Raw genomic sequence first — 72,089 nt, 5'->3', positions numbered from 1 at the left:
GTTGGGCACGCAGTTGCTCAGCCCCTTCTTAGCTGTGGGTTCGTCACTTCGACTCTCTGCGCCTCGCTTTCCTCCTGGGGATGATCATTGTTGCACATCTCATGGGACTGCCCTCAGGATCAAGTCCCCACGTAAGGGTTTCAGAGCAATGCTTGACCCAGAGCAGCTGCTGAGTATGGAAAATAGCTGTAAGACACTGGAGGTGATGATCCCCAGTTAGCCCCGCCCTTCTCTCTCTCTCTTTGGTACCACAGATTGAACCCAGGGGCACTTAACCACTGAGCCACACCTCCAGTCCCTTTTAATATCTTATTTAGAGACAGGGTCTCACTAAGTTGCTGAGGCTGGCTTTGAATTTGTAATCCTCCTGCCTCAGCCTCTCGAGTCACAGATTTAATTCTTTTAGTACTCTAATTTTCTACTCACTAGAAATGAGAGCAGCACCTCTCCCACAGATTGGCTGTGTTCTGACTGTCATTGTCATCCAGAGACCACTGCCTGAAAAATCTGGTTACCCGTGGCCTGAAAAGAGATTTTCCCATTGAGCGAGGAGCTCCCAGGATTGAGTGTCTGGAGTGTCTTTCTTTAGGACTAGAAGTTTTAGCAAGACGATTGGAAGTGACACCTGCTCCGTATCCATCTGGCACAGGCCTGTCACCCAGTGGGCCTTCACCAAATGTCCAGCGGGGAGTTGGAGTGGGGCTAGTCTGCACTTGGTGGGGTTTCTGGGTTGTTGGGGTCTTTCTTGGATAGAGAGCTCCTGCTGGTGTCTTCTTGAGGCCACACCTTCTGCATGCGGAGCTTCCTTACACTTTGTAGGAGACTAACATGAATGGGAAGAACCTGTAGTTTGATCAGTGCAGTGTGCCAATCAAGTTAGACTCAAAATGTAGCCTCCAGGGAAATGACCTTGCCTATAGTTTAGGACAAGAAGGGAGGAAGCCGGTCTAATGATAGCAGCAGAGGTGACAGACTGTAGTGTCAGGGCAGCGCGCCAGGCTCTGCACTCAATGGACCCTCCCCATGTCCATCCCTGGGTCCAGGCCCAGATACAGTTTCAGCCCAGTCAGCAGAGGCTTTCCTGTGTCCTCTCAGCTAATCCTAGTGCTGGGCACAAGGAGCCTGGAATGTCTTATGCAAGAGGAGGGTGCTGCAGGGCCCATGGCATGTTCTCTTACAGCCTAGGCCCCAGTTCCCCCAGATACCTTGAAAAGGTGCTGCTTCCCCAGGACTAGGAGCCACGGGGGCCTCCTCCTGGAAGGAAATGTTGGCCTGGATACAAAATTAAAAGCAGCTTATGTTCTGAAAATTGATGTCCAGAGTGAACGCATGTTATTGTGTACTTACAATGACGGACGTTAGTAGAGGCATACAAGAGTCAACCAGCCTCATTACTGATGTCACATGTCTCTAAGAATTCAGAGCTCTTCCAAATAGCTGCCCGCCCCCGCTTTTTTTTTTTTTTTTTTTTTTTTGCAGATGAGGAAACAGAGGATCTGAGGGTGTGAAGTGACTGGCCCAGATACTATGGTTTGGACCGTAAGTGTACTCCAAAGGCCCATATCCTAAAGGCTTGGTTGCCAGCCTGGGTACTACTGGGAGATGGTGGACCCTGTAGGAGGGAAGTTAGGTCATTGGGGATGTGCCCTGGAAGAGGATATTGGGAACCCAGCCCCTTCCTATCCCTTCTTAGCTTCCTGGCCACTCTGAAGTGAACATCTCCTTCTGTCACTGACTCCTGCCAAAGTAGCCATGGTGGCCAAGTGACTATGGACAGAAAGCTCTGCAACTGTGAGCCAAAAATGAGCCTTTCTTCCTTTTAAGTTGTTTATCTTAGGCATTTTGTCACAGAGACAGAAAGCTAACATGCCAGTGTCACATAGTTCCTAGCAAAATCTTGATTGCAGACTAGATGTTCTGATGTCAGTTCATTCTAGGACTAGAAGCTGAACTCTCTCTTTCTCTCTCTCTTTTTTTTTTGTTCCAAACATTATTAATGATAAAGCATTTATAAGATGTTTACTTAGATTTGTTATTTTGAAGTGAGAGTTGATAAAGAATTTTTTTATCCCAAAAGATTTTTTTCCAGTAAAACAACAACAAAAAAAACCCCAAACTATAAAGCATCACTACCATCCATCCAGTTGCTCAACCCACAAACTTCTGACTCATCTTTGATTCTTCCCCTTCTCCCTCCACCTTCACCTCCAAATCTAACCTGTTGGGAGGTCCTGTTTGTCCTCATTTAAAAATGCATTTTGAATTCCTCTCCCTTAGTATACCTACCTTTGTAGAACTTCAGTTCTGGGTCATCTGATGCCTCATTTGTTGCAAAAACCTCTTGTTTATTCTCCATACACGTTAATTTTGAAATCATCATGGATTAAAGAAAGTTACAAAAAAGGGGACATAGAGGGAAAAAAACTTACAGGGAGATCCCAGGTATTCTTTACCTAGTGTCCTGTTAATGTTGCACAACTATAGAACAATATAAAACCTAGGAGATTCATTTGGGTGCCATCCAGAGAGCTCATCAGATCTGTGTGTGTGGTTCCCCATTCCAATGTCCCCCAGAAATTCATGTCTGAGAAGCCTGATCCCCAATGTACTAACGTGGGAAGTGGTGGAAACTTGACAGGTGCAGCCTAGGAGCAGATCACTGGCAGCCTCATTCTCTGAAGGGATTAACAAGGCTTTGGGGGACCCTGGTTAGGATCTGCACTGCTCTACATGCAGGCACGTTGTCAGCTTTGTTCACAGTTATCTTTTCAGAACTGACTCCAGATTAGCACCCAATGACCCTGTATGATGAAAAAGGTCAAGGCTGTACCACTTCTGAATGCCGAGTCAGCAAAGGCAGCTTCAGGGCCAAATTCGCTTCATGGGAAAAGAACCACAGGGTGAGATACCTAGAGGGGAAATTCGTATTGTAAAATGAAGAGTTTCCTTCTGCTGAATTTGAGTAATACTTTAAGATGATGAAGCATAACCTTTGTAATTCATTTTACAAGTCCTTATCTGATAATTTGAGGTGCCAAAAGGAAAATTGTACTTGCTATTCTTTATCAAATTGCTTTTTTGGTAAATGTTTAGGATAATTCTGTTTCTTTTACTGTGTTCTATTTTGTATCCTTAAGAAGATTTCAAACGCATATCTTTATACATAAACATCCTAAATAATGCAATGTTGCATTGACAACAAAATTGTGTGCTTATACCACAGATCGTGTGGCCTTATTTGCCTGTTTCCTTGGTTACTTCTACGCAGGAGGACTTCATGACTAGTGACAACTTTTAGGTTAGTCCTGAATGCATGGCTGCAGAGTGCACGTTAGTTAAGCAAACACATTGAGGATTTTGTGCTGATGGTCCATTAGTAAGAGATAATTGCAGTCAGCATCTATCAGACCCTTGACAGACGTTTTCTTCTTCATCATGAGCCCTTGGGATGCATTCATACTAAAATATGAAGGATAATAAAACAATTTGCAACAATTTTCAGCTTTTCTCAGTTATTCTGTAAGATGTACTTGAGCAGTAAGTGTGCTTAGACGGGAGCAGTTAAAATTATCATAAATGCTGCTCTTATACCACATGAAACATTGCATATACTTAGAAAGAAAGGCTTTTTTTTTTGGTAAAAGTCAATGTAGGAACTCTGTCTACCATTAAAAGTGGCATTTTGTTAATTTTAGTTTTATTTAATAACCTAAGTTTAAGTTTGTTTTTTTAAGTTAATAAGGAAATTTTAAGATGAAGAGATTCTGATTTAAATATTTCATTGTATTGTGATTTCCTTTTATACATACTAGACTAAGTGAAATTTGCCAAATAAATCTGCTTGAAAATTGCAAAGAGAAAAAAACAAACAAACATGTAACCATCACAGAAACTCATTTTTTCTGTGAAGGCTGGATGAGGTCCTGGAGTTGGGTTCACCCCCCCACTGCAGTGGGACCTCTGCTGCTGGGAAGGCTTCAGCTTGCACTTGGACTGGGGGACTCAGCACCAGCTGGTCACCCCTCTGCAGCACCGAGCCCAGAACCTGGCACCTGCAATCTCTTCAGCTCTAGTGGTTATTAGTCAATTTACTGATCTCCAATGGGGACAGAAGGTCAAGTGGAGACAAAGAAATGCTAAGGTCACCTGGAATGCTTTCTAGGATCACCTCTGCACCTAAAGAGAGCAACCGTCACAGACAGCAACCCTCGCAGAGGTAGGGGGCGGGCGCCTCCCCCGATGCAGCTCTGCAGCTCCAGGACTCCTGCTCCTGCCGTGGTCTTGGCATCCTACCCTCTGGGCTGAAATTGCCATTTGAATCAGCCCCAAGCCTTGGCAGCTCCCTGAAGTCTCCTGACCAGGGAAGCTCACAGGTGGAGCCGTGCTGCAGGGTGGGACTGAGGAGGACCTGTCTCCTCAGTCTCCTGGCGCCCGGCGCCACTGTGGCCAAGTCTTCTCTGCAGCTGGGCCTTCAAGTGGGCCTTGTTTCATCCAGCCCTTGGAGAAACCTCCGAGTGTCCGTGCAGAACAAAGCTGCTCCTGTGTTGTCGCAGCACCTTGAGCCACATCCCTATACCATACGGATGAGAAAATGCAAGACAAAGGCCGCCAGAGAGGGGGAGCGATGAGCCCAGAGTGGTGGGGGGAGGGGGAGTGGCGCAGGGTGAAAGGGGAGTTTGGGAGGAAGGAGAGGCCGGCAGGCAGGCTAGGCCCCCAGGCCCCACGTCCAGCTGAAGGCACGGCTTCCTCTGGGCCTGGAGGCCTGTCTCCTGTGCTGGCCGACCTCAGCATCCTGTGATGACCCTTCCACTACTTTGTTCATCCTCTTTTCTCAGAGTTGCATGAAATGGAAACACCCTGCACGCTCAGCGTCCATTTTGGGAGTGTCCTTGTTGCTTAATTCTCTACACATTTACCAGCCGAAGGCCTCTTGGCTTTCCTCCCTGCTTGCTGCAGACTGAGGCATCTGCACCGCAGGCCCACGCTGCCTGCTCCGTGAGAGAGGTGGTGTCATTTTGTGGCCCTTCTGATCTCAAAAGTGTCTTCCCCTTGCCCCATCTGCACCCTCAGGATCCAGTGAGCCAGAAACTCTGCCAGGTGCACGATTAAAATAGAGCAGATCAAGTGGACAAATGTTCCCACTCGCATAGAGCTGCTGTCCTGGTGGGAGAGACTAACACTAAATACGCAGTGTCAGCTGGTAATGAGTGCTAAGCAGAATAAGAAAGTAGGGGAGAGGTAAAAAGTTTGGAAGGGTTTAGGGTTGCAGCTGTAAGGAGGGTGGTCAGGCAAGGCCTCACTGAGGGGGTGCCATTCAAGCAAGGGCTTGAATGAGGTGTGAGCCTCCAGATACCTGTGCTGCAGGAGAGGTGCACCTTTGGTGAGACGGACAGCAAGTGCAAAGGCTCTGAGGTAGAAGGGAGCCTAGCAATTCCAAGGAAAAAACCAAAGAGTCCCAAGTGGTTGGAGCAGGGTGAGTAAGAGCAGAAGAAAGAGAGGACAAGTTTTAGCCTATAGATGGGAATATACAGGGACTTGTAGGATTTGGGTTTTTCTTCTGGGTAAGATGGGAAGCCATCTGTGTTAGTTAGCTTCTCGTCACTGTGACAAGTACCCAACATAAACAACTTAAAGGAAGAAGGATTTATTTTGGCTCGTGGTTTCAGAAGAACCAGGCTATGGTCCAGTGACCCCATGGCTTGGGCCTGAGGTAGAGCAGAGCATAGGGTGGAAGGTCATGGTGGAGGAAGGCCGCTCAGCTCATACAACTAGGAAGCAGCAAGAAGAGAGAGTGAAAGGGGTTGGGGACAAGAAACGCCCTTCCAAGGGCACGTCCCCAGGGACCTACTTCCTCCCACCAAGTCCTACCACTTACATTTTCCACCGCCCAGGAGTCCACTCACCCAGCATGGAGCAACCCGAGGTCAGAGCCCTCCGGATCCAGGCACCTCCCAGAGCCCCACCTCGGAACACTGCTGCTTGGGGGACCACGCCTTCAACACGGGAGCCTCTGGGGGACATTCCGCATCCAAACCAAAACTCCACTCAAGAGTTTCGACAGAGTGTTGCGGTGACCGAAGTCTTGTTTAAAAGAATCCGGCCGCTGGCTGGTTCCCTTGAGAATAGTCTAGCACGGCCAGGACAAAGGAGAGAGGATCCGGAGGAGACCAGTGCCTGAGGATGATGGCCCAGACACGGGGTGGAAGGAGGTGGCAGGAGAGGGTTAGCAGATGCTGTTTCACATGTGCTGAGAGCGAGAGGGAGAGAGAGGATATTTTCTGGGATGGTGAAAACTAAAGCAAGAGCCGGTTTGGGGGAACCCAGGAGTTCAGGGTGGCCCTGTTTGAAGACACCCCTGGGGAGGTCCTGAAGGCCCCGCCTACACGAGTCACACTAAGAATGGCCAGGTGTGACAGCACTTGAAGCCATCGAGTACGGAGGCCCTGATCCAAATTTGAAATGCATTTGGAGGAGAACACTTTAAAATGTCAGAAATAAAGCCCTGGAGCGAAAATTCTCAGAGCCTGACGGCTGGGAGATGCTCTCGCTTGTTTTTCTCACCCCTTTTCCTTTTTTTCCATTTGTCTTACTTTTATTTTTTAAATGTATTTCTTACATACATGACAATAGTGGAATGCATTACATTCATAATTACCCATTCACAGCATGATTATTCAGATCTCTGCATATAAAATATGTTCACACCGAATTATGCCATTATACATGAACTCTCTCTTTTTTTTGAATTACAATTCTTAATACATCTTTATACCACAGTTTATCTTTTCTCTGTCGTATATAAGGTATGTTGACACCAAATTCACATCTTCTTACATGTATTTTGTATAATGATGACCATCACCTTCCTTCATCCATGCTATTCCCCTTCCCTCTCCCTTTCCCTCCCACCCCTATTCCCTATCTAGAGGTAATCTTCCTCCCATGCTCTCCCTCCCTACCCCACTTTGAGTCAGTCACCCCCCCCCACTTATATCAGAGGATTTGGGGGGAAAAGCACGCTCATACCTTGGTGGTGGGACTGCAAATTAGTGCAGCCAATTTGGAAAGCAGTATGGAGATTCCTTGGAAAGCTGGAAATGGAACCACCATTTGACCCAGCTATTCCTCTTCTCGGTCTATACCCAAAGGACCTAAAAACAGCATACTACACGGACACAGCCACATCAATGTTTATAGCAGCACAATTCACAATAGCTAAACTGTGAAGGCAACCTAGATGTCCTTCAGTGGATGAATGGATTAGAAAAATGTGGCATTTATACACAATGGAATTTTACTCAGCACTAAAAAAGAATAAAATCATGGCATTTTCAGGTAAATGGTTGGCATTAGAGAAGATTATGCTAAGTGAAGTTAGCCAATTCTAAAAAAAACAAACACCCTTTTTGCTTTTTAAAAAACCTTTACCCATCTTCTCTGCCTACTCTCTTTCCCTGCAGTGTTTGGAATTTTCTTCCTCTTATTCCACTAGGAGTAGGGGTGAAGAGGATTGGAAGACAGTCAGAAGGAACACGGTTCTGGATTCTGCTTTTCTTTGCACAGACTGAACACAGAAAATAACTCTGCTTTGAGGAATAAGAAATGGTTTAGACTGAGCCAAATGAGTGGCCATGGCCCAGGAACATAGATTCAAGTTACCTGCAAGGTCATGGTTCTTGGTGGAAGAAACTACCAAGTTTATAGTCACAAAAGAAAGAAGGCAGGTTCCTTAAGGAGGTGGGGCGAGGAGATCTCTACTGTCTGATTTAGATGTTGTCTTTGACAAGGTGGGACAATTCTTTTAAAGGATTCAGATGTTATCACAATCTTAGCTTCAGGGCCAGTGGAGGCCAGAGGCCCACCCAGCTTGGTATACATTGCAAGAGTTTTATCTAGTAGTCACAAGAATTCTAGGTCAGATACAGAAGTTGATAATAAATGGTTATTAAAAGGGGCTAAAATAATGGCCAAAGATAAGTGGGCTCTTGATCTTTAACATTTCATCTCTCCATAATCACACTGTGTTAGGCAGCCAAGATCCAGGGTCGCAGGCTCTCCACTACAGACATGGCTTTTGTGGAGAACTTCATTCTCAGACCATAGACACCTTCAGCCCATATTTTCCTGTGAAATTCCAACAGGAAACAGAAAAATGGCCTTGGATATTTTTTTACAGTATTTATCTAGCATCATAAATTTTGATTTTTCTTTCTCTTTTGGTGACTTCACTATTTAAAATGCCCCCCCTCCCAAATGCTGTCTGGTGTTACTCTACCTGGGAAAGCTGTGCTGTGCCTTATGAAGAATCGCAGGCTGCAGGTCAGCTTTGCCCATGTGTGTTATGGTGCAATCAGCCCTGAATTCAATGTCAGTTAATCAAAACTATACATTCAATAAGGAGCATTTAAGCAGAAACACATAAAACAAGGGTATGTATTGACTGGTCCACAAAATCCGTGTGGCTAGAGCCCCAAGAACCCAACCCTGTACTTCCCCTAGGGACAAGGACAGGGTATTTGTTAACTCAATGACTTTATAGATCATGACTACCATAAATAGTGAGAATTGGCTATCACTGTTCAACTCAACTCAAAAGGTTGTTGTAAAGGTCACATGGGATGGTGAGTGCAACCTTGCCTTCTGAACGAGAAGCACCAAGGAGACAGGAGCCGTACTTGTTGGGATGTCTGCGGCATACAGAGTGCTGTGACATTCATGGTCCCACGTGATGTCCATCACACCCTGTGATACAGGGTTGTTGTTGTGATTGTTGTCAATTTTCCAAATATTAAAAATAAAAGTCAGGAACCAGGAGAGGGGACGAAGGCAGCGGCATGATGGAGGTGCTGGTGTCTCAGATTTACTGTACACCTGGCGCTGGCCCTCGTCTTCCTGAGGCACCCACCTGCTGGGACAGGAGGATTGGCAATGGAAGGCAGGAAAGCAAAGAGGAAGCTTTTTGCTGTGTCTCTGGATTTCCTATTTTGGCTTTTGTCCATGAGGAAGCTGTCTGAGATGAGCTGAGGGTCTTACAGAAGTCAACAGATCCTGACCTCTGACTAATATGGGAACCCAGGAGAAGCAGACTTACACTAATGTGGAGGCAGACAGAGATCATTGGAGTCGGTGAATGAAGGCTCTCAGGAATGGTTTTGTTTTCAAATTCATTATTATTAGTACTAGTAGCAGCAGTAGTAGCAGTACTAGTAGTAGTAGTAGTAGTAGTAGTAGTAGTAGTAGTTATTCTGGCAATTGAACCCAGGGCCTTGTGCATGCCAGGCCAGCATTCTAACACTGAGCAGCTACATCCTCACCCAGTTTTAAAATTTCATTTTGAGGCAGGGTCTTGCAAAGTTGCCCAGGCTCAATCTTGTAATCCTTTTGCTTCAGCCTCCCAACATGCTGGGATGACAGGTGTGCGCTCCCATTCCCAGCTCAGGAATAGTTTCATCAGCACATGGAAGACTCATGTATTGAAGCCCCCAGTGAAGCTGTGCTCAGAGGTGGGGCTCTTAAGTGATTGGGTCTTGCGGGCACCTACCTCATCATTGGGTTAATCCACTGATGATTCAGAATTGAATGTACCATGGGGAGGTAGAAAATGTACAAGGTGGGCTGAATTGGTGTGAGGATGGCCTTAGGCCTGAGCCTAAGCATCTCCATTTTAAAAACTCCAGTTTGAAACCTGCAGTCTCACCAGGCACACCTAATGGAGCCCTCCAGTGTGGCCCTCAGACATCAACAAGTCGCTTCCCCCCACCCTGAGAAACTCGGAGTGAAGCCTCTGGTCGGCTGTCCTCGCCTAGTAAGAGGGAAAGGCGAAAAGATCAGGGTGGGGACCACCAGACCAGATGTTTAAACCCCAGGGTAAATGATGTCACTGAGAAATCCAGTAGTAGCTGATAAGGATTCAAAGGGTGTCAAAAGCCCCCAAATTTTGTATAAATCATAGAGCAAATGAACAGATATTCAGCCAGCTGACACTGATGCACACAGGCTGGAGAGCCTGATGAGGACCTGGACTGAGATCCCAGCTCTTCTCATCTTCCTGAACCTGTGCATCTTCCTCACCAATCTCAAACTCGACAGCCACATCTTGACCCTGGGGAGAGCTGCAGCTTCTCCCAGGATTGCCTCCTCAGCCAGCCGTCAGCTCCGCCCCAAGAGAAGCCTGCCTTGGTTCCGGGTCTGATCACCGTGGTCTGAGTGTGTGTCTGCTGGACTTAAAGCCTAAGGCTTGAGACTTTTTGATCTGACACTTGAACTTAGCATGCAGAGGGCATGTCTGTCACCAGCCTGTCGTGATTAGGTTGTTTGCAATGCTTAGAATTAATTAATCTAGAACTGTTTGCGGTGAATTGATTATGTCTATGGCAGTGCCTAGCATTAAGGATTGTCGTTTTCTTGATTAAGAACCTAGAGAGTGAAATCGTATTGAGTGATGTGAGTGAATAAAGCATGGAAAAGGGCAGAAGCGCGTGGACATTCTTTATTTCTACCCCTGGACTGCACAAGTCGCACCTTTTGCCCATCCCGACAATTGGAAGAAGGAGATCACCGGGGGAGTTCCCTGGAATGGCATATCTTGTCCCTGTCCCCTTCTTCTCTTTCTCTGCTTCCTCTCTCCACCACGTTCTCCTGCCTTGTTTTTGCCTTACCTCAGGCCAAAGCAATGGAGCCAGCGAACCACGGACTAAAAGATCTGAAACCACAAACCAAAATAAATCTTTCCTCTTTCCTCCTTTAAGTTGTTTTTCTCAGGTATTTTGTCACAGTGGTGAGAAGATGCCTAATCGACTCCCTGAGTTCCTAAAGTAGCTTTGGCAGGTTATGGGCCCTGCCAGAGGACGGCTCTATTTCTGGAGGTCACAAGGTATGTTATGGCTGCTTTGTGACCACAAACTAGGCCAACCCGTGCCAGGCCTCTGAGGGGCTTACCACAGTGAGTTGTGAGGTGAGGATGAAGAGGTCAGTGACAAACCTCAACCCTGAAGGGCCCAGGCCAAAGGGGCTGGAGTTGCCTAAGAAATTTTTATCAGAGAGACTGATCGCTGCCTCAAGGGCCAGTCCCAGTGCCTTTAAAATTTCATGGGCATGAAGGTCACCAGTGAGCTTACAAAGGAAGATTCTGTTTCAGAAGGTCAGGGTGGGTCTGAGACTGACCAGTTCCCTGCAAGGCCAGTGCCATGGGGCTTGGACCATTCTTTGAGTAGCAAAATTCTGTTACTAGAGCAGATCACACTGGCACTGGACTGGAATGGGGGTGGTTTACTTTTCTTTCTATTAAGTAGTGGGTGAAGACTCAAGAGAGAAAGAGAGTATTCTACTCAAAATAGAAAAAAAAAAGCATATATTTGCATTCATTGGGATTCTTCAGAAAAACAGAAGCCAGGGGATATATAGAGAGAGAAATATGAACTCAGTTTTACTATGGAAATTGGCTCAGTCAGGGAGGTCAGGGTACTCAGTTTGCAAGTTGCAGATCCAGGAAGGCAGGAGAAAACAGATGTCCCGGTTCAAACAGAGAGGAGAATTGGCCCTTCCTCTGCCTTTTGGTTCTAGTTGGGCCCTCCACAGATTGGATAATGGTGTGAATGGATCTTCTTTACTCAGTCTGCTAACTCAAATGTGAATCTATTCCAGGAATATACTCACAGACACCAAAAATAAAGCTTTGCAAGTTATACGGGTCTCTTTCAGCCCAATCCAATTAACACAAAAATTAATCATCCCAAGTCCACCTCTTATCAACTGGGCACCAATACACATCTCTTACGAACAAGACCACAATTCCTCCTCACACGATACAATAATACAGCCTTCAGAAGAAATACTTGCTCTAGTCCCTTCTCTGGAGAGGCGATAAAGTCTGTGAGTGAAGTCTCTCCTTCTGATATTCCATAACTTAAATGCGGTGATGTGAAAGTAACAGTACTGAAATTTTGATATAAGGTCATTTTATCCTATGTTGTATGATGAGGGAATAAGAAAGGAAGGAAAATACAGATGTCTGCTAAACACAAATACACATATAAATGGGTCATAACTGCACAAGTGCTTTGGTTCACTTGACCTGAAACCTTTCTGCTTGTAGAGATCAAGGAAGGATTTAGTAGCCTTCCAATCTACCTCGTCTCTGGCAGCACCACCACCATCTAGCTAGTGCCACTAGTATGGAGTGTGGGTGCATCAGACTCTCCAGAGTGCTGTCCATCGAGGTCCACCTCACTGTTGGCTACTGAGTGCTGTCCCTGCCACCGGGATCTATTGCATCCATTACATTTAGAACTGTCACTTGAGTGGTTGTGGTTCCCACTGGAAGGTCTGGTCTCCAGAAAAGAGTTATTACAGAGCTCTCCCAGCATGCCGGGGCTCCCTCACAACTTATTTCTCAAAGGTACATCTTCTGGACCCTCCCAGTGTGGGTGAGTAGGTCTCACATGACAAATCCACTCCCGCCCCGTGTTTCCTCAGCTCTCCCAGCTCAGTCACCACAGAAGACTTCTGTGACCCTGACTGGTGTGGCGCCTTCTCCCACCCGCCAGCCAGCAAGCCGTTCTGCAGCAGTGGACACCAGTTCTGACACCTTCTACCTGGTGATAGAATCAGATCCCACAGGCTGAGGGCTGTGTCCCCCCCACACCCACCCACAATACACACTTCATTTGCTGCTCCCAGGCTTCAGGTTGTTTTGATGTGTTTCTGACCCACAACTGTCAATCAAGTTCCTACAATCTCACCTCAATTTCAGTTAATTTGCCCGAATGACTCACAGAACTCAGCAAAGCACGTTTACCAGTTTATTATAAAGGATGTAGATGGACAGCTGCATAGGGCAAGGTGTGGAGAAGAGGACCAAGCTTCCACACCCACTCTGGCTCACCACTCTCCAGGGACTTCAGGTATCCAAAGCTCTCTGCGCGTCTATGGAGAATTCATTTCATATGCACGATTGATTAAATCCTTGGCCATTCATGATCCTGAAGTTGCCAAGGGACTTCCCGCCATTCATTGACTCATTAACTTGGAAAGAGTCTATCACTTTGGAGAGTCTAAGGATGTTCAGAGTTTCACACCAGGAAACAAGAGAAAGACTAAATATACATTTCGTGGTATCACACCTTCCCATCTTCCAAAGCATTGAAATCCCTTCATCTACAGGAAACCCAAGGAGATGACTGTTTTCAATTCACAGTGGGCCTTTTAGATTCGTGTTCCAGCCAACCAGCCAAGCACACCGTCAGCACTCTGCCCACTCTCTAAGCAGTGATGCTAAATCCAGAATCCCTTCTTGGGGGCCCATAGGAGTAAACTTGGCCAATCCAAGTTCATGTTCCTCCCCTAAGTATGCCCATTCTCACATACATTCCCTGGTTTCCATCTCTGTATGCTGGAAAAATGAAGTCATTCTTTTGCAGTATAGCACACCTCCTCATGGATCACGCTTGGTACCTCTCTCTGGGGACTTGAGGAACCAGAACTAGTTACAAGCCTAGAAGCCAAAAGAGGAGAATCCCTAGTGTCTTTCAGGTGGGCACCTGAAGAGGTCATTACCGTGCTCTCTCAGAAGAACTGGAAAGGCTGACCCACTTGGGGTAGGAAGGTCCTGTCCCAGGGCTTGGGGAAGCTGCTTCTGCTGGAAGTGGGGCAAATAATTCCACCAGCAAAGACTCACCAGAATTTAGGGGCTGGAGATCCCCAGCGTCATCAGGGTCTTCCCACACATTCCCATCCCAACTGGAAATGTCCCATTCTTTCTTAATCAAGGCCCTCGATGAAACTGTGGCCCCTTCACCCAGTTGGGAGTTCAACTTGCTTGTAATTCATCCAAATCCTCTAACATCAGTCAGTTGGGCCTGCTATTTATTATTGTTTTCTTTTCTTTTCCTTTCTTTTCTGTGCACTGGTTGGACAGGTGGGCTTCATGCTGAAAGCCAAAGGGGCACAGGCGTAACCTCTGTCTTTGACTAGTGCCCACGTGGCTAGCTCTAGGACCACAGAGCGGGACTTCTCCCTGCCAGCTCCACATTCTTTCCACTCCTCTGGGCTGGCAGGTTCTCAGAGCACAAGGCCTGGAGGCATGCCAGCTCCTGCCAGACCAGGAAGACACACCCCAAAGGGAAGGACCCAGGACCCTGTCTTCCAACCAAATAGCTGCATCCAATTCAGTCAGGGAGGGTGTCATCAAGTCAGGATCTGATTGCCGAAAGATGGTTATTCTTGGTTTCAAAAATATCAATCCAACAAGTACTTGTTGAGCTCCTTTCAGGGTGAGCACGCTCCTAAGTGCCACCAATCCATTCAGAACACAAGGATGAGAGGAGATGGTCCTGCCCCAGGGGTGTCCTTCTTGATGGGGAAGATAGGTGCACAAATAATCACACTTCCAAGTTCACGTTTATTTTCCCTTATTCAAAGCTTTGGTAAATGAGGTTATTTAGAGAGCCTGTAATAAGACCATTTAGGGTCAATTGTCTAACAGGGAATCCTACAGTGGAAAAATAAAATGTACATTTCAGGGTTGCAAGGAAACTTTGTTACAGCCTGATTTGGTCCTGATGGTACCACTTGCCCCACCTGGTGGCCATTTGTTTGAACTGCAGAATCAGTTCTCCAGCAGAGGCCCTAGTAAAAGAGTCTGCAAATCTTAATGTATTTTGATAGGTTAGCAAATGCCCTAGAGGGCTATCTACTCACTGTTGAATGGGACATCTTCCTCACTTTGGAACACAGTCAACCTATCCCTGGCATTCTGCCGATCTTGGTTGAAATTGTGAAAATGAATACATTTGGGCTGAGATTTCAGTGAACTGATGTCTTAAAGAGGAGCAGTGTTTCCTTCATGTTTTCCAACCATGTTTTGGTGGACCAAACTAATCAGAGAGGGTCGAGGAGGAAAGGGGAGAGATGTGAGGAATTAAACAAAACAAAACACAAGCAGTGAACAACAACAAAAAAAACTCAGAAATATTTCTGAAAGTGCTAAATCTGAAACAGCACAAAAAGTAAAATATATCATCCCAATATTAGGGAAGGAATGTATATAGAGATCCCACTTTTTAACTACTTTAGATCACTATATATTCACCTGATAAAAAATAAATTTATTAAGTACTTTATTTAAAATAAAGTGAGGGGCTGGGGATGTGGCTCAAGCGGTAGCGCTTTCGCCTGGCATGCGTGTGGCCCGGGTTCGATCCTCAGCACCACATACCAACAAAGATGTTGTGTCCGCCGAGAACTAAAAAATAAATATTAAAAATTCTCTCTCTCTCTCTCTCTCTCTCTCTCTCTCTCTCTCTCTCTCTCTCTCAAAAAAAATAAAAAATAAAAAAATAAAAAAAAAATAAAATAAAGTGAATTATGAAGATTGTGTTGATTCTGAAAGCTTAAAATAACAATGTCATCATTAAAAATTATCACTATTCCAGATGGGGGTGAAACCGAAAAACTCAGTGGTTTGTTTGAGGTGGTTACGTGGAGGCGTCAGCAGTGGAGGCCAGGAGCTGGGGCACGGGGAGACCTCGCTTCCCCTGCAGAGTGCTCATAAGCCTGTCTCCATTCTAGGATGTCGACATTTGATATTTTCTCCCCAAATTCAGCCTCAGGTCCTGTCTTCCAACCAAATAGCTGCATCCAATTCTCTTCAATAGAAATTCTGAGCCTACGGACATTTAGGCTTGGCCTAACACCTCTTCCAGAAGCTAGCCCAAGGTCTCCCCAGTGCTAGCTCTGTGATGTGAGCTTGGTCCCTGAAGAAGGCTGATGGTATCTAGTAGGAGGACTGAAGAACTCTCTGGCAGGTGGTGGCCACTTTGACAAGGTGCTCATCAACTGGGTGAGTAAGCTGGTTAATTACACTAGTGGGCCTCACAGACCTGCCAGTCACTAAACAAAGCAGCCCATTCATGGAGTCGAGTCATGTGGTCTGCAAGACTCCACACTAAGGTCGGTTTCCTTCAGCTGGAAATTCCATGCAGTTCAGATTTCCAATTCCCATGACCCTAAGACTTCAGCCCAAAGTGAGGTCAAAAAGCAGCCAAGATTCTAGGTGGGAATGCATAATTCATACGTAAAACAAAGCCTTAGTAGAAAGAAGGGAAGGAAATCATCTGAAAAGGGTGAGTTGACTGTAGCACCCACCAACGAATTGATGGTCTATCAAAATGTAGCAAAGAGCCCCGGAGTGCAGCCACCTACAAGAAGCTAAGATGGGAAACTTAAAGATGGGTAAAGGAGAAGGTTATTTTATTATGCAGCAGGAAATGTTATCTCATTGATAGATGACAGATGTGAAAGCTAAATCAGATGGGCTCACAGACAGAGCAGAGCAGAGAACTGAGGAGAAAAGAGAGAGCGTAGCACATTCATCCGTTCATTCATTCTGTTCAGCATTTATGTGAATGCCAAGTCCTCTGCAAGGCAAGAGTGATGTCCAAGCCAGACAGTCTCTGTGTTTGTGGACTCTTGGCCCAGGCCCAGGGGAGACAGGGTGTGTATGCATGAAATCTCCAGACTAACTGGAATTTGTTCCTACAAATGCTACCAAAATAATATGGAGGAAAGGAGGTGGAAGGGCAGCTTCCTCCTCTGTGCTATTCGAGCATAGACCATGGAGTAGCTCCAGAGGGTGGGCAGGAGGTTGGCTATTCTTGCCTTTGGGGCGGGGACACGTGACAAGGGAAATAAATTACTTGGCTCTTGGTCCTTTGAATTTTATGTCACATGTATCTCTTACTTGTTTTCAAAAGTGTGCTAAATGTAAAAAAAGCCTAGCACTAGTAGAGATGGATTCATACACTTTGGGTGAGGTATTTTGTTTGTTTTGGCAGAAAATAACTTAGAACCTTGGTGTTTTCACCAAGGGCCACCAAGCTGCCTTATTTGGGGGACCACAGGGCATATTACTTTAGGTAAAATCCTCAACCTCCTGTGTTTAAGACTTTACTATTTCTTTGTACCTACATTGTTGGTAAGCTATTTTAAATTCCTTTGTAGAGATGGGCAAAAAACCTAAATAAATAAGAATCTTATTTAAACTTTCTAAAACATTCCCTATCATCACCAGGAATATAAATGTATTCTCATCCAAATCAAAGTCTGCTCCATATCTTTCTAAAGAAGTAGGGGATTCTTGCTCTTTCTCATTTCTCAGTTCTACTGTAACGATGGTATATGGTATATGTTTTATTTTTGATACTTATTTAATTATACAATATTCAAATTCTCCAGTTAAAATAGAATACTGACAGGCCCCTTGGTGATGGAAAATGCTGAGAAACATTCATGGTATCAGGAACAGAGTTTTGCTCCACTGCCATTTAAAGAGGCATGGAACCTTGGAACAACGTTCTGGGAGGAACATGTCGCTTGCTCTGGGGGTAGTAGCAGTGAGGTTTCAGTGGCTCATTTACTAACTGATGGATGATGTCTTATAAAGAGATGGTTGGACTGACTCCCCTTGGGTGGGATTCTAAATGATTTAAAATATATGAATCTTCATCTCAGATATAACCTCCAGAGATTTAAGTTATTTGCAAGTGACATCAAAAATTAGGCTACAGATCAACATGTAGACTGGGCTGTGGCCACACTGAGTCTGCTTTGACACTAGTGTACAGGAGCAACTGGACTTCACTATCCCGACTGAGCTATATCCCCAGCCCAGCTCTCCTCCATTGTCTCACTTGAAAGAACCATTCATAACGATCCAACAGGATCAATTTTTTATTAAACTTACCATACTAGGGCTGGGGGTACAGCTCAGAGGTAGACAACTTGCCTCCCATGCATGGGGCCCTGGGTTTGATCCCCAGCACTGCAAAATAAATAAACAAATAAAATAAAAATTTACCACATTTTACGAAGGAAATCATAGTCTGTAAACTGAATTTGTTACTTAGAAATACATAAACATCAGGGATCTCCTGTTGTGCCATCGAATGAGACACAGTTGAGAGTCTCTAAGTTCCCTTCTCTTAGTACTAAGTATGTTTATTTTCTGAATTGTGTCCCTCCAAATTCATATAGTCAAGCTCTAACCCTCAGCACTCCAAAATGTGACTATTTAGAGATAGGGCCTTTAAAGATGTCACTAAGTTGAAGCAGGGCCATTAGAGTGACCAATACACCCCCTGTCCTTGTAGGAAGGGGAATTTTGGGCAGACATGTGCATACCCAGAGGGAGGACCCTCTGAGGAGATGATGAGAAGATGACCTTCTAAGAGCCAAGGAGAGAAACCTCAGAACAAACCCTGCGGGCACCTCAATCTTGGATTTCTAGCTTCTGGGACTGTGAAATAAATTTCTGCAACATCCAGGCAGTGATATTTTGTTATAGCAGCTCTGGTGGACTAATACACCTTCCAACACTAAGATTCATTGGTTGTAGAAACCCCTTCCCTAATGCAGTAAGTAGCACAAGAATATATTTTTACCTTCCTACTCAGACACACAAAAATACATAATTATTTTTATCCAACTAAGAAACTACTTGAGAGTCCTGGCTGCACCTGGAATCTATGGGATCCATAAGGTTGTTCCCGGTTTAGATCGATACAGTATTATACCATCTTGGTACAATCAGGCACATTATAGGATCCTTTTGCCTTCAGGCTTGTTTTTGCAACTACTTCCACTAACAAGCAAGTAGGTGGAATAGCTTCAAGGAATGATAAAATATACAAATGTGTGTGATTGCATGGTAATTTCTGGAAATGACATTCCAATTTGATGTAAATGTATGAGGTATAAACAAGATAATATTCTTTGAGCAAACTCAATTGACCTTTTCTCCCTGCCTAAAAAAATAGATGTTTTCATATAGAGTAGAAGGCAAAATATAAGAATAAAAATACTGCCAGTACAATGGCACATTCCTGTACTCACAGCACTCTGGAGGCTGAGGCAGGAGGATTGCAAGATGGAGGTCATTTTTGGCAATTTGGTGAGACCCTGTCTCAAAAAAAAAAAAAAAAAAAAAAAAAAGAAAGAAAGAAAGAAAGAAAGAAAAAGAAAATGATTGGGGATGTAACTCAGCGTAAAGTGCCCCTGGATTTAATTCATACTTCTATATAGTTCTATATCTGTGATTTTTTCTATCTGTTCTTAGGCTCCAAAGAGGGACCTCAAGAGTCTCTAGTAAAATGAGAGATACCAGGTTGACTATGTAATTCATTTGGGCTTCAAGTAAGATTTTTTAAAATAAATGGTTACATTGCTAAATAATTTTAATCATGAGTGCTCCCTATTCATTCATTTATCCTGTCGATAACACTTGCTGATGCCTATGGTGGCAGGCACTAGCCAGAGGACTCCCAGCTCCTCTGTTTAAGGGGAATTCACTCTCAGTCTGGCTTTGGGATAAAAGATGACCCAGCAATAATGCTTCTTTATTGTTAAGTGTTTTAAATGGAAGCTACTCTTGGGATTATTTTACAGAGGGAAACGAACTGGAGGAGGATGGTGAGCATCTTCCAGAAACTCTCCTTGCTCCTACATTTTAGGTTAAGGTGCAAGTCTGGCTAGAAGGATGAGCAATGGGAACAGTGGTGTGGGGTGGCCTTGTGTCGGCCATGCTTTCTCTTTTGCCTTTAGGCAGGTGCTAGTGGAGGGTGGAGGCTTCCTGGAGGTGGGGAAAGGGAAGTGGTGCCAAGTGTCTTCTCAGGAAGTTTGATAGCAAAACTGATGGAATCAATTCTGATGTATCTGCTGCCCAGCAGCCTGACATTCCTAACCATGTCACACTCGGCAAAAAAAAAAAAAAAGTTTGTGTATTTTGGCTACTGTCTTTCTGTCAGGAACTCAGGAATGCTGGGGCCTACGTCATGTCATTTATTCTCTGCAGAGGGGAGCCCTGTGCAACCACTCTGTGAGGTAGGAAGAAAGAAAAGCTTCTATCCTCATCTTTATTTTATGAATAAGTAAACAAAGATTGGAGAGGTTTCCATGATTTGCCCAAGGTCATGCAGCCTGAAGGTGGCTGAGAGAAATTTAGTTGAAGAACACTGACTTGGGGTCCAGAGACATGGTCAGTGTCTTAGATCTGCCTGGGCAGCTTGTGGAGTCCACTTGTCAACTGGAAGTAGGAAGTTGGCTTCCCTGAGAGGTCCCTGAAGTTCTGTGCTGCTCTCTGCTGGTGGGATGTGTGTCTGTCCATCACCACCTCCCAATGTCTCAAGGTATGGAAGTTAGGACTACAGGTTAGTAATTTCCAGTGAGCATTCATTTCTTTCCTGGAACTACAGACGTAAGTACAATATTAGGGAATTATCAAAGTCCCTCAGTATTCCCAAACCTCCTTAAGTAATTTGTGCTGTTTAAATCCAAAATTAAGCTCTGGCTTTGTTCTGGGCTGTTGGCAAGGTTCCTAATTACAAGACGATGGGGATCTCCTTATGTGTTACGGAACTACTAGCTTTACCTGCGATTCATTTCAGAGTGTGGGCAAAGAGCTGGTGTTCCAAAGGCTGAACGCTGGGTGTTGTAGATACTTTGGACTTCACGTCACCACCTGAAGCCACCTCCACATTTCTTTTGGTAACCTTCCTGGCAAAATTTCTGACCCTACAAATGGACCTGTTCCCCATCAGTAATGAAATTCAGCTTCCTGAATTCCTGAATTTTTATGGTAACCCATCCACCAAGAAGGGACAAAGAAAGAAAGAAATACACCCTCAGCATCTAAGCTGTTTATCCAACCTGTGTGAAGAAATGGATTTGTTTGGATGAGGCAGCCACCATCCTCAACTCCCTGGAGTCCCTGAGCGCCACCTGTCCTCAGCAACACCCTCCTCTTCTCCTGGGACTACCATGCTTTTAGCATCCTGCTGTTCTTCCTAGTTTCACTGGTGGCAATTGGTGTTAATGCCCTATTCAGCCGACAGAAGGATGAGCCAGAGGCATTTTAGTTGAAAGACAGTTCAGTTCTGTCAGGTGTGTTGGAACACGCTGCTGCCCTCCCACTTAATTTCATTCTGCTGGAATCCAAGGGATGACAGCTCTGGATTCTCTGCTGCCATTCACAAGGGCACACTTTCCAGAAAAGAGAGAAGACTGCCCTCGGGCCCTTTGTTCCACGCAGATTAAGTGGTGAGGTGAGGGTCTTAGGAGTGCTCTGTTGCCAGACAAATGGGTGGTCAGCCTCATGGGCAGGTGACAAGAGAGAGAGGAAGAAGTCATCACTGACAACTAAACCTTAAATGGTACCCAGCCAGAATCAAAGGTTCCACTGCTCACCCTCCAACCAACACTCAGGAGAGGGAAGATGGTGGAAGAAAACAGGTGTGTTCAAAGCCAGCCTGAGGAAGACTGGAGACTTTATGCCCCAAATCTCTACTTTATGGGCTCTTTGGGGTGTGAACAACTTTTGTGAGAGGAAAGAGGGCACAGAGGGACAAAAGGCAGGAAACAATGCCTATGGAGATCCAGCCAGGCTGTGATGGGGAATTAGGCACGAATTCTGGTTTCCTATCCTGGCTGGTGCCTGCCTATGCCGTTTCTTAGTTTCTATTCTCAGCAGGAGGAAATTGGGATCTAGAAAAACAGGCAATTAGGAAAAGAGAAGCAAACAAACAAACAAACAAACAATTTGGGAATTTTAATTTCGTCTGAGCCCTACAGAGGTTTTTCTCTAAAATATGATCTGAGTGTTCAACTTCTTTCTTTCTGCAGGGACACCCGAATGTAGACTGCAATAAGTAGACACAAAAGAATAGGTAGAAAAGGGACCAGCACATACTTTTGTTAGGATCTCTTCTTCTAAGTAATATTCTAGGCCAGTGTGTCTCCGACCATTGATTTCTTAGGCCTTTGGGACACTTTAGGGAAATTGTTATTCTTTTGTTTTTTTTTCTTTTAGCCTTTGAAATCTTAATTTTAGCCTTAAAAAACAGTTGTATTAATTTTGAGATAATTATAGATTCATATACAGTTATTTGAAATAATAGAGCAAAATCACATCTACCCTTTACCCATTTCCCACAATTGATGATGTTTTATAAACAGGATATTAATTTTTTATGGTATAATTTTTAATTGGTGTATTATATTTATACATAAAAGTGGAATTCCTTGTGATATGTGCAGACATGCACATGCTACAGCTTGGTGAATCTTACTCTGCTCCTCTTCCCCTTTGTCATCTCTCTCCCTCCCCCACCTGCTTCTTCCTCTACTCCATTGATCTCCCTTCTGTGGTCATGAGATTCCTCCAGGCCCTTTTTTTTCCTTTTCTTTTTTTTTTAGTTTTAATTGTTATATATGACAACAGAATGCACTACAATTCATATTACACATATCTTTTTTTAAAAAAAATCCTCATTTTTCTCTAGCTTCTGCATATAAGAGAAAACATTTGTCCCTGACCTTTGACTTTCAGACTGACTCTTGAGATGGATATTTATTTCTTGGGGCTACTGATAGACCCAACCTGATCTTTTATTAAAATTGGGAGCCATCTTGCCACAAAGCCATGAAAAACTAATTTCGGCTTTACTATAAATTACTGCAAATTCTGAACCTGCTTGGAATGCCTGCCCGTGCCTTGAACTCACCCAGGCCTGGCTCTCTGACCAGATTTAGCAGCCCTCTCTGAAACTTTAGTGACACCTCATAAATATTGGCCTTCCCTGGCCAGACAACGACCCTCTCTGAGGCTCTAATGGTCCTCATAAATTCTGATGTTGGGGCCAGCAAAAGAAAAAAAATAATGTAAACTACCATTAGTGTGATGCTTGTCAGAGTTCTGTTATCTGTAACCCCCCTTTTGTGTAACTTTCTGGGCTATAAAGCTGGGTTATAGGAAAGGTGAGGTTGCTATTTTGTTCCGGCCGTTTTTTGGGAGGGAAAGGCAGCCCGGCCGGTCGAAATAATAAGCTTGCTTTAATTTGATTTTAATTGGAGTCAGTGGTCTTTTCTTGCGTCCTGGTCTAACACTACTATAACAAAGTGCCACAAGTTGGGTGACTTAAAATGAAAAAAATTATTGTCTCACATTTCTGGAAGCTGGGAATCTAAAATCAAGACTGACAAGGCCATGTTCCCTCTGAAACTTGTAAAGGAGAACCTTACCTTGTCCAGTTTGGGTGACAACTGGCAATCCTTGGGTCCTTGGCTTGTATCTGTACCACTGTAATCTCTGCCTCTGCCCTCACATGACCCTATGACAGAGAACTAGAAACTGCTTTTGCTAAGGCGCTGACTCATCATTGAGGCATGCACATGCCCGGTGGGTAACTGAAAGCAGGCTAGAGCTTGGCATCTCTGTCTTCATTTTGGATTTCAGGATCAGCAGAGCCCAGCAGACAGATTACTCCATGATGAGCTCACTCCACTAAAGGGAAGCACTGACCCCATGGCAGGAACTGAGGCTGCCCCCCTAAGCAGGAGCAGTGGTCTCCTGGGAACCAGATTGTCCCTCACATGACAAGGACTTCTCCAGAGCCACCTGAGATAACAATGACTTGTTCTTCCAACCATGCAAATCCCCAGGTACGCAAGCCCCCAAGTCTTGTCCAGGCACGTCCCTCTTTTTATAAAACTTCAAAGTTTCTCTCAGTCCCTTGCAGGCAGGTCACTGGACCTATTTGTCCATGTTTCCAACATGGCCATGCTGACTAAATCTCCTCTCCTGCACTTTCCCACGGCTCCTCACTTTGATTGGTTTATTGGGACGGGTGGGAGAACCTGATGGGTTGGAACCACCACTGCTGTTTAAGATTACAGCGTAATCTTAATCTAATTACATCTTCAATGGCCCTATTTCAACATAAAGTCACATTCTGAGGTATTAGGGGCTAGGACTTCAGCATACCCTTTTAAGGAATAGAGTTTAAATCACAATAAAAGAGACCACAGAATCCAAAGTTTCCCGGACTTATATGTCCAGTATGTCCACAGAATGAACTTTCTTTCTTTCTTTCTTTCTTTCTTTCTTTCTTTCTTTCTTTCTTTCTTTCTTTCTTTCTTTCTTTCTTTCTTTCTCTTTCTTTCTTTCTTTCTTTCTCTTTCTTTCTTTCTTTCTCTTTCTTTCTTTCTTTCTTTCTTTCTCTTTCTTTCTTTCTTTTTCTTTCTTTCTTTCTTTCTTTCTTTCTTTCTTTCTTTCTTTCTTTCTTTCTTTCTTTCTTTCTTTCTTTCTAATTCAGGGGTGCTCAACCACTGAGCCACATCCCCAGCCCTTTTTTATATTTTATTTGGAGACAGGGTCTCACTGAGTTGCTTAGAACTTTGCTAAGCTGCTGAGTCTGGCTTTGAATTTGTAATCCCTGTGCCTCAGCCTCCCAATTTGGGATAACAGGCCTGTGCCACCCCACCCGGTGTCCAGAGAACTTTCTGATCAAAGACAATGCAGGGCTCAGGGTTGTGGCTCAGTGGCAGAGGGCTTGCCTAGCATGCATGAGGCACTGAGTTCCATCCCCAGCATCACATTTAAAAAAATAAACAAACAAACAAATAAAATGAAGGTGTTGTGTCCATGTACAACTAAGAAAAGATTTTTTAAAAGAATGCGGCGGCACTCCTGCCCTGTGGACTGCAGGCTCAGATTTCCTCGGAATGTTAGCACCAAGGCTGCCTCCAGGTCTCCGAGGCTCTGACACTATCATGGTCCATTTCAACTTCCTGGAGAACCAAGCATGGAAATGCTCCTGCTGAGCTTGCCAACTCCTGGGATCCTCTCTAGATGTGAGTCTGCCATCTTGTGGTGGGGTCTGGATTTTTCTTTTTGTTTGTTGTTTTAAAGCAAAACAGAGCATGTTACCTCTGCTGAGGTTGATGCTGCATCGAAGCCCAAACTATCTGAGGTAGCTCTTGCCTCCAGCTGCTCTCTGTCCTTCGGAGCATGCTCCAACCTCCATGCTGGTCTCTCAAAGTCTAGCCTGCTCTGTCCCTGCAACTAGGGGTGTCTCTGACCCACTGAACACTCTGGGACATGACGCTCCCTCTGTTCTGTGCTGCTCTTAGCTCCTTCTTGAGACATCTTTTTCTGGTCCTGGACACCTAACCAATCACCACAAGGCCAGTGGCTTTCAAACTTTTGTGAGAAAAACTTATAGGAAGAAGTCTGCTTTTAATCTGGAATTTATACAAAAATAATTGAAGCTACATTAAGTGGCACGAAACAGTATTTATTCTTACAGACTGCCAGGTACACAATTTTGTTTTCTATTTTATTCTATTCTCATCTGGCTATTTCACTTACAAACTATAAAAAAATAAAATTTGATTTACTGCCTATAAGAGGCTGCAGCTGACACTCAGAGAAGCAGGGATGGGGATTAAGGCAGAGATCTTACATCTCCTCTTAACTTCTCTCCAGACACTTTCCGCCCAATGGCAAGGGCGATCTTCACAACCTAAATTAGATCAGGTCTCTCAGCACTTAAAGCCTTCCAGCCCACTTAGAGTAAAGCTCAGACTCTTGACCATGGCCTGCAAGCTCATTCATGGGAAGATACTGAGTTAGTCAGCTTTCAGTTCCTGTGACCAAAATATCTGAAAATAATAATGTAGAGGAGAAGTTCATTTTGGCTCACAGTGTCTGAGGTCTCAGTTCATGGTTGGCCAACTTCACTCTGGGGCATGAGAGAAGGGTGTATCTGCTCAGCTCATAGAAGGGGAGAGAGAGAGAGAGAGAGAGAGAGAGAGAGAGAGAGAGAGAGAGAGAGAATTAATCCACTGATTAAGTTACAGCTCTCAAAATCTAATCATTTCACCCTCTGAACATTCCTGCACTGCCTAACATGAGCTTTTGGGGGACACCTCATATCCAAACCCTAACAGGCCCCCGTCTAACTTCACCTTATGCCACACTCAACTTGGCTTTCTCTCCTGCAGTGGGCAGCCTCCTGTCACTCAGTGATGAGTTCCAAGGTCTTCTCAGAAGGCCTTCCTGACCACTTGATCCAGTTCTTGTTAGAGCTCAACAATTTACCTTAGTTTATGTTCTTCCTGGTATAAGTTGTCCCTCAGCATCCCTGAAGGATTGGTTCCAGGATCCCCCTCCCAGATACTTGAATTTGAGGGCCCTCAAGCCCCCCGTGTAGAATGGTGTGGAATTTACACAGAGCCTGGGCGCATCCTCCCATATACTTCGATCCTCTCTAGATTATTTACAATACCTAATACAATACGAAGGCTACCTAAATAGTTGTTCTGCTATATTGTTTAGTGGATAATGAAAATAATAAGGTCTGTACTAATTCAGTATGGGCAGGTTTTATTCCCTGAATGTTTTCATCCATTGTTGGCTGGCCCCAGGGATGTGGAACCCATGGGAATAGAGGGATGACCATGCTGACTACCGTGTTTCCCTCTGGTTCTTCACTAGGGTGTCAGCTCTACGGGAGGAGGACTGTCCTAGGGCACAGACCTTGACCAGGTTGAGCTGTTGGGGTCACAAGTGAAGGGAAGGGAAAGCAGAACCGGGCAGGGGATGCTCCTGCCCCCTTACAGGGAGATCTGAAGTTGGGTGACCCTGCGGAGCTGTCCAGATCTGGGCTCAAGGTCTGGGCCCTTTCATCTCTTTGGTGATCTATAGCTGGCTTCAGGCTGCCCCAGGAAGGGGACATGATGTGGACAAACCCCCCAGGTCTTCAGTTAGGCAAGACCCAGTTGGGGTGGCAGCTGGGCTGAGTGGCAGTAGCACTTCCAGTATCTGGAGGGGGAACATGTTACACCATGACCTGGGTCACTTTCCCTCCTCCACTTCAGTTCCCTACTCCCCATTACCAGCCTCAATATGCCCTTGCTCTCTCCAAGATACCAGCATCTTCGCTTGAAGGTGACCCTTCTCCCCTTCTAGGCACTAGCTCTTAAGGTCAGGAACAGAGACTTCCAACACCTTCTTCAGGCCTGTGCTAGGATTCCTGGGCCTGCACCTAAGGGTGAACTGTCCTCTCCATTCCAACAACCCTGTAGCTCTTGGCTACGTAGTTCCCTTATGTTTCCAGAAGGTGTCGCTGTTGCTTCAAGGGCAAAAGAACAGCGCTTCAATTAAGAGCTGAGTGGCTTTATTGGGGATTCATTAACATTTTATTGTTCGTGATATTTAATAATCGTACTACTTTTTAATAATAATGCCATCATGATAATGTTGATGCTACCAATGCACATATTCTTACAGACTGTCTATGCTGGGCAAGTCACTTCTGACACCGGAATGCTGTAAAAGAAGTAAGATGCCACTCACTAGTCTCTTGCTTTACAAGCAAGTAGCATCTCTCTCAAGTATGGTGAAGCCGGGGTCTTTGTGGGGTGCAGGGGTCAGTGGGGTGGAGGTAGTAAAAGTAAAAGAATGAAGAGTAACGGGCCTTGATTTTGAGGAGTGTGAAATCTAACTAGGGAGAACTTTATCTTTCTGTCCTGTAGAACAAGAACTATAATTTTCAGAGGATGTGCTCTGCATACTTTCTGTACATCAACCCAGTTACTCTTTGCAATAAGCCTATGGGCTGGGTATCACTATTACCCTATTTTACAGAGAAGGAAACTGAGGCATGGAGAGGTCAACTCTCTCAAGGTCATATCCCTGCTAAGTGATAAATACAGGACAAAACCTAGGCAGTGTGTGCCCCTAGTGTGTGTTACATGATACTGTCTCTCTTCATCAGTTCTAGACCCTACCACATTACTGAAGGAATTTTTAATGGAAATTCAATTTTGGGGCTGGGGATGTGGCTCAGTGGTAGAGTGCTTGCTTCACATGCACAAAGCCCTGGGTTCAATCCCTAGCTCCTAGCTCCCTAGCACCAAAAAGGAAAAAGAAAGAATCATACATTTTAGCCTTTAAATTTTATAGAAATATTATATATTGATTGCTGAAAATATGAAAGATATTAAAACATAAATAGAGACATTAAACATCAAGTACTACCTGGAGCTCACCATTATTAACACTCTCACACATGTCCTAGGTTTTTTCTATGCGTGTTTCTAATGCTTCCATATAGTTTGCTCTAAATTTTGGTACTGTGCCAGAGGTTGAAAGTCAAATGTTTCAATGTGAGTTTTTGCACCTGATATTTTCAATGGAATGCTTATTTATGTAATTTTCCATTCTTTTTACATATGATTAAATATTCCTCAGAACAATTTTAATTTGCCTTTTAGTAGTCCATTACAACTTATTCAATCAATTTTCTATCATTGTTGATTTCAATTTTCTGCTATCATAAGTAGGGCTGAAATGAACACTTGTGCACATATGCACAAAAACAAAAAAACAAAAAGAAAAAAACACCACTTCTTTTGTATTTCAGATTCTTTCTGTAAGGTTTATTCCTAAGAGAGAAAATTTGGTTCAAATTTACTCTTCAAAAATGCTTATGAATATTGGAAATGTTCTTTTCATGAAAGCCCTATCAGTTTACATGCCTCCTTTGTGTATAAAAAGAGAAAGGTCATTTTGCTCTTGCCAAACTTGAGTCTTACAATTTTAATATGATTCACTCTCAGGGAGGGGATCTGGCTGGGATATTAAATATGGCATTCTGTGTTAATTTACATTTCTTTACTCTCTATGGAGATTACACATTTTATGTTTATAGACTAATATTTTATGGACTAATATTTTATAGACTAATTTTATGTTTATAGATTAATATTTTGTATCACCATTCTTTTATCTGTTTGGCTATTGGATCTTGATGGTTTTCTTAGATTAATTTAGATAAACTTTTAATACATAAAAATAAAATATATTTTCTCTGTCGTATTTACTATAACTGTGCTCTAATTTGTCTCCAGATTCCATTTATACTATTTTTGATATGTACATGTGGAATTTCTATTCAACCCCTTCTCATTCCAGTACTCCTGTGTAAAAAGTGTGTCTTGCCAGGTGCTCTGGTGTGCTGTGTGCCTCAGAGTGCCTGTGAGGAAGTAGCCTGCCTCCCAGCCTCCCCCAGCTTCTTCACATCCTGCTCTCAAGGACACTCTTGAGGGCCCTTATGGCAGGGGTGGTGCCTTTGGGGCAGGATGTTGGCAAGATGGTTCCTGCTCAGCCACTATTTGCGTGTCCCCTGGGAGCACAGCGTCACAAGCTGACGAAGAGGGGCATCCATTAACAGAAACTCCTATTGAGAAAAGCTCCTCAACCAAATTTAAGTCATTGCCTCCTTGACTTAGGTCTCCTGGACTGAAGGTCTGTATTTTGGACTGCCCTTTGGCCAGTTCAGTCCTGTTTTAGCAGGAATCCTGCTGAGTCAGTTCAGTGAAAATTCCCACCCTCAAAACCTGATTAAATTCCTTTACCTCACTCTTGCTTTGTTACCACCCTGGCCCACCTGCTGCATGAATCTCCATTAGGAAGGTCAAGCAAGAATCCCCCCACTCCCACCCCCACCATCCCCATTTCCATCCACTCACCCCCATTTCCTCTTTGGCTATTAATCTCCACTTGTCTTTTTAAGTTGAGGCCAATCTCTCTCCTCTCTATCAAAACCCCCATTGGAGTAGTGCTTTGAATTCAGTCTTCCTTGCCATCTTTAACAAGTATCAGAACAATTCTTTTTTCTTTAACATGTCATCAACTAACAGAATTGCAGAGGGATCTACACTTTGGAATCCTGTTTGGCATTATTTTATAAAGCTGAGCATCTGTTTACCTGTAGCCCAGCAACTCCCCTTCACTCTCCCCACGGTTACTGGGCCATGACTTTCACACTGTGGGACAGGAAGTTGAACACTGTGAACTGGGCAAGGTGTCTGTTCATATCACAGGTATCGGGTGTGAGCTCAGTGGCCTGACATGGAGACGTACCCACGGATGTGCATGTATGCTGCTTATCTCTTGAAACTCAATTTCTTTTATAAATAAGTATTACAAGTGTATCCATTATGAGGCTTGCATATGACTATTAACCACATCTCTCTGTTCCTCCAAGTTCAGACATAGACCCAGGAGTTAGACAGGTCAAACCAAAATATTGGTTTTATTACTGGTGAAGCTCAGCTGGAGAATGGGGTTGAATTAAATTCCTACTTATTCTTCCTCCAACAATAAAATCCTATTCCACCCTCTTCCGTTACCACCCAGCCCCAGCACCAGTTCTGCTCCAGTCTGCTTATCACCCGGAGGATCAAACCATGGGCAATGAACATGGGAGAAAACAGAGGTTCCAGAAGCTTGTGAGCCACAGGAGCAAAAAGGAGGGCTCCTTTGCTAGTCAGTGAGGAAGGGGAGGCCTGGGCAACAAAGGGAAGTGCCCTCCTTCTCATGTGCGAAAGCACTAGGAGGAGGGAAAAGCTTTCTGACACCCAACTTGCAGACTTGAAGTGAGGATTAAATGCTATGCAGAGAAGACCACAGTGCCTGGCGCAGGGGAAGGGCTCAGGGGAGCATCAGCTACCATTTTGTAACTATTGTTGCAGCTGGCTAAGCAAAGCCAGCCACTGTCCTCTTTAGCCAACTTTGCAAATCTCTGTTCTCTGAGATGATTTAACACTCAGACACACCTATCTGATTTTCCATATTTCTTAGAGTACATTTCATTTTGGACCCATGTTTGGAATTTTTACAGTAGTTAGCATTATTTAACTAGTAGGATCTTAAAATGTATTGAATAATTAGAAATGTCCAACTTTTGGACTTCGGGCCTTCATAGAGCCCAAGGATACAGCTAGACGTTGAAAGTGGGGAGGGGCTTTCCTCTTTCAATAACTGTATGAAGCTATCTCACAGTCCCAGCAGAACAGGCTGGTCACTGATGGTGCTTCACCCTCAACAGAGAACAGAAGGCAGACAAGTTGGTTGAATGAATACCTTCATTGAGAGAGAAATGAATGAAATTTCTCCTGCTCCCCCTACTTTAAAATCAGTAAAAACCTGGAAACTATATGATTGGATTAATATTTCAACATAACATATCCTCAGCAAAAAAGGGGTTGAAGTGTTTTACCTCTATCTTACCAGGTGTTATGCATTGAATTGTGTTCCTGAAGAGATGTGTTCAAGTCCTAACCCCATGTACCAATTAGAGAAACTTTTTTTTAAGAAATAGGTCTTAGCAGATACAATCAAGTTAAAAAGACAAGGTCATTAGGGTGGGGCCCTGATTCAATATGATTGGTGACCTTATTGTGGGATTCTCACACAGAGAGACAGGGCACTGAGCATTCAACAGGAAGCACGTTTATCAGTGCCAGTGCTAGCCCAGCAGATTTGTATCCAAAGGCTGAGAACTGAATGCAGGCAGTGTTGCCTTATATACCTTTGTTAGTTTCCTTTTCTTACTTGCCACCCCTTTGTCTCCCTGGTAAGGTAATACACATTCTGATTTAGCTTTCTATTTCTAGAGTAGCAACAATGTTAAAACTGAGTGGTGGAAGGTTCACATTGATACTGATGGCACTATGTTATCTTTCCTTTGTTCTGAGAAAGTCCCTACCACATCCTTACAAGAAGAGCCACAGAGGGACGATGATGTGAGACACACAGGGAGAACACCATGTGACAACAGAGGTAGAGACTATGGCGATACCTCCAGAGGTCAAGGAATGGCAAGGATTGCCAGCAAACACCAGGGGCTAAGAGAAAGGCAGCGAAGGGATTTTCCCTTCGAGCCTTAGAAGGACCTTGATTGTGAACTTCTGGCCTCCAGAATTGAGAGAATAGATATCTATTGTTTTAAGCCATCCAGATTGTGATATTTTACTACAGCAATCCTAGGAAATGAATACAGCAGGCATCTACTTAGATGCCAAGGCGCCAATGCTTTTATAAAGAGCATCTTGTTTCTTTAAAAATATGCCTCATAGGCCAATATCACCCTGATTCTAAAACCAGACAAAGACATCAAAGAAAGAAAACTTCAGACTAATATCTCTGATGAATGTAGATCCAAAAATTCTCAGTAAAATTCTGGCAAACTGAATATAAAAACATATCAAAAAGATAGTGCACCTTGATCAAGTGGGATTCATCTCAGAAATGCAAGGTTGGTTTAACATATGGTAATCAATAAATGTAATTCATCACGTTAATAGACTTAAGATAAGAATCACATGATTATCTCAATAGATGCAGAAAAAGCATTTAACAAAATACAGCACCCCTTCAGGTTCAAAACACTAGAAAAACTAGTGGGTAACAGGAAGATATCTCAAAATTATAAAACCTATCTATGTTAAGCCCCAGGCCAACAACATTCTAAATGGAGAAAAATTGAAAGCATTCCTTCTAAAACTGGAACAATACAGGGATGCCCTTTTTCACCACTTCTATTTAACATAGTTCTTGAAACACTAGCCAGAACAATTAGACATATGAAAGAAATTAAAGGGATATGGATAAGAAAAGAAGAACTCAAATTAGCACTATTGGCTGACTTTATGATTCTATACCTAGAAGACCCAAAAGTTCCACCAGAAAACTTCTAGAACTAATAAATGAATTCAGTAAAGTATAAGGATATAAAATCAACACCCATAAATCAAAGACATTTCTGTATATCAGTGACAAATCCTCTGAAAGAGAAATTAGGAAAATTACCCCATTTACAATAGCATGAAAGAAATAAAATACTTGGGAATCAATTTAATGAAAGAATGCTAAAGAAAAAAATTAAAGAAGACCTTAGAAGATGGAAAGATCTCCCTTGTTATTGGATAGGCAGAATTAATATTATCAAAATGACCAATACTACCCAAAGCACTATACAGGTTTAATGCAATTCCAATCAAAATCCCAATGACTTTCCTTATAGAAATAGAAAAAGCAGTCATGAAATTCATCTGGAAAAATAAGAGACCCACAATAGCTAAAGTAATCCTTAGCAAGAAGAGTGAAGCAGGAGGCATCAGTATACCAGACCTTAAACTATACTACAGAGCAAAGTAACAAAAATGGTATTCTATTGGCACCAAAATAGACTTGTAGACTAATGGTACAGAATGGAAGACCCAGAGACAAACCCACATAAATACAGTTATCTCATATTAGACAAAGACACAATATATATATATATATATATATATATATATATATATATATATATATTGAAGAAAAAATAGCCTTGTCAACAAATGGTGCTGGAAAAACTGGAAATCCATTTGCAACAAAATTAAATTAAGCCCCTATCTCTCACCATGCACAAAACTCAACTTAAAGTGGATCAAGGACCTAGGAATTAAATCAGAGACTCTAAGCCTAATAGAAAAAAAAAGTAGGCCCCAATCTCCATCATGTGGGATTAGTCCCCAACTTCCTCAATAAGACTCCTATAGCACAAGAATTAAAATCAAGAATCAATAAATGGAATGGATTCAAACTAAAAAACTTCTCAGCAAAAGAAATAATCTGTGAGGCAAATAGAGAACCTACATTTTGGGAGCAAATTTTTACCCCTCACACATCAGATAGAGCACCAATCTCTAGGGTATATAAAGAATTAAAAAATCTTAACACCAAAAAAAAAAAAAAAAACAAATAACCCAGTCAATAAATGGGCCAAGGAACTCAACAGACACTTCTAAGAAACTAATATACAATCAATTAACAAATATATGAAAAAAATGTTCAACGTCTCTAGCAATTAGAGAAATGGAAATCAAAGATTTCATCTCACTCCAATCAGAATGGCAGTTACTAAGAATACAAACAGCAATAAGTGTTGACAAGGGCGAAGGGAAAAAAGGCACACTTATACATTGCTGATGGGACTACAAATTGGTGCAGTCAATATGGAAAGCAGTATGGAGAATCCTTGGAAAACTTGGAATGGAACCACCATGTGGTCCAACTATCCCACTCCTCAGTTATACCCAAAGGATTTAAAAACAGAATACTACAGGGTCACAGCCACATCAATATTTATAGCAGCACAATTCACAAAGTTAAATTGTGGAACCAACCCAGATGCCCTTCAGTAGATGAATGGATAAAGAAACTGTGGTATACATACACCATGGAACATTATTCAGCATTAAAAGAGAATAAGATCATGGCATTGGCAGGTAAATGGATGGAGTTGGAGAATAAATATAATGCTAAGTAAGCCAATCCCCCTCCGCAAAAAAAAAAAAAAAAATGCTGAATGCTTTCTCTGATATAAGGATGCTGATTCCTAATGGGGATAGGGAGGGAGCATGGGAGGAATACATGAACTCTAGATAGGAGAAAGGGAAGGGAGTGGGCAAAGGGTGTAAAAAAGATGGTGGAATGAAATGGACATCGTTACCCTAAGTACATGTGTGACGACACAATGATGTGATTCTACTGTGTCCATCCAGAGACAAGAAAAATTGTGCTCTATAAGTGTAATATGAATTGGGTTGCATTCTGCTGTCATATATAACAAATCAGAATGAATAAAAAAATTTTAAATCTTCATAATTTATTATTAAAGGAGAAATGATATTGAGAGATAATCGCCAGTTCTGACAGTAATTAGTATTTTTTATTTGCAAAGAAGCAATAATAAATCTCTAAAGAGAGCAAATACAGTATTGATTAATGTTAAATATTATTGCTTTGGGCCTGGGAATATAGCTCAGTTGGTAAAGTGTTTGCCTTGCATTCACAACGCCCTAGGTTCAGTTCCCAGCATCCCCCACCCAAAGAAAAGGAAATATTATTACTTTGGAAGATGCCATTTTTTCTATTTTGGAAAATGTGTGACTGATACCACCAGAATTTCTGTCCTCCAGTCTACAATGCATGTCAATTCATTTGTAGCTGAGCTCTTCCATAAAAAGGGCGTTGATTTCAAAAGATAATAAAATAAAAGTTTGGAGAATCATCATCATTTTCCCTGTGGCCCACAGCCCATGCATGGAGCAGCACTGTTTGGATACTGCTTGGGTGGGAAATAATTCGGGAAATCCTCCAATCTCAGATTTAATGTTTCCTTAGGAGCAGAGACAGTCTTGCTTGATGAATCGCGCTCTTGCACAATCCTCAACTTTCTCAGCCCCACATGTTCTGCCAAGGTTTTTCATGAGAGCTCTTTAGTGGAGAGCCTGCCCCTTGCAGAAGCCATAAATGACTCCACTTAAAGGTTCACTGACTTATGTAATACAGCAAGCCTGTGAAATCCCAAACCCTTTCCCCAGGGATAGAAAGGAGTGAGACCAAGTACATATTGGAATATGTGGTTTGCTTGGAGAAGGAGGGATATAGCTATGTCTGGACACAATCACTTCCACTGCTACCAAAGTATATGCAAACAATCCGTCTACCCTCTGCACAACTTTCTTCCCAAGAAGACCCCTGTTAGCTCTCACCTGCACTGCTGCAAGCATTCTTGGACCCCTTTCCTAATCACAAGCTTGTTGTCCCCCAAATTTATGAGTCAATAGTAATTATATTAAAATTAATCTTAATAATAATTTTTAAAATATCATTGCCATTCTTAAAAGTTTCAATTTATATTTACTGGGAGCTTATTATCTATAAAATACTTTGTATAATTGAGACATCACTTACGAAAATGTTTCAATATGCACTTGGTATTTGGAATACTTTATTCCTCTGGATAGGGCAGGGGCTTAGATTTGGAAAATCAAAATTTGGGGTAAAGTAGGGGATGTGAGGAAAGAGTCTTTCCTCTAGCCTGGTGGTTCTCCAGCTTTAACTGGCACTAAAATCACCTGGAAGACCCTTGGAGCAGACTGCTGATCACTGGCCCCCGGGATGTCTGACTCTATGGGGGGAGGGGACTTCAGAATTGGTTTATTTAGCAAGCTGAGGACAATGCTGACGGCACTGTCCAGGACCACACTTTGAGTCCCCTCTTCTCTAAGCGTTGGTGTGTATCACTTCATTTCCCCTTCTCTTCAGGACAGTGGAGTTTCCTCTAAAGTGCTTCATCCTGTGGACTCAATAGGATAATGCAGAGAAAAGCGAGCCCAGTGCAGGCACACAGTGACTCGTGACAAGTGTTAGCATCATGCAGCAGGCCAGGCAGTCAGGCAGATAGATAATAAATACCCTTTGGTGGGATTGATGTTTTGGTTGTGTGTATGTGTTGGTTGTGTACAGGTGAAGCTGATGAGATTTAGAAACACTTGAGAATTCCTTGTGTTTTTCCAACTTCACACCTGAACCACGGTAAAATCCTGGGGTGAAACACAGGCCTATTTTGCATCTTCCACTTGAACACTTGACAGCATTTAGCACTTGATAGAAATGCATGATAACAGCTTGCTCCTGTGAACCTTAGAGCTGCATTCGCTCACTCAGGGCCCCATTGTCTATCCTAGAAAGTCCTCTATCAAATTTGTTTTACTTCTCCTGCAAACATACATTTGGGATGTTGGGAAGCAGGAAGGAAACAATCACAGAGATCATTAGATTTAACATCAGCACTGAAAGTTAAAAATTATGTATGTGTGTTTGGAGAAATGTGTCTTTTGGGACAGTGCAGTTTGCAATGTGGTCTGCAGGCTGATGGCTGGTCCCCTAATGATTAAAATGGACAGTAAGTCTCAAGTGAGTAATGACAACTAACCATAACACCGGGTGTCCAATGTCTCATGCCATCTTCCCTTCCTCAGTGCTCCTTCCCTTTCCCAGGAAAACGAGCTGGGAAAACAAATAGCCCGATGCTTTAGAACTACCCAGGATACAGGCACGTTGAGCCTTCCAAATTAGCAATATGGCATCTTTCAACCCCAGGTCAAAAGCTGTTTCTCAAGTCAGCTGGTCTGCCATGTGCGGATGTAGGGAGAAGGCTGTCACTGATAAGCCAGGAGAACTGAATTGCTGACACCTTGATTTTAGATTTCCTAACCTCCAGAAAATGTAAGAAGCACATTTAAGGCACCCAGTCTATGGTATTTTTATTATAGCAGTCCCAATTAAGATTTTGCTGAAACAAAACACACACACACACACACACACACACACACACACACACACACCTACTTAAAGTTATTATGTAATAAACCATTCAAATTTTTTGTGTTGATTTTTCCAAATCAAAGTTTTTATTTTTTTCTTTTTATTTATTTTTTCAGTTGTAGTTGGACACAATACCTTTATTTTATCTATTTTTATGTGGTGCTAGGGATAGAACCCAGCACCTTGCACATGCTAGGCAAGCACTCTGCTGCTGAGCCACAATCCCAGTCCCCCAAATCAAAGTTTTTCTATAATGCAAAAATGATACTTTCTTCTTCTTGACTCCATATGTTGGCATGAGCGTCATTTAACGAGTCACCTCAGGTCAGTGCCTTGACTATGCCCTTAAAATGCAGAGATTAGGCTTCTTCTTTTTTTTTTTTTTCCTTTTCTTTCTTTCTTTCTTTTTTTAAACTAGGCTTCTTTACTGGAAATTTTCTTTCTGCAGTTCTGAATATTCACCTGGAAATGTACTCTTTTAAAAACAAGTTTGCTAGGAGTTTCCTAGCTTTGGGCAAACTAAGGACGCTCCTGGAGAAAACTTACACAGCAGAAAGATTAAATGTCTTTACCACCACTGGCCAGATCTAGAGCAATTACTGTGTTTACGCAGTTCCTGTAAATTATGTCTAAGAATATATTGATTATTAAAAAGTGAATGTGCTGGTGTAGGACCAAACCCAGACCCACCCCACATGTGTGACTGATCTTTGCTCTTTTGCAAAGTCCTGTAGAGTTTGAGAGTTCTGCACTTTGTTCCTTCCCCCAGCTCCTCCCTCTCCTTCCCCCCACTCCCAGCATTCCCCACCTCTGCTCCTGGCTGTTTAAGTACCTCTGTGGGACCTGCGCTCACCCTCAGGCTCCGGCTACCAAACATGCTTTCTCTAACTGCAGTCTTGGTGGCGGTTGTCTGCATTTTGATTGTGTGGATCTTTAAACCTGCTGACAGAAGCCTCCAGAAGAAGGAGAGGGAGCCTGAAGCCCGGCCCTGGGTGGATGAAGACTTAAAAGACAGCACTGATCTCCACCAGGTGCAAGAAGGTAAAGACGGCAGCAGCCTCTGGCTTAGCCTTTGTGCACATGGTCAGCTTTGTGAGAGTTGGTGGCAGGGCTTATGGCCAGGAAGATGTGAAAGCCAGATTCTCCACTGACCTCTAACGTGCAAACAAATCCGCATGTCACAGAGACAAGCCATCTCTCAGGCAATCAGCTTGTCACCTGCGGCGACCCACCTTCTTCATTCCTACTCAGTCAAAAGCTTCTGAGGGTTGGAAGTTTTCCCTGGACTTGATCCTGTTCTGGCTGTCACAGTCTTTCTGAAGGTTCTCATCACAGTTTGGCTCTGAGCATGGGGTTTTGATCAAAACTTTAAAATTGATAAAGTGGCATCTCTCTGGGATTTCTATTTTTTTTTTTTTTTATTGTGCCAGACCCTGTGGGTTAGAGTCAAGAGTAACCTCTGAGGGTCAAATTTAGGAAACAAGGTGATTCAAACTGGGTGGAAGTGTTATAAGGTGTTTAAGGCAGGCTTGGGGCATGATGGGAGACTGGGACAGAATAAAGCTGGCTTGGAGGATGATCAGCAAGGGGAGCGGGTGTATCAGGGAGGAGCAGCCAAGGGTACCTGAGCCCAGAAACAAAAGGCTCTGGGCAGATTCCTAGCAGCTGGGAGGGCCTGCTGACCAGGGGAGCGGCAGATCATGGCTGGCCCTAGAAAGAGAGACAATGACGGAGGCAGGCAAGAGAGATGGCAGGAGTCCCCGGTGATATTTTAGAGCTGCTTTGTCTGAGCTGGGTGCATAGGATGGATTCCATCAGGAAGAGGCTGTGTGATTCTGGGTGAGACTCCCACCTCCAAACAGAGGCTGCCTGGAAATGGAAATGGAATTGTGAGTGTGTGTGTGTGTGTGTGTGTGTGTGTGTGTGTTGAGTAGTAGGGTGTCCTGCTGGCCCTCAATGCTGGGAGCCAGTAGCAATGCTGAACATGCCACCCAGGAGCCAAGCCCAGATACCTCTTAGGGAGACCCCGCCTCTTATGCTCATATGTTGAAGGACACCCCACCCAGAACACCAACTGCACAGGTCCTCTACCTACAATGGCATTACATCCTGATTAATTCATGGTAAGTTGAAAATATCATAAGTGCAAAATGCATTTAATAACCTAAAACACCAAAAATCTTAGGTTAACCAGCCTACCTTAAACATGCCCAGAACACTTTCTTCAGCCTTTCATGGTGCAAATCATCTAACACAGAGCCCATTTTATATTAAATGTTGAAGATCTCATGAAGTGTATAAAATACTGTACTGAAAGTGAGAAATAATGTACATGCTTTTGCATCATCATGAAGTAAAAACGTTGTTAAGTTGAAACATCGTAAGTTGATCCCCATTGGTGTCCAGGTGGGGAGCGCTTCCCATAGGAGACATCTGTTCTGAAGCTGTGGAATGATTTTATCTTGGCAAGGAGGGGTTGGGTGGTGGTGGTGGGGGAAACACAAGGAGAGGTAAGTGGAAGTGAAGTTAAAGGAAGAACAACAGGCTTTGGTAATAAACTGGGATATTGGGAGAAGATGGAGATGATGATTTGGAGGCTGGAAGAGTCAGAATGATACAATCATAAAGGAGCAAGGGGAAGGGGATCCAGTTTAGAGAGAAAGACAGTGACTTTCATTAGGGCGTGTTCTTCTGAGCTCATAGTGACCTCAGGTGAGGGATCCCTGTAGCAGACCTTCACGGGAGAGGCGCCAGCAGTGGGTGGAATTTGGAATTTGCAGAACTAATGAACTCATGAAATGAGCACATTGAGAGAGAAGGCTGGGGACAGAACCTTCAGATAAGAGGGATATGGTGGGAAAATGTTCTATGGAAAAGAAGATGAGTAGGCAACATGGCTCCAGGACAAGCCTCTTGAAGCATTTTCTGTAGCCTGTCAGTGACGTACTTAGTAAGTAATCTTCATGACAGCACAATGAGGTAGGCATTACTATTATCCCCCTATTACAGGAAAGGAAACTAATGCTCAGATAGATAAGCCACCTTCCCAAGACGGTGGTAGAGGCAGGATCCAGGCAGTCAGGCTCCGGGATCCAGGCATCCAAGTGTTTGCTGAGCAGCCTCTCCCATGGAATTATCTAGAACATAGGAGGCAGCAGGTGGCCAGTAGAGTTAAAATTCTCTGAGAGATCAGAGGTGGTAAGCATGGAGGGAAGGCCACTGGATTTGAAGGATGGAGGGTGGACCAGGGATCGGTGAGGCTGGGAAGGAATACTGCCTGGGGTTGGGCCTGAAGGTGGGAGATACAGCAAAGATGTATGGCCTTCCTCTGGTTTTCACCTAGTGCTCATTTTTGCAAAATCCTCTGCCTCTCCATTCTCCATTCCCTTCCATCCCTATCCTTCTCCTATCTTTTTACAGAATGGAGATAGCAGTCTTAGTGCTAACAGTCTTCTGATAGAGAGGATAACAGTCTTATCATCAGTTAGTGCACATCTGGCCTGAATGTAGCATTCACAAATCTCTTGGTGAAATGTTTGCTGTTTACCTGTAGAAGGTCACGTGGGTGACCAGTGAGAATGAGCATTTAAACCTAGGCTCTCTGCCACCCAAGTTCCTGCTCTTAGCCACAGGATGAGTGACATGGTCTAACACCAGGTTGAGAAGGCATTGGGCAGGGGGAGAGTTGGTAAGGAAAAATGATTCCATTACTGAAGAAATGATGAGATTGACTATGGACAGCAAATGCAAACCAAAGCACTCCTGTTCCTTAGAGACCAGGAATCAGCTCGTGAAAGGGATATGGAGAGGACAGAAGGAGAGTCTGGTGTGGCCAAGCTGATAAGCTATATCTCCATTGGTGACAGGTCAAGTGTGGTTCCTATTGAGACGATCAGTTCCCTGTTTGTCTGGAGCAGAGGTCTAAGAAGGAGAAGTTGCTGTTGTTTATGCCCAAGAGAAAACCTCAGATCATCCCTGTAAAATTAACTGAAAATCTAACACACAAATTCTCTAGTTAGGCCCAGATTCATGGAAGTTCATAAAAATGAATAAAAGAAGAAAGATATAGGAAACATACCTCATCAAGACACATTCATTTTAATGTCACGGGGGATGTTTTTGCACTGAGCTTCACAGGCCATCCAAAAGCTTTGATTCTAATTAAAATTCACTGTCCCAAATTGTCCAATTTGTTAAGAAAGGCCTGTGTTGAAATTTTTACCTACTGTTGGTAACACCTGAGAATCTAAATGTCTGTACCAACTGGGAAAGTGACATATTGTAATGATCACAGCTAGCCATCACAACTGGTTTCAAACCTGCTCAAAGGATTATCAACAACCAACTTCAGTAACAGTGTAACAAGCTAACCAATGTCAGCCTCTCACGGCTGAATGTCAGCCAACCAGGGGTGGATTCAGGTTCCCACACCTGTAAAGGCCTCAGACACTGTGTCTACAGAGAATGTCAGTCACTTACACCCTCGAGAGCCCTCCAAACCCTGAACACTATGCTTCCACACCAAATAGTTAGCTAGAGCTAGCCTTTGGGGGCTAGCATGAGATAGTTGTTGAACATTCAGTATTCTGGGCTAATGGTTAAATCATCAGTAGCTTGAAGTCAGGCTGTGGTTTACATCACGGATTTTGGCATGGGCTATGAATCTTTCTTTTCCACCCTAAGAGCTGACTTACCAGCACACCACTGCCAAAAATTCCATACAAGGTGAGGTTCCACTCTGCTCAGAGATGAGCTTGACCAGCATAGATCATGAAACAATGCACACAGCTTTGTCTTTGGTCACTTCAACCTTTGACTTACCCCTCCCCCTTCCATAGTTTTGAATGGCTGATGTAAAAGGTTGGTGGACCAAGACTCCTGAAAGTCCCTAAGGTTTTAGGATAAAGGACAGGTGAATATAGATGACATTTCTCTAATGAAAGGGAAAAGACTTGGATGAAGACACTGTCCTTGAGATCCTGTGGGGGGCCCTGTTAGCAGAGAGTTAAGATCCGCACAGGACCCTGGGGCACCACAAAGAGAGGATGGTCTCAGAAACAAGTTCTGCCAGCTTCGTTTCCTTGCTTGGAGGGAAGATGAATATCTTTTCTCTACTCCTCCTTGGCTGAGGCCCTTCTAACAGAGGACAGATGAACAACAGAAATGCACGTGTGCTTCATTATAGGAGTTTTACATGGCAGGAGAGCTTTCATAAGACGAAGACACTAAGAAATGGTTACACTAGTGGGGTTTGGCTTGTGTTTTTCAGTGCTAGGAATTGAACCCAGGGCCCACTACATGCTAGAAAAGTGCTCTACCACTGAGCCACATCCCCAGAACCTAAACTTGTAGATTTTTCTGCTAGGTTTGATGAAGATTGAACAGGAATGGGGACACAGGATAGCACAATGGGGTTGTGTCTAATGGTAACAAACAGGGAACAGGGAGGCCTGTCTGCTGAGATCCTTCTCTGAGACCCCTCCTCTATAGAGATCAGGATGGTTTTTCCCCTAAAGGGAGAGCAGTCCTCCCATGAGGGTCTAATGATCTGCTTCAGGAAAGAGTCAAAAAATCTTTCTCAGGTTTTATGATCTGTTTCAGGGAAGAAGGACAGGAGGAGGTTCAAGAGCTCTTCCTATCCCTGCCAAGGTGACATGTTTTGGGGTAGAGTGTCCTGAACCCCACCAGCTTCTGGATAGCAAGACTCTATCAGAGGTCTGTCATCTGGGTACCCCAGGCTCCCCAGTTCCACCCACCTCCTTGCTGCTGGTGAAATAATCAGTCAATACTGCAGCTCCGCGGCCAGGTGACCAAGAGGCTGAGTTGGCAGCTGAGCCATGCTGGGCAGCTTGGAAAAAGGCATTCTCCTGGTAGGTGCTGAGCCCTGAGGTGTCTCCCCTACCAACACCTTGGGCATCTGTCTGTGGTGACAGGAGCTGCTTCATCCCTCCCTCAGTATCAAGGCTCCTCCACATGTGACACACGTTGTCCTTGCTTTCATTATTAGAAAATAGTTCGCTCCTTTGCAAAGATTTTGAAGCAGAACTGCAAAAACCAAAGCAATTTATTTAGAGGTGCAGCCAGAAAAGTACCTCCCTGTGAACGAGGATAGAAGTGACCTAGACTTTCTTGGCTGGCTGAAACTAATTAGGGAGCAGTTTAGGGGTTCCTTGGTATAAAGCAATGATGCAGGTGAGTTGCTACTGGCATCAGCAACCAACCCCAGGTGTGGCCGCAAAGGACTCCCACTGAAAAGCAGACTGTTTGTCTTGGAGCAGGAGGGCCTTGGAGGTGAATGAGTGGCCTGTGGCTCTGATGGCTCTAGGGCAGAGGCAAGAAAACAGGAGTTTAAGAGGTGGTTTCCTTTTCCCTTCAAGGCCACATTCCTAGGGGTAGTCAGGGGCTCAAGGGTGGAGAGGTGGTGCCTTTCTTCTTTGCTCTCTGCCCTACAGTTCCTCTAGTTTCTCCAGTGCTGTGTCTCTGGGGAGCTCCCTGGGCTCCAGGCTGGCCTCCATGTCAGTGGCTCTCTTGGCTGCTCCATTGTCCAGGCAGGATAGAGAACTTCTGCCCTGTGAGAGGCTGTAGAAGGGCAGCCCACCATGTGGGGTTCTTGGGACTGGCACAGGACATTCCTGCCTGGAGGTGATAGGCCCATTTGTTTGCCCTGGTGAGAGACATCAGCTGGCACTAAGAAGGCTCAGGCAACCACAACCACCCACTCCATTGGACCAGATCAGGAGAGCCTACTTGAACTTTAAAAGCCCCAGAAACTGCCAAGTCATGTAAACAGGCTGCCTGTAGCTTAGGCAAATACTGAATGCATCTTAAGAGTTGGTAACTTACCATTCAGACACTCAGGGAGCACCTGATGCATTTGCTCCTGTACCAAAGACTAGCTGCAAAGGTCGTCAGAATTAATTGCACATGGTGGAGCAAGTCTTGATCACATCTGTGATAAAGTTCAGGGTTGTCATGAAATTGATGTTATCTGCTTGTAGTTCAGAACAGATTGCTAGAAAGCTGATAGGTATTCATTATTACTCTCCCATCACAACTACTTTCTTTTAACTAAGTGGGTACAGTCTGGCCCCAAGCCACTCCTGCTAATGTAAAAAGAAAATTCCTCACTGAAGCCAGGAGCACTGTGGTACCCACAGCTAACACTGTAGTCAGGGATTCCCAGTCTCTGGAAAAGGCAGCGTGAGAGCAAGAGAAGGCTAATCCCTGCTGAATTCCACCTGGAGAATGGCTGGGTCCCTCTGGGCCAGGCCTTGGATTCTCTGGCTCTCTTCCCTGTGTTCTTGTGATATAGGACGGAAAAGACTGGATACCCAAGGAATTTTCAGGAAGCATGTTTATTGGCTGTAGGGTCTAGAAGGGTGATTGCCTAAAATTTCTCTGGACCTCAAACCTGGAAATTCTTTGAACTTTATACCCAGCAGGAGGAGGGGTTGGAAGGTTTACATGACAAGTGCTTTTTGTCCCATGTTTTTTAGATTAGTCAGCGGTTTTACAAGTTTTATCATAAAAGCAAAAGTAACATCATCAAGTCTGTGGGCAAACTTAGCTTTTGCAAAATTGAGCAATTTTTTTTTATTTTTATGTTTTTATTGTTGGTAGTTCAAAACATTACACAGTTCTTAATATATCATATTTCACAGTTTGATTCAAGTGGGTTATGAACTCCCATTTTTACCCTGTATACAGATTGCTGTATCACATCAGTTACACTTCCATTGATTTACATATTGCCATTCTAGTGTCTGATGTATTCAGCTGTCTATCCTATTCTCTACCATCCCCCCTCCCCTCCCCTCCCCTCCCCTCCCCTCTTCTCTCTCTACCCCCTCTACTGTAAATCATTTCTTCCACTTGTATTATTCTTTTCTTACCCCTCCCTTCCTCTTATATGTAATTTTGTATAACCCTGAGGATCAACTTCCATTTTCATGCAATTTCCCTTCTTTCTCCCTTTCCCTCGCACCTCTCATCCCTGTTTAATGTTAATCTTCTTCTCTAGCTCTTCGTCCCTACCCTGTCCTTAGTTATTCCCCTTATATCAATGAAGTCATTTGGCATTTGTTTTTTAGGGACTGGCTAGCTTCACTTAGCATAATCTGCTCCAGTGCCATCCATTTCCCTCCAAATTCTATGATTTTGTCATTTCTTAATGCAGAGTAATACTCCATTGTGTATAAATGCCACATTTTTTTATCCATTCATCTATTGAAGGGCATCTAGGCTGGTTCCACAATCTTGCTATCGTGAATTGTGCTGCTATGAACATCGATGTAGCAGTGTCCTTGTAACATGCTCTTATTAGGTCTTTAGGGAATAGACCGAGAAGGGGAATAGCTGGGTCAAATGGTGGTTCCATTCCCAACTTTCCAAGAAATCTCCATACTGCTTTCCAAATTGGCTGCACCAATTTGCAGTCCCACCAACAATGTGCAAGTGTACCCTTTTCCCCGCATCCTCGCCAGCACTTGTTGTTATTGGACTTCATACTGCCTGCCAATCTTACTGGAGTGAGATGGTATCTTAGGGTGGTTTTGATTTGCATTTCTCTGACTGCTAGCGATGGTGAGCATTTTTTCATGTACTTATTGATTGATTGTATGTCCTCCTCTGAGAAGTGTCTGTTCAGGTCCTTGGCCCATTTGTTGATTGGATTATTTGTTATCTTATTGTCTAATTTTTTGAGTTCTTTGTATACCCTGGATATTAGGGCTCTATCTGAAGTGTGAGGAGTAAAGATTTGTTCCCAGGATGTAGGCTCCCTGTTTACCTCTCTTATTGTTTCTTTTGCTGAGAAAAAACTTTTTAGTTTGAGTAAGTCCCATTTGTTGATTCTAGTTGTTAACTCTTGTGCTATGGGTGTCCTATTGAGGAATTTGGAGCCCGACCCCACAGTATGTAGATCATACCCTACTTTTTCTTCTATCAGATGCCGCGTCTCTGATTTAATATCAAGCTCCTTGATCCATTTTGAGTTAACTTTTGTGCATGGTGAGAGAAAGGGGTTCAATTTCATTTTGTTGCATATGGATTTCCAGTTTTCCCAGCACCATTTGTTGAAGATGTTATCTTTCCTCCATTGCATGCTTTTAGCCCCTTTATCAAATATAAGATAGTTGTAATTTTGTGGATTGGTTTCTGTGTCCTCTATTCTGTACCATTGGTCCACCCGCCTGTTTTGGTACCAGTACCATGCTGTTTTTGTTACTATTGCTCTATAGTATAGTTTGTAGTCTGGTATCGCTATCCCACCAGATTCACACTTCCTGCTTAGCATTGTTTTTGCTATTCTGGGTCTTTTATTTTTCCATATGAATTTCATGATTGTTTTATCTATTTCTACAAGAAATGCTGTTGGGATTTTGATTGGCATTGCATTGAACTTATAGAGAACTTTTGGTAATATCGCCATTTTGATGATGTTAGTTCTGCCTATCCATGAACAGGGTATATTTTTCCATCTTCTAAGGTCTTCTTCTATATCTCTCTTTAGGGTTCTGTAGTTTTCATTGAATAAGTCTTTCACCTCTTTTGTTAGGTTGATTCCCAAGTATTTTATTTTTTTTGAGGATATTGTGAATGGAGTGGTTGTCCTCATTTCCATTTCAGAGGATTTGTCGCTAATATACAGGAATGCCTTTGATTTATGCGTATTGATTTTATATCCTGCCACTTTGCTGAATTCATTTATTAGCTCTAATAGCTTCTTTGTAGATGCTTTTGGTTCTGCTAGGTATAGAATCATGTCATCTGCAAATAGTGATAATTTAAGTTCTTCTTTTCCTATTTTTATGCCTTTAATTTCTTTCGTCTGTCTAATTGCTCTGGCCAGTGTTTCAAGAACAATGTTGAACAGAAGTGGTGAGAGAGGGCATCCCTGTCTTGTTCCAGATTTTAGAGGGAATGCCTTCAATTTTTCTCCATTCAGAATGATGCTAGCCTGAGGCTTAGCATAGATTGCTTTTACAATGTTGAGGTATGCTCCTGTTATCCCTAGTTTTTCGAGAGTTTTGAACATAAAGGGATGCTGTACTTTGTAGAATGCTTTTTCCGCATCTATCGAGATGATCATATGGTTCTTATTTTTAAGTCTATTGATGTGGTGAATAACATTTATTGATTTCCGTATATTGAACCAGCCTTGCATACCAGGGATGAATCCTACTTGATCATGGTGCACAATTTTTTTGATATGTTTTTGTATCCGATTCACCAGAATTTTATTGAGGATTTTTGCATCTAGGTTCATTAGAGATATTGGTCTGTAATTTTCTTTCTTTGAAGTGTCTTTGTCTGGTTTCGGAATCAGGGTGATGTTGGCCTCGTAGAATGAATTTGGAAGTTCTCCCTCTTTTTCTATTTCCTGAAATAGCTTGGAAAGTATTGGTATTAGTTCCTCTTTAAAGGTTTTGTAAAACTCTGCTGTATACCCATCCGGTCCTGGGCTTTTCTTAGATGGTAATCTTTTGATGGTTTCTTCTATTTCCTCAATTGATATTGGTCTATTTAGGTTGTCTATATCCTCCTGACTCAATCTGGGCAGATTATATGACTTAAAAAATTTATCGATGCCTTCACTATCTTCTATTTTATTGGAGTATAAGGCTTCAAAATAATTTCTGATTATCTTCTGTATTTCTGAAGTGTCTGTTGTGATATTGCCTCTTTCATCCCATATGCTAGTAATTTGAGTTCTCTCTCTTCTTCTCTTCGTTAGCATCGCTAGGGGTCTGTCGATTTTATTTATTTTTTCAAAGAACCAACTTTTAGTTTTGTCAATTTTTTCAATTGTTTCTTTTGTTTTGATTTCATTAATTTCAGCTCTGATTTTAATTATTTCTTGCCTTCTACTTCTTTTGCTGTTGTTTTGCTCTTCTTTTTCTATGATTTTGAGATGAAGTATGAGATCATTTATTTGTTGGTTTTTCCTTTTTTTAAGGAATGAACTCCAAGCAATGAATTTTCCTCTTAGAACTGCTTTCAATGTGTCCCATAGATTCCGATATGTTGTGTCTGTGTTTTCATTTAACTCTAAGAATTTTTTAATTTCCTCCTTAATGTCTTCTAAAACCCATTGATCATTCAGTAACCTATTGTTCATTCTCCAAGTGATGCATGATTTTTCCTTCCTTCTTTTATTGTTGATTTTCAGTTTCATTCCATTATGATCAGATAAGATGCATGGTATTATCTCTACTCCTTTATATTGTCTAAGAGTTTCCCTGTGACATAATATATGGTCTATTTTTGAGAAGGATCCATGTGCTGCTGAGAAAAAAGTGTAACTGCTTGATGTTGGGTGGTATATTCTATATATGTCAATTAAGTCTAGGTTGTTAATTGTGTTATTGAGTTCTATAGTTTCCTTATTCAACTTTTGTTTGGAAGATCTGTCCAGTGGTGAGAGAGGTGTGTTGAAGTCTCCCATGATTATTGTATGGTGGTCTATTAGACTCTTGAACTTGAGAAGAGTTTGCTTGATGAACATAGCAGCACCGTTGTTTGGGGCATATATATTTATGATTGTTATGTCTTGTTGGTGTATGGTTCCCTTGAGCAGTATGTAGTGTCCCTCTTTATCCCTTTTGATTAACTTTGGCTTGAAATCTATTTTATTTGATATGAGTATGGACACTCCTGCTTGTTTCCGAAGTCCATATGAGTGATATGATTTTTCCCAACCTTTCACCTTCAGTCTATGTATATCTTTTCCTATCAAATGTGTCTCCTGTAGGCAGCATATTGTTGGGTCTTGTTTTGTGATCCATTCAACTAGCCTGTGTCTCTTAATTGGTGAGTTTAAGCCATTAACATTTAGGGTTATTATTGAGATATGGTTTGTTCTTCCAGCCATATTTGTTTATTAATGTTACTAAACCTGATTTGTTTTCCTCTTTGATTATTTTTCCCCCTTTACTGTCCTACCTCCCACTGTTGGTTTTCATTGTTATTTTCCATTTCCTCTTCCTGTAATGTTTTGCCAAGGATTTTTTGAAGAGATGGTTTTCTAGCTGCAAATTCTTTTAACTTTTGTTTATCGTGGAAGGTTTTAATTTCATCTTCCATCCTGAAGCTTAGTTTCGCTGGATACACGATTCTTGGTTGGAACCCATTTTCTTTCAGTGTTGAAATATGTTATTCCAGGATCTTCTAGCTTTCAGAGTCTGTGTTGAAAGATCTGCTGTTATCCTGATTGGTTTACCCCTAAATGTAATCTGCTTCCTTTCTCTTGTAGCTTTTAAAATTCTCTCCTTATTCTGTAGTTGGGCATCTTCATTATAATGTGTCTAGGTGTGGATCTCTTATGGTTTTGCACGTTTGGCATCCTGTAGGCTTCTAGGATTTGGGAATCTGTCTCATTCTTCAAGTCTGGGAAGTTTTCTCATATTATTTCATTGAATAGATTGTTTATTCCTTTGGTTTGGAGCTCTGTGCCTTCCTGTATCCCAATGACCCTTAAGTTTGGTCTTTTAATATTATCCCATAATTCTTGGATGTTCTGCTCATGGTTTCTTAGCAGTCTTGCTGAGCTGTCTATGTTCTTTTCAAGTTGAAATACTTTGTCTTCATTGTCTGATGTTCTATCTTCTAAGTGATCTACTCTGCTGGTAGTATTCTCAATTGAGTTTTTAAGTTGGTTTATTGCTTCCTGCATTTCTAGGATTTCTATTTGTTTGTTTTTTATTACCCTAACTCCCTGTGAAATTGATCTTTTACTTCCTGGATTTGTTTATGTAGTTCCTTGTCAAAGTGATCTTTCATTGTCTGATTTTGCTGTCTCATGTCTTCTTTGAGACTCCAGATCAACTGAAGCATGTATATCCTGAATTCTTTGTCTGACATTCCATCTGTTGCAGCTATTACCTCTTCTAGAGTTGAGTTGACCTGCATTGCTTGTGGTCCTTTCTTTCCTTGTCTTTTCATACTGCTCGCGTTACTTTCTGCTTGGTGAAACTGTTGTGTTTTTGAAATTTTCCCTCTATTTATTTATATTGCTCTTGTATAGTTGAAAAAACTCCGTTGCAGGGCAGGTAGTGGCTGTGATCCTCCTCCAGTTGGGGTGACCTGTCTACCAAGCTGGCAGGCCGCTAGGTCTGCTCTGCCAGTCGGTCGCAGGTCCGCCTACCATGCAGGCACGTGGGGCAGCTCTGTCTCTCCGCAGGTTGCTGGGCCTGACCTGCCGGTGGGTCACAGGTCCACCTACCTTGCATGCACTGGGGGAGGGGGTGAGCCTGCCCCTCAGCAGGCCGCTGGACCTATTCTGCTGGTGGGTCGCAGGTCCGCCTACCCTGCAGGCGCGTGACCTGCCGGTGGGTCGCATGTCCACCTACCTCGCAGGCACGGAGGGAGGGGGCGGCTCCACCCCTCAGCAGGCTGCTGAGCCTGATGTGCCGGTGGTCAGAGTTCCGCCTAACTTGCAGGCACGGAGGGAGGGGGCGGCTCCACCCCTCAGCAGGCCGCTGGGCCTGATGTACCGGTGGTCAGATTTCTGCCTATCTTGCAGGCACGGAGGGAGGGGGCGGCTCCACCCCTCAGCAGGCAGCTGGTCCTGATGTGCCCGTGGTCAGAGTTCCACCTACCTTGCAGGCACGGGGGAGGGGGCGGGCCTGCCCCTCAGCAGGCCGCTGGGGCTGATGTGCCGGTGGTCAGAGTTCCACCTACCTTGCAGGCACGGAGGGAGGGGGCGGCTCCACCCCTCAGCAGGCCGCTGGGCCTGATCTGCCGGTGGTCAGAGTTCCACCTACCTTGCAGGCACCGGGGGAGGGGGCCAAAATTGAGCAATTTTGTCCTCACAAAAAATAGAAAGTCGCCAATTTACTTGTGGAAATCTCCCTTTCCCATCCACTCACAGAGGGTCAGCATGTGGGCAAGTCCCTCACCCTTCCACAGGTCTCTTTAGTCACTATTGTGAAAAAATGTCATATTTGATTATAAAAGATATGTTTCTTTTTTATACTGTCTAGAATTTACTGAAACTTGTAAATCTATAGATGTGGTCTATTTTACGAGTTGTGGGGAAATCATAGACACTAATCTTTCAAATATTGCCTCTGCCATAGTCTCTTTTATCTTCTTTTGTGACTATGAAAAATGTGTATTAGTTACCCTCATTCTGCTCTATTTCTATTGAGTTCTTCCATGTTTACCATCTTGGTCTCTACTTGCCCCATTCTAGATATTTTCTTATCTATGTCCCCATTCATTACTTCTTCCTTAGGTAGCTTAACCTAGTAGTAGATCTATCCATTAAGTTCTTCATTCTATTATTTTTTTCTGATCTAGAGGTTATATTCTTTCATATTTTCTCTGTTACCTTTTTGAGATTTGTATGTTTGGTTGTTGTTCCCTCTAAACATACTAACCCTTAGTTGTTTTATCCTCTGAACCTACTGATTCCAATATTTGGAGTCTTTAGGCGTCTTACTTTATTTTTAAAATTGATTCTTCTGTTTCTTGCTCAAGATGTTTTGGTTCTTTATGTGCCTGATTTGGTGGATTGCTAGTAATTATACAGGAAATATTTATACATTGCTTTTGCTTCTGCTAGGTAATTGGTATACTGTCATCCAGGATCACCTTATTCTAAATTCATGTGTGAGGGAGGACCCTTCAAAGTGATATAAGCCCCTGAGGGCTGATTTTTAAAAATAACTCTCACCTTCCTGTAGTCTTGGTGTCCCAGCATTTAAAGTCCCCACTGTATACAGGCCTGGAATTTGATTTTGGTTGCCCTCAATCTCTGAAAAATGTAAAAATGGAAATTCTAGTGTGTAGTGATAGCAAATGCAACTGGGGAAGCACAGTTTTTGTGCTTATGACTGTAGGCTTGAATTTTTCCTTTGGTTTTGGCCTGGGGATTTCTTACTATGTCGTCAACCTGGTGATATTAAAAGGTCTTTTAAAAACACCTGATTCAGTGATCTAAGCATTTTCCAGTGGATGGAAAATTATTTCAAATTATCTCAAATTTCAAATTTGAAATCCTTATATTTTGTGTGGGTAAAAAATTTCTTTTTCTTGATTTTCAATAAGTCTAGAGTTGGAAGAATAGTCAAGATCGGTCATCAGGGTTTTGTAGAGATATCTCTCTCTCTCTCTCTCTCTCTCTCTCTCTCTCTTCTTATTCTTCTTCTTCCTTCCTTTCTTTTCTCTTTCCCCTCCTTCTCCTTGATATTCTTGTGCTTACATAACTTTGTAAACATTTTTGAGAACTATATCTCCTTCCTCCTGTGGACCAAGAGAGACCATTAAATTTGCTACTCTTGTTGTTCTTACTTGCAGATGTAGATGAATGGCCGGAATCAGAGGAAGATGTTGAACACATCCCATTCTCCCATACCCGGTATCCTGAGAAGGAAATGGCTAAGAGGTCGCAGGAATTTTATGAGCTTCTCAATAAGAGACGGTCGGTCAGGTTCATAAGTAATGAGCAAGTCCCAATGGAAGTCATTAATAATGTCATCAAAGCAGCAGGTTTGTAATTAATTGCAAGCTGGATCCTCAACAACCTCAGCTCTGTACTGGTGTGACAACAGTGGAATAGTGAATTAAGGCTAGGGTGATATATTTATAAAATCTATAATCTATAAAATCTGTATGTGCAATATTCTAATGAACTAGTATGTACAGTAGTCTAACAAGCTAGCAAAAGTTACCCATGTGAATTTACACAGTAAACCAAAGCAAGAAAACCTTATTTCCAAAGTAAATTAATATCATCACAAAGGGGAAAAATGAAAGCTATAGAAAAAAGGGGAGAAGTTATAAGAGAAAATCTACTATCTGAGTTTCTCCTGTTATCCTATCTAAATTGCATTTAGGTTCATTTTAGAAATTATTGCATGCCCATTTTGAACCCATTGTCCCTCTTACAAGGAAGCAAGAATAAAACACTTCATTTCAGTTAAGGATACAAGTGCACTAGACTTTTGAGTCCTTTACTGGCAGCAGTTACTAAATTTCCTTTTTATCTATATATCTGTATGTATAGGTGACATATATGATGTTAAGATAAATTAGCATAATTGAAAATAGAGAAAATTAATTAATTACTATGTTTGGAGATACAAATATTCAGTGAATGAATAAAATGACCACAAAGTTAACTGGGATTACTCGGCAGAAATGCAGCCTTCCTCTTCAGTTTTTGACGTTTATTTCACAACCAGTCATGACTTCCAGCGTTGGGAGTGGTGTGTGGCAACCAAGAATCCCAGAAAGAGTCCACAGGCCCCACTCCCTCCAGAGGCAGAGCTTATTCCATTAGATTACTCACTGCTTCTGGAAAAGTCCCCCTGTGGGTCACTGTGGTCTACCCCTGAGAACATCTCTAGAAATGATGGGACACCCATTAGAGGCTGAGCCTCAGTCCCTCCCTGGAACCTCAAAGGAAACTCAAGCCCCTTGGACAAAGGTGGGGCTCCATGAAGTTTCATCCGGGAACACCAGAACTGATCCACATGCAGCTGAGGGTTCCTGAAACCCACAAGAGCAGAAAGACACGCTGTGGTGCATAGTGAGCACACAGGGCCAGGAGTTCCCTGAGATCACAAACCTTATGGGGCCACCCTCAGAGCTTTGTTAGAGGCAGTGGTCTTTTAAGGGGTGTCTTGAAAACCACTTTATCATTGCCATTTTGCCATTTCCAACCACCTTGCTGACTTTTCAAGAATGATGTTCTGGAGAATTTGGCTGTCAGAGCTTCCCTCCGGGCTCCTTAGTGGTCATGGTGCCGTCACTGAGGGCTATTTTCTCCCAGGTGATCAGAGCAGAAGGATAAGTCCCCCGGTTCCAGGGCTCCTGGCCTGGATCTCAGCAGGTGAGTCATGAGACACCTAAAGTAAAGCAGAGCAAAATGGAGTGGGCAGCGGCAGGCACCGTGTTCCCCAGACTGCCTGCCTTCATCTTGAGCAATGGCGACTAAGTATGCTTCTTCTTCTTCATGGACAGTCGTGTGCTTTCCTGCAGTCTTGGTTTCTGATGTGAATTCATCCTGTGATAGGAACAGCCCCCAGCGGGGCCCACACAGAACCCTGGACCTTTGTGGTGGTGAAGGACCCAGACACGAAGCATAAGATCCGGGAGATCATCGAAAAGGAAGAGGAAATAAACTACATGAAGAGGATGGGACAACGATGGGTCACGGACTTGAAGAAACTGAGGTACAAAGTTGGTGCCATTAGGGATGTTTGGTTTGACTTCTTAAAATGAAACAATTGCTGCATTTTCATGGTTTTGTAAGGTTTTTTAAACTATTGTATTTTGGATTAGCATGCATTGATTTTACGTATTAATGTGATGTTTCGACACATTATTACATATATAACAATATAACACAAACTGAGCAAATCCTGCCCTGGTTTGGTTTTTAGTATTAAAAAGTTCAATTCTGCCTCTGGAAGGAATTATGAAAATTAATTCAGGCCTTGTTCCCATAGAGCCTCTGACTTACATCATTGCTTCTGAAAAAAAATGTTGAGGAATTATTTCACTTTTTCATTTCTCTGGAACATAAGATTATGAAACACTTTTCAAGATCTTAAATGAAGTAAATTGCATTTCACTAAAAAGATCAAGTCTTCCACATGATTTTATAAAGCAAGATTTAGTTGAGGACAAATTAATACAAGTATAAGATCTGTCAGGTGATATGAGCCTAAGAAAGAATTGTGAGATCCCAGCCTTGGGGCACAGTGGGACTTCTTGCACAGGAGTCAGAGCCAGGGTGAGGACAGGTGGGCCCCTTGGTCCTGCTCCTGTTTTATTTATTGTCCCCAAAGAACAATTTTCTTCTAAGATATTTAAACTCTATCAGAATTGATGACTTAAGAAGTTGTAATTTATTACTGTGGACTGGAACAAGTATAAGACATTAATAATGCATTTATGAATCTTATTGTATGTTTATGGGAAGAAATGGGAAAAGTAAAAATCAAGGTGAGTTTCCACGATTAGAGAGGTGTTGAACTCCAGACAGCACAGAACCTACAAAATACTACACCCTCTCACTTGCCTCAACTGAGTACCTAATGTACCTCATATACACCTTCCATATGCTTAAATGATCGTGACTACATTAGCATTTTAATTATTGGTTTACTTTTCTTCCCATTTTATGGACCAATATTTATAAATCCATGTAGTACACTAAGATACCCTTGAGAATCCAATTAAGTTATAGACTTTCTCAATCAACAAAATGTACATATAAACACAGACACACACACATAGAAACACACACACAGAACTCCAGGGATCCAGGGAGCCCAGGTTTAAAAATGCTCATACTACCCAACACCTTTCTGATGCATGGTAGGTAACTGAATAAATATTTGTTAAAATGAACAGCCGATAAACATATGTCCTGTTTCAGTCAACTCTGAAATCATAGTTATTATTAATTCTTTATGTGCAATATGGATTCAACTTACATTCCAAATCTTGCCTTCCCTGGCTTGCTGGCAAGAGACCTCCACCCTAGGCAGAAGGTGCTAATTGTCCTCCTTTTAATAGTCCTTGTGAATTGTTTTTTTTTTTTTTTTTTTTTTTTGGCGGGGGGTACTGTGGATTGAACTCAGAGACACTTGACCACTTGAGTCACCAGCCCTATTTTGCCCTATTTTGTATGTTATTTAGAGACAGTGTCTCACTGAGTTGCTTAGGACCTCGATAAATTGCTGAGGCTGGCTTTGAACTCACAATCCTTCTGTCTCAGCCTCCCAAACCGCTGAGATTCCAGGCATGGGCAACCTGGCCCGGTGTGAATTGCTTTTTATTAGTTCTAATATTATGTCATAATAAATTTGTATGAAACTGAATAAATCACAAATAAACAAAAAAGATCAGATTCCAATGCATGCTTAGGCAAAGTAAATACAAAAATACTTCCAAATGCTTGTCCTACCTCAAAATATAAGTAAACTGCTTAATCTAATATTTTTAGAATTGACATTTCCTTTCATATTTATATGCTTTTAAAATTACTTTTTAAAATATAAACATCAGAATTTTAGATCATGAAACTATCAACACACAATGCACATTTATGTCATGGAACCCATGTGGCCCAGAGATGGGTGTTGAGTGGTATGAGAGCATTAAACCTGGGCTTCCTGGATCCCCAGAGTTCTGTGTGTGTGTGTGTGTGCACATATTGTTGACTGAGAACGTCTGTAACTTCATTGTCCCACAACAGTCTCTGGGCCACATCCAATCACGTAGGACCGAGGGGCTGGAGGGGCACCGTGGAGAGCAGCATCCTGGTTCCATCAGGGTGTGTTACAGAGGGATTGAAGGTGCTAGAAGTCAAATGAGTCAGGAAAGTGGATTGGAAGTGGTTTTTCTGTACTGACATTTCCATGATTCAAAAGTCTGTTGTTTGTATTAGTAAAGGCCACTTTCTATATTTTTATTTATTTCACACTCAATATAATCACACAAGGTTGGGGGCACAGTGGTTCCAGGAGGAAACTGAGCCGTGAGAGTTTCAGTTTGGCTCCAGAGCTAGTCCCTCTTCTCTGTAAGGAGAAAAGACTCAATAAGTCCAGCAGGACTGTTTGTCGAAGTATTATCAAGTGGCTTTGAAAGTGTAACCCATAGTCATTAATAGTGCAAGAACCATAGACCAATGCACAAATGAGGGCTGGGACTGTGGCTCAGTGGTAGAGAGCTTGCCTAGTATGTGTGAGGCCCTGGGTTCAATCCTCAGCACCATATAAATAAATAATAAATAAATAAAGGTATTGTGTCCATCTACAACTAAAAATATTTTTTAAAAAAAGAAAGAAAAATGCACAAATGAAGTTAGTGTGGTTTTAAAACAGTAAAATTTAACTAGGCTAAAAGTGAAATGTATGGCAACCATCTCTTGAAAATTAGTCACATAAAATATCTTAGGAAAAACTACACTGTGTGGGATTCTCCTTTGAATATCTGTTCTAAAAGTAAGCTTCTGCCAAAATGTATGGGACAGGGAAATGGAATCAAGAAGGGTAGTTTCTGAGCTGGAAAACAGAAATTTCAGCTCCACATGTTTACTTCACATGAAGGGTCTCTCACTCCCAGAAAGGTCCTTCCTTTTTCCTGTAACTGAGCTACAGCTCTCCCTCTGCTCACCCCATCATTTCAGTTGAGCCCCTCTGTCATGGTCCCCTCTCCCCTGCCTGCTCCTGCACTGGATTCCCTCAGCTCCAGTTCCTACCCCTCCCCCAGTTTCCCTAAGCCTGGCCCTTTTGCCTACTCTCCTGTCTGGGCCATTGCCAAGGTCTCTTGTCCAGTTCCTTCTGACCTTATAGTTGGTACTTTAAAATATCACCCTTGGTGATATCACTCCCGCCCCTCAATCCACCTCCCTCTGAAAACAGATTGGAAATGCTTCCTCTATCAGCCTGTGATAACGCTCCATTACGCACCCAAAGGCCAGGACCCTCCAGTATCTGTCTACCTTTCCAACCGGGCCCCAGCTCGCACCCGTCCTCCAGCCCACCAGGCTTCTGGAAATTCCCTGGCTGTATGCATTCTCCTTCCAGATTCATTCTCTTTGCTCTGCCTGGAGACACCATTCCTATCCCCCTTTTCCACCTGGTCTTCAGTGCCCACCCTGAGGCCATTCTGGGGACTTTTTCCCAATCTTCCTACTCAATATTTCAATTTTTGAAGGATTCCCAATCCATTTGCTTTCAGTACTTATCAGCCTTCAATTTGCTGGATATATTGGCTTAGAGCCCTCTGGCACATAGGATGTATCTTTGCTCGCTTTCAGCATTTCATATACGAGGCACTTGCTAATGCCTGCTTATTGAACATATTGACTTTGGAGACATACAAAAATAAGGATGAGTAGCACATGCACACACATACATGTGCACACCACAAAACAGCAAAACAAAAAATTTCTACTCTTTTAAAATTAAAAATAAAAAACAAGTGTGTGTGTGTGTGTGTGTGTGTGTGTGTGTGTGTGTGTGTGTGTGTGTGTTCATCAGGAATAAGGTAAGGTAGTAAAAAGAGGGGGAAAGTAAGAGTAAACATTCTCCTGACTCTCTCCCCTCCAGAACCAACTGGGTTAAAGAATACCTGGACACCGCCCCTGTTTTGATTCTCATTTTCAAACAAGTACATGGGTTTACTGCAAGTGGCAAGAAAAAGGTCCACTACTACAATGAGATCAGTGTCTCCATCGCGTGCGGCATCCTGCTGGCTGCGCTACAGGTATGTTGTTCTCTCTCCGGCCCAAGGGACATGAGAGAGAAGTGGGAGCCCAAGGGGAGCCTTATCAGAAAATTTCAGCTCGGTTTCCAACAGTGTCCTTTGGAAATTGCTTATCTAAATTTAAATTCCTAAGTAAAGCAACTCCACTGTGAAAAACAGTCCTGGCAACCTGCGTGGGTGAGCGTGATGGCTCAGCAAGCTGGAATTCTTCCTGGAAATTCACTTGTAACATCATCTCAGGGACAGAAAGATTTGTTGTTGCATTTGCCTTCGACTGTAACAGCAGGTCGCTTAAGGGTTTTGGCAGACGTATGTGAAGAACGACAGAGCCTGAAAGTCACAGAGACTCATTCCCTAGGTCATGTTGTAATGACTGAAAAGCCACAAGCAGGGCTCTGCCCTGGAGCTTCTCTCCTAAGAAGCTGAGTTGTATTAGGAAGAGGACCCTGGTCTTACAAAAACCCACCCACATAGCAACGAAGGTAATGCAGACATGAAATGGAGCCAAACTGAGCTGTGCCTTTCAAACAACACCATTCTTCCCCTCCATGAATATTTTCTAAGCCCCTTCCAGGTAGCATCCTGGGGGTCATGGGAGTAGTTGTCTCATGCACCATACAATTTGGGAGGATAGGGGTTCGGGTATGGATGGGGAGAAAGGGCAAACACATAAAAGTAATAAAGCACAAGGTTGGAAGAGTGAGTGATCCTACTTTCAAGAAACAATTTATTTTAAAAAAATATGATCTTCATTATTTCAAAGAACAGTGTAGATGCTGAGTAGCACAACATAGTCACATTGCACCAGAGAGAAATATGCTTTTCGGTTACTTGAACAATTGTCCTGAAGGAGCCAGCATTTGCTTTCTTTCCTTAATCTACAGGCAGATTAATAAGAGAGTCTCTGTGCAGCATCAGACCACAGTGCACCACCCAATGCTTTAGGTCTTGGAGGAAGGAGCTCAGTTCACCAAGTGCTGTATGCCCCAGAAGCAGGCAGCGCAGCTGTGGTCACTTTAGGATTGGTTTTGCTGCCCTCTAGCTTTCCATAGGAGTAATTCTGCAGGTAGGTCATGATGGGTGAGAGAGACGGGAAAATCTTGGAGCTCCATCTCAAGCACAGAGATGGGAGGAATGAGCTCACCATTTCTGCTGCACAGAGGCAGCTGCAGACCCTCTTCCTGGCACAGTTTACAATCTGCTTGGAAAGCATGGGAGGTAGAGGGACCACTGGGGAAGAGTCTGGAAGGTGCCCTTTGTTTTTATTTAGATGTTTATTTTCTGGAGACTTAACGAGAGACTGTTGGGATATTTCCTCTACTCTCAATATCTCTTCTGGCCACCAGGTCCTCTATCATTGGACATAAGTATTTTCTTTCTTTCCTTTTTTCTTCAGTACTGGGAATTGAACCCAGGGGTGCTTTACCACTGAGCTACATCCCTAGCCCTTTTTAAATTTCTAATCAGGGCTTCAGACCAGGTTGCCTAGATCCTCACTAATTATCTGAGACTGGCTTTGAACTTGTGATCCTCCAGCCTCAGCCTCTTGAGTTGCTGGGCATTTTTATTAGGAATGCATCCCTGCTTTCATTGTTGGCTCTGTAGTCATGGGAAATCCCTGTACATGTTGCTGAGAATGAAATGTGTAAAATCTTTATTAATACATAGAATACCAAGACCTAGCAGTCAGTCTGCGATTTTAAAGTCGTGAATATAATGATGTTTTAAGGTATCTGTAACAATTGCAAATTAGATTGAAAATATCTGTGAAATTCTTTGATGACAAGTCATAGATACTGTTAACACTACTATATTAACACTACTTTGTTGTTTATGTTTACAGTTGAAGACATTGCTAAATTTCAGTTAAAGGTTAGGGAATATAAAGTTGTATTTTTCCTTTCCAAGGGCAGGGATATGTTGAATTCAATCCTTGGTTCCTTGGGAGATTGAGATTCCAAGTTAAATGAACAAACAAAAGATCTAAAAAAAAAAAAAAATCTCTTTACCTGTGATAAGACCAAAGTACTCACATCAAGAGAGACTGGAAGATAAAATTTATCAATAGAAATCATTTTTGTATTTCAATGAATTATTTCCTATGTACTATATATTCACAAATTTCTACTGCTAAAGATGTACAAACTTCAGTATAAAGTAACTTTTATGTTTCTTGAAACGTAACTGAAACATAAAATGATACCAAGTGATATCCTCAATGAAAAGTCTAAGATTTATTTATTCAAAAGTCAAGTACTATGCTAAGATATGATAGGAAGAGAAATACCATAAGAAGGTAGAGACAATCTAAGCTCATGACTAAGGAGGAAATCAACAGTTTGTTCAATGCATGTTTTTGAGAACAGTCCCCAGGTAACATAAACTTATGAACCAATGTTTACGATGATGAAGTGTGAGTGACCTTTAGAGGTAACCATATTAAATCACTCCAGATCCATACACATCCATGAGGTCAAATGTTAACATTACAGACAGATATAACAAGCCATAGTCAGATAACTGGAATTCAGGAAAGAATATAGTAGAAAAATTATAGTAGAATTGTGGCTAGCGCATTACTCTGAGGGACTGCTGTTATTTTGGGGGGTCATGCACCAGGATTCAGACTGACCTCTTATCTAGAAAGAACTCCTGGTTGTTTTTGTTATTACTTTGGTATAACTGGATCCTCCAAAATTCTTTCTACCATTAATATTTATTGAGCATCACTGAAAATAAAATCAACATTTTTCTTCTTCCCACTGCTTGGTTAGAAGCAGCAGGAGGGGAGGTGGAGGACTGGAAATGAGATTCGTCACAATGCTACCGAGCGGGCGGCCTCTGCTGTCCAACTTCACAGAGTGAATGGGACCCAGAGGTGTAATAGGGATGAGAATGTCCCCAAGTGGGAAGCAGAGCCGTGATTTTGCCTTTGATGTTAAAATGCACCTTTTCCTCTCCTGTTTTAGAATGCAGGGCTGGTGACAGTCACTACTACTCCCCTCAACTGTGGCCCTCCTCTGAGGATGCTCCTGGGCCGCCCCCCACATGAGAAGCTGCTGATGCTGCTCCCTGTGGGTTACCCCAGCAAAGAGGCCACAGTGCCTGATCTCAAACGGAAAGCACTGGACCAGATCATGGTGACAGTGTAGGCCAGAGCCCGTCGGGGGAGATTCTCAGACATCTGTTGCTCCTCTCAGTTCTCCCGGCTGCCCTTTCTCCTGGGCTCAGATCTCTGCACTACAGTTCACAGGGACAGCCACTATATGTGTGAAGACTTGTCCACACCCTCCTGCCCTTTGAATCCAGTAAGTTGTTTCAGATGGGCTGTGTGATTTGGGCAACATGTGGGCAAGATATCAACAAGCATTCACACTTCTGTTTTTCACCCACTTTGGAAATGCATTTGTATTTTACTAAGAAGTATTCAGGTTTTTAAAACTATTCTAGAAAATCACTGGTGATTGTTTTCTTTCACTTAAAAATATTTTACATGAAGAAGAGTCATCAGAAAATAGAATGTAGTCCCAAGAATTCAGTTATGTGATGATTCTAGAATTTAGACTAATCAAATAGCTTTCTGCCCTCTGATTTGGGGCAGCTTGAGAAAAGTGCTTTGGATTTGCACTCTTTCACTGAACTTTGTGGATACTCTGCCAGTGTTGAATAAGTAACCATTAAAACAACTAAAATGTCACTCACAGAACAGGAGAGGGCAGGACTGCTGACGTGAATCTGACTGGCAATCATTCAAGCAGATCAACTATGAGGAGCGCGGTCCATGGGTGGATTGGAGCTGCCTCCCCCCAGCTCATGGAAACTGATGAATATCCAGGAATTGGCCAGCCAGTTATGAAACCATCTGGAGCTTGAAAACTGTTTGTGGCGGGAATGTTTAAACCACAGCCATTGGCAGATGCTATGAGTTGGGGCTTGCTTATTTTTCTTAAAAACAACTATTTACCACACAGAGCACTTCTTTCCCACAAGACCCCATGAAACACACTTACTTTTTTCTCCAAATGACAGCAAAGCTATTTGGGTTGATGGAGTCACATGTGCCCTGTTGGGAATGACAGACCTATCTTTCACCTGTCACCAGCTGTCCCAGGGGCCTCCTCTACAAAGGCTTGCCCTCACAGCTCAGGCAATTGCCCTCTAGCACCTCTAGTGTCCCTTGTTCCTTTCCACAGTCCCTTTCCTGTTCTATTTCTAAAAACTCAGTTCCCTGGGGAAAAAAAAAAAATCTGTTTTTCCACTTTTTATTCCCCTTTGAGAGTCACACAATGCAAGAAAAGCCCTCTGAGTCACTGATGAGAACAAGAGTTGGTGACAACCCTTTCATTGCTTTCAAATCCAATTAGACATTACAGAAATCTGTGCCTTTAACACTCAAAGTCTTTTGGAATATCCAGAAGTCTTTTATGGTGGTTGTTGTTGTTTTTTTTTGTTTTGTTTTGTTTTTTGGAACATCCAAAGTCTTTCATCCAAGTCTTTGATTTTCTGTAAACATGCTTTCTCCAAATCAATACATTTTAATAAATGCAAACTTTCTTATATTTTATTTGTATCCTTTAAAAAATACATTGGTATTGTGATAAGTATTTGTCCCCTTATTGAAATGAGCATTTTTTGAGCACATTGTGGCTTTGGAAGACCTATGTGAGCTGCAACGGCAGCCTGACCACTATATGTCATCTTGTTTTAAAGGAAAAAGACACTCTTAAGTTCCAAATATCAGAATGATAAACATACTTTGGCATTATGAAATTGGAAACTGAAGCATAATTGAAGTTGCATTTATACACTTTTATTTCTTATGCCTAAACCCTGAGCTCGGGGAATTCAATTGGAAGTGTTTTAGTCCTCCCTGCTGAGGAGGGCTGAGGGATAAACAGAATCTTGCCCCCTTTACAGGGCCTGGCCCATCCTCAGAGGAGGAGAAGGTAGGTGGGCGTGGGGTGGCGAGGGAATCTGGCTCCTGGGCGGTTATTGCAGTGAAGAAAGGAAGCAGAAAGTCAAGGCTGCCATGTGAGTTAGGGGCCCTGGAGCAAAACATCACAAAGGTCTCCACCTTTACATCACAGTCCCAGAAACAGCCCTGGCTTTTGGTAGGTCCTGAGCGGAGGTGCTCAGATGCAGGTTTGGGAAGGCCAGCCTCCCTTGGGGGAGGGAATGGGTAGTCACTCTGCCTAGGGACAGCATAGCACAGGCAGACCCAGAGTCAAGGCGCCCCCTGGTTCTTTCCAGCTGTGTAGCTATGGGAATTAATGTCCCTCAGCCTCATTTCCTGATTCTGTAGAATAAAGATGAACACGGAACCAACCTCAGGTCTGTTGTGGCATCTGAATTCAGTGCCCCAGGTAGATTCCAGCCTAAGGTAGGAAACACGCCCTCAACCTGTGTTACCCCACCAGTCATGTCCGTGTGACAAAGGTGGTGCTGGGCTGACTAGTCTCACAGGCTGGGTGTAGGTTCCTGTTCTGTGGGGCATCTAAAAGGAAAGATTCTTATTTCAGTGGTGACCTTGAGCTAGCTCCCTGCCCAAAGCCTTCCTGAGGAGTCAAATGCAGCTGGTGGTACTTACCATGTCAGCCTATTCCCACAACTGTAATCAAGAACCACAGACTCAATGATTGATAAAGAGCAGAAATTTACTCCTCACAGTTTGGGAGGCTGAAAGTCTGAGATCAGGGTGGTAGCATGGTCAGGTTCTGGTGAAGGGTCCTCTTCTCAGTTGTAGAAGGCTGAATTCTCATTGAGTCCTCACCTGGCCGAAAGAGGGTTAGAGAGTTCTCTCATTACTTTAGTAATGATACTAATTCCACCCATGAGGGTTCACCTGCCAAAAGCCCACTTCCTAATACCATCACTTTGGGTTAGGATCTCAACATGGATTTGCATTTAACTTATAGGGTTTGTCACACTGCTTGGTAAACAATTACGCTCATAGATAGTAGGTGCCCTTATTGTGGTGGTGGTGGTTGACACCATCATCGTTGTAAGACAGCCCTGCTTTGGGATCCAGGCGAACAAAGGTAACAAGAATGGGCAGGAGACTCTCTCTTCTTTGGAGGAGCTCAATCATGGCTCAGGTAACAACTATAAGGCCAGATGGAGCTGACCTTACCTGTCAGAAAACTCCTCAGTGAGTATCACACTGGAACTTGAAATGATAGGTTTCTTTCTCTTGTAGTTAACAGTACTAATTTGATATTCAATTACATTATTTTTTGATATGCAATTATTTATTATTTATGTTTTCAGTCATGTTTAAGTGTTATTTAAACCATCCAGCCATCACCTTACTCAAGTGATAAAGTCTTAGCACACTTTTCCTAGTAGGAAATATAATAGAACTGACTCCTATGTGAATGCATTAGAAAGCTCATATCATGACTCAGACAGTATTCTTACTAAAAACATCTCAACAGAAACCCACCAACACTACACCTGACATCCAATTTACCACAAAGATAAAGGATAGAGAGACAAGTTATTGACATGATGGAATAATTAGAGCCAAGGTCATTTGGACTTAAGTTGTGGCTCAGTGGCAGAGCACTTGCCTGGCATGTGTGAGGCACTGGGTTCAATTCTCAGCACCACATATAAATAAATTAATTAAATAAAGGTCCACTGACAACTTTGTGTGTGTGTGTGTGTGTGTGTGTGTATGTGTTTGTATGTGATCTAAAAAGAATATAGGTCATTCTATAAGAAGTAGACCTGGACTCTTCAAGGAGTCTCTGTCATGAGGGGCAGAAGTGGAAGGGGGACTATCCTATTCCTGCTACTTAAAGTGGGGTCCTGGATCATCATCAGCATCCCACAACTGGGGAGTTTGTTAAACTCAGACTCTCAGGCCCCACACAGATGGCTAGAGTCAGAATCTGCCTTTTAACAAGATCCCCAGGTGATCCACATGTGCACCGAGGATCGAGAAGCTCTGTTCCAGATGGCCAGAGACCTAGCAATCAATAGCAGAGGGTAAACCTTCATTGGATTTTGGTTTAGGGGGAAAAAGGCATAAGAGCTAACCGGGGAACTTTGCAAGTGGATTTGGTGTTGAGTGATGTTATAATAATTAGTGATTCATCCTGGAGAGTTTAGGGATGAAGCACCATCCTACAGCTTACTTCAAGGTAGGTATGTATGTGGGTGTTCATGTGTTCAGACAGAGGGAGAAAGAGAGTTCTAATATGGTAAAATGTTAGGTAGAAACATATAGTTTTCTTTATAATCTTATTTTAATCGAGACTTCTCAGAAGTACTGATAGACCCTATTTCTTTTTCTTATTTGCTTCTTCTTATGAAAGAAAAAAAATAGCTTCTTTGATGGATAAAATTAGGGAAAATGGTTATTCCCATGCTCAAATCCCAACAAAGTATACTCCATTTTAAGCCATATTTACAAATTGGGGTGATTATTCACCTTAAAACAATGAATCAGCAGTTGATTTTTCTAAAGATGGGAGTTTTTGAGTATTCAAATTGATATATTTTAAAATATTGTAAAAATATCCTTTAGGAATATAAGTAACTGGAAGATAAATGCATAGTTATCCGTGAATATTTTCCTGAGAAGTACAAGAAATGTAATTGTTATTTTGCCAGGTACAGGCAAAATATAATTTTGTGTGAAATGGCAGCAATAACGATGTAATGTCTTTGATCCATACACAAGTACAAATGATGAGAGGTCAAGAACAAACGTTGCTCCAGCTCTGCTCCAACTGTGCCCCCTTCTCTCCACCACCAGAATCATGGAGCAGGTGACCTGATACATCTGGGGTTGAGACCAGATCAGAACCTGTCTGGGTGCCCTCAGCTGACATAGAGGATGTCTGGGACAGGCTTTAGGTAGAACAGTGCCCAAAGCAGAGATCCTGCCAAGTTAAATACAGTGGTTTTGATGGAATGTGAAATGATACAATCCCACTTTGGGGATTTCACAAGGAAGGGGAATGGTACTTGATATTAACATGACTTGAGAGGAACAGCTCAGAGCCAAATGTTCAGGATTCAGTTCAACAGAATTAGAACATCTTCAGTGCATTTATGTTAGCAATGTTCTCAGAGTGCCAGCTATATGCAGAACCTAATTGTTAGGTGCAGGACAGGCTGAACTAAAATGTCTGCAGGGCATGCTCAACAAAGTTAGCTGCAGGGTGACCCGGCCACTCAAACTCCCTCTGTCTGGTTCTTTATCACCTGTTTGCTTCAAGTCCAAATGCTCAAGCCCCCGCTAAAGGCTGAACACTTAACCCTCCTTGTGCCAACAAGGCAGCTTGCAGACTCAGAGAACCTGTTAGATTTAGGCAGCACAGCAGAAGGGCGATAAAAACCTTCCCCTGCTGGACCCTCTCTCTCTCTTTTTCTCCTCTTTTGCACTGCTGAAATAAAGATCTCTTGGTCACTCCGAGTGTTGTGGTCACTTTCTTTTCACTAATGAGGTAATATGGGAAGTTAGTTAACAGGTGGACCTGCCAGTGTCCTTCTACTCCACTTGGCAACTTGGAATGTAGGTTCCAAAATCACATCACTCAGAAGGGTGCAGATTGGGAGCCTCATATTGTCACAGCAACCACAGAGGAGGTGAAGGGCCCCACACCCAGTGCCAAAGTCCTGTTCTACCCAGACTCTGGCTTCTCCGCAGTCTCAGCTCCTCTGATACATACATCTACCATGTTGTGTTCATGAGCTACTGACCTAGTAACTTTGAATTCCTGAGGTAGCAAATCTCCTCCTTTATTGAGTATGTGACTTTCCAAGACCAAATATTCTGGGGATATTCAAAATCAAAATGGAGATGATGAAATACATCAGATTCATAATATTGATACTTTCATGTTAAATTTAAGAACAATCTTGTCGGAGTTTTCAAGATGGTAGAATAGAGCAGGTCCCTTTCCTTGCTCATCCATAACATGAAACCAAGAAAGAAGACAGGCAGCTTCTCCACAAGGTGGATGAACAAAATAAGGGTGGAGAGAACTTGACTGGAATTTAAAACTGGACAATCAAAGCAGATCAGGGACTAAGGAGGTTGGCTATAATAAAAAAATAAGGAAGAAATCACCAGCCACACAGCCATTGCCGTGGTCAGGCCAGAAGCACCAGCCAGAGGTGTCCCTCCATGAGCATAGTGGAAGGATAAGGGAATTAAAGGGACTCCTGTTTTTAGGAGGCCCGAGGTGTGTCTGGGTATGAAGCTTTTAGGACATTGCCTGACAAACCTGAAAGGTGTCCTGCACAATATCCTTATGTGGAAAAGAAGCCACCATCTCTTCTAGCAGTGTGCTGAGGACAAAGGAAGGAGCCATTGTGCAGCCACACCATGGGGGCTGGCAGCTGAGAGAGCCAATACCTGGCAAACCCAAGTTTGGCCCAAAGTATAGGCCCAGTAAGCACACACTGCACGACATAGAATGTGCTTAAGTAACCAGGAGAAAATCAAACATAGAGAGAGGTGGAAACCCACCAGCTCTACCCCTCCCCTTCCAATCCAGCTGCTTGCAGGAATTGCTGGGAGAGACACATCTGGCCGGGAACTCAGAGGGGCATGGGTGGGAGAAGTTGTTTGGAGACCTGTTTTTGAGTATTCAAATTGAGACCTGGAAGCGTGAGGTATACAGGTGACATAGGGGACTAAGAATTGGCTCCCCTACCACACAAGTGGAACCCAGGGTGCCCAGCTGAGGGCCCCCAGACAGGAACTGAACAGGACTTTGGCACTGGGTGTGGGGCCCTGCACCTCCAAGAATACTACACCTAGCAAAATTAAGCTTCAGAACTGATGATGAAATTAAAACCTTCCATGATCTCTGGGGTACCGTCTTCCAGCATGGACCAGCAAGCATTGGTTATGGAGGTGCACTGATTTAAAATCTCCAGACCAATTGGCATTCAGTAAAGAGCCTGGAGCCCACCTAAGCCTAAACCCTGCCTCCAGGAATTCCACCTATGGGATTACCTCTCTCACTCCAGCAATCCAGACAGTGGAGCTTCACACTCCAGATGACTCCACCTAAAATTACTGAGAAGAGAAACTGATAGTCTTTTGAACTCAAATGGAAACAATTCTGACTTTTCATTCAGGTTTTTTTTTTCTTTAAAAAAATTATTTTCTCTGTTTAATTATGGCCTTAATGGTACATGGGCATCAATATATATTCATATTTGCTTTTTCTCATTCTAGCATATTTAAGCCAGTTATTTTTGATGGATTATTTTTGGAGGACTAGGATGTTTGATTAATACATTTTAGTTTTGTTTTGTATTCTTTCATTTTTACTTTTAATTTTTTAAAAAATTTTACTATGTATATTTTTTTCTCTTACCTGTTTCCCTTGATTCTCTCTATTCTTCAATAAACAGCCAATCTCTATTGCTCTCTCTTTCATTCTTCCTTTAATTTTTTACTTTTATCTTCTCTCCTCTTCCCTCATAATCATCACATCCTGTATAACTTCTGTTCTCTCCCTGTTCACCATTTGAAATTGTAAACCCTTTTGCACACTTGCTGTTTTTATTGTAAGCAATAAATGATCATATCATTTCTGTCTATTATGATAATTAACACTGTAAACATCATAGTAGGAACTATTTGATTTAATGCTATATATTGTTTGCATGGTTGTTATGATTACTTGTCTCTCCCTAAACAGTGAGGTACTGGAAACCTTGAGGAACACTATAAGTCCACATGGTAGAAACTCTAAGTCCTCAGATCCATACTGTTAGATTGGAAGACACACAAGCATCATTAAAAATCAAGGGAACAAATCACCCTAAACAAACCAAGATATTCTAATAATAGAATTCATTGACACCACAGTGGAAGAAATGTCAGAGAAGGACTTTAGAATGTACATAGTTAAACTGATCTATGAAGTAAAGAACAGTGTGAGTGGAATCAGAGATAAAATACAGGAAGTGAAAGATCACTTCAATAAAGAGACAGAGATTCTGAAAGAAAAACAAAAGCAGAAATCCATGAAATGAAGAAATCAATAAACCAAATTAAAAATTCAAATGAAAGCCTCACCAATAAGACTAGATCAATTGGAAGGCAGAGTTTCAGGCAATGAAGACAAAATATATAATCTTGAAAACAAAGCTGACCATGGAAAAAGTTGTTGAGACCATGAACAGAATGTGCAAGAAATATGGGGAAAAAATGCATTCAAGATTTATTGGGATAGATGAAAGCTTAGAGATACAAATCAAAGGAATACACAAAATTTTCAATAAAATAATATCAGACATTTTCCCAAACCTAAAAATAAAATGAAAAATCAAATACAGGAGGCTTATAGGACTCAAAATATACAAAATTACAACAGACCCACAATGAGGCATATTATTAAAAATGCCTAACATTCAGGAAAGGATCGAATTTTTAAGACTGCCAGAGAAAACAAACAAGTAACATTTAGAGGAAACCAATCTGGAGCTCAGTTGATCTCATAATTCAGACCCTGAAAGCTAGGAGGTCTTGGAATAATATATATCAAGTTCTGAAAGAAAATGAATGTCAGCCAAGAATACTACACCCAGCAAAATTAAGCTTCAGAACTGATGATGAAATTAAAACCTTCATGATAAAAAAATTCACAACTAGAAAGATTGCACTACAAAACATATTCAACAAGCTATTTCATGAAGAAGAAATGAAAAATAAAAGTGAAAACCAGGAAAGGGAAGAACTACACTAAAAGAACAATAAATCAATGTAGAAAGAGTAACAAATTAAAAACCATAAATAAATAAAAATGCAGGGATTAAAAAATCCTATCTCAATAACATTGAATATAAATGGCCTAAATTCATCAATCAAAAGACATAGACTGGCAGATTGGATTTTTTGTTTTAAAGGTGCAAAAGTATACTGTCACCAAGAGACTAACCTCATAGGCAATGACATCCACAGAATGAAGGTAAAAGGATGGGGAAAAACATCATTCACTTGGATCTCATAAATAAGCTGGTGTTTCTACCCTCATATCAGATAAAGTGGACTTCAAGCTAAAGTTAATTAGAAGGAACAAAGAAGAACATTTCATACTGCTTAAGAGAATTGTACATCAAGACATAACAATAGTAAATGTTTATGACCCAAACAATGGAGTATCTATGAACATCAAACAAACCTTACTCAATTTTCAGAAGCAAATAGATCACAACACAAAAATGCTGAGTAGCTTTAATACACCTCTCTCAACACTGGATAGATCCTCCATACAAAAACTAAATAAAGAAGCTATAGACCTAAAAATACAATTAATAATTTAGACTTAACAGACATATATAGAATATTTCATCCATCAATGTCTGAAAACACTTTCTTCTCAGCAGCACATGGATCCTTCTCTGAAATAGACCATATCTTAGGCTACAAAGCAACTCTTGGCAAATACAAAAACATAGAGATAATATGTTGCATCCTACAGATCATAATGTAATGAAATTAGAAATCAATGATAAAATAAAAAAATAGAAGTTACTCTAACACCTAGAGACTAAATAATGTGTTACTGAATGACTAATTGATAGCATAAGAAATCATGGATGAAATAAAAAAAATGTACAGAGTGTGTCATGAACCATCCATGGGCTGTGTGTGAGCTATGCACATTTGAGCATATGAAGAAACTGGTCTGGCATTGCATACAAGTGTGCTTTTCCTCTTGCTCTGCCTATGATCCCACACAGCACCTGAGATGGGTGTGACTTGCCAAGATGTCAATCAATCTGCTGACCACAAGACATCACCAAGCAAGACTCCTACTCTTTGCTTTATTTGGGTGGAATAGTCTATCGAATATCTTTTCCCCAATAATAGCAGGGTTCCAGGTGAGCTCTCTCTCTTGCTCCTTCCAGCGCTATCCAGCGTGGAGTTGATCCTTGGGGTCACTGAGGCAGTCCCACCCTTGAAACTCATGCTTGTGTTTTGTGTGGTTTCTTCTCCTTAATCTCAGCTTATTGCTGCAGCCAGATCCTTTGAGCCCAGCTCATCTCGCCAGCCTGATCAGCTGGTGACAGTGGTGGTAAATGAGAACACCAATATAATATATCAAAAGCTCTGGGACAGCTATGAAGGTGGTGCAAAGAGGAAAGTTCATGGCCTTGAGCTCATTCATTAAAAGAACAGAAAGTCAACAAATAAATAACTTAATATTAAATCTCAAAATCCTAGGAAAAAAGAACAAATCAACACCAAAAGTGGTAGAAGACAGGAAATAATTAAAATCAGAGCTGAAATTAATGACCTTGAAACAAAAGAAACAATCCAAAAAATTGAAAAAACAGAAAGTTAGTTCTTTCTTTGAGAAAATCATAACATTGATAAACCCTTAGCCAAGCTAACAAAGAGAAAGAAAATTCAAATTACTAAAATTCATGATGAAAAAGGAACTATCACCACAGACACTACGGAAATACAGATGATAATCAGAAACTATTTTTAAAAATCCATACTCTAATAAGACAGTAAATCTTGAAGAAATCAACAGATTTCTAGAGACATATGACCTACCCAAATTGAATTAGGAGGACATAGAAAGTTTAAACAGATCAATTTCAGGAAATGAAACTGAAGATGTATCAAAAGCCTACCAAGAAAGAAAAGCCCAAGACCAGATTCTCAGCTGAGTTCTAGCAGACCTTCAAAGAACTAACACCAATCCTCCTTAAATTATTCCATGACGTAAAAAAAGAGGGAATCCTTCCATGCTCACTCTATGAAGCTGGTATCACTCTATTACCAAAACTAGACAAAAACACATCAAGAAAGAAAATTTCAAACTAATATCCCCCGATGAACATAGATGCAAAAATTCTTAATAAAAACTGGCAAATCAAAACATATAAAAACATGTTGAGAATATAGGGCACCATGATCAAGTGGGGTTCATCCCTGGGATGCAAGATTGGTTCAACATACAGAAATCAATGTACTTCATCACATCAATAGACTTAAAAACAAGAATCACATGATTATCTCAATAGATGCAGAAAA

The 72,089-nt window shown here is 42.4% G+C and overlaps 1 protein-coding gene across 1 annotated transcript; it reads left to right on the top strand.

Annotated features, from left to right (window-relative positions):
• Positions 1-37,713: 37,713 nt before the first annotated feature.
• Positions 37,714-61,218, top strand: Iyd (iodotyrosine deiodinase). The gene is made up of 5 exons (XM_026399950.2): positions 37,714-37,879; positions 52,139-52,330; positions 53,859-54,018; positions 57,910-58,066; positions 61,036-61,218. The coding sequence occupies exons 1-5, from the start codon at positions 37,714-37,716 to the stop codon at positions 61,216-61,218; spliced, it is 858 nt and encodes a 285-aa protein (XP_026255735.2).
• The last annotated feature ends 10,871 nt before the right edge of the window (positions 61,219-72,089 follow it).

This window comes from Urocitellus parryii, chromosome 8 (genome assembly GCF_045843805.1).
Source record: "Urocitellus parryii isolate mUroPar1 chromosome 8, mUroPar1.hap1, whole genome shotgun sequence".
Taxonomy (NCBI): domain Eukaryota; kingdom Metazoa; phylum Chordata; class Mammalia; order Rodentia; family Sciuridae; genus Urocitellus; species Urocitellus parryii.
The sequence above is the reverse complement of the archived record's forward strand: the minus strand, read 5'-3'. Positions and strand labels throughout refer to the sequence as shown.

Coding starts and splice junctions, on each gene's coding strand:
- Iyd (XM_026399950.2), top strand. CDS start 37,714: ATGCTTTCTCTAACTGCAGTCTTGGTGGCGGTTGTCTGCATTTTGATT. Junction 52,331..53,858: donor TAATGTCATCAAAGCAGCAG/GTTTGTAATTAA, acceptor ATCCTGTGATAG/GAACAGCCCCCAGCGGGGCC. Junction 54,019..57,909: donor ACGGACTTGAAGAAACTGAG/GTACAAAGTTGG, acceptor TCTCCCCTCCAG/AACCAACTGGGTTAAAGAAT.